Raw genomic sequence first — 72,089 nt, 5'->3', positions numbered from 1 at the left:
TTCAAGGATGCCAGATATCCCATGACGAGACCCTGACTATAAGAGGAGCCGACTTTATGTTGATCTTCCTGTTAGGCATCCAGGTGAAGATATAGATAGGCAAGCAAAAGTGAGTCTGGAAAAACCTTAAGGCCGGGAAAGCCTGAGCTGGAGAAAATAACATTTAAGAATTTTCAGCCTTTAGATGCAGAGGGGAATGGTTATGACCTGTTGCTCTCTGGGAAGGCAACCATCCCCTCTTGTTGACGCCCACTATCTTGAATTACCATCTTGTTGGATTCAAGGCAGTCCTGGACTGCCCCCTCCTTACGCTGAGGAAGGCTGACATCTAGGGTTAAAACCTGAACTAATTACTCTCCTTCTTCTAAGTGTCTATCAACACCAGTCTCCCCATGCATCACATCACTACTTATGAACAGAAGCCCAAACTTCCCAGGCATCTACTTTTGCCAGGATTCTCATCTGCGTACTGCTGTGTACATCCCCATAGGATGAACTAATTCTTCTCTCCTTCTCAAAATCTTTTACTTTAAGCAATTTTAGATTCTTAATCATATATTATTTAGCCTGTGACCATAATGGACTCTTCAAAAAATGGATAACATTTGTCCAAGAAGAGCACAAAATAAATTCACTTAAGCCATTTGTTCATAATTACAATAGACACGATGCGCTTCATCACTGAGCAAACTCCAAGATAAACATTTGGCCATGGAGACAATGAGCTGAATTACATGCATCACTTTTTTTTTTTTTTTTAACTATTTTGGGTTTGCCCCGACATACATGGCCATAGACAGTTAATTGGATCTATAAATACTCCCAGTTAAGTTTTTGTTTGTTTGTTTGTTTTGTTTTTGCGTACGCGGGCCTCTCACCCTTGTGGCCTCTCCCGTTGCGGAGCACAGGCTCCAGACGCGCAGGCTCAGCGGCCATGGCTCACGGGCCCAGCCGCTCCGCGGCATGTGGGATCTTCCCGGACCGGGGCACGAACCCGCGTCCCCTGCATCGGCAGGCGGACTCTCAACCACTGTGCCACCAGGGAAGCCCCCCAGTTAAGTTTAATTATTTCTCTGTGCAGAATCTTAGGTTATGTTAACTCTGGTGATCATTTGGGATAATTTTTTTTAATTCCACAGAAGTTTGTTTTGAAAAATTGACCTAGAATATGCTCTGAGAGAAAAAAAGAAAAAGAAATTGGATAAAGGACTGAGAAATAAGAGTATGATAAAAAGAAATTGGATAAAGGAGTGAGAAATAAGAGCATGAAAAGATTACTCTGTAAGAAGCCAACATAATTGTAGAAGTATTAAAATCCCTATAGGAGATTTACAGAGAAGTGTGCCCTGGATTAGAATTTGATATCAAATAACTGAAGTCATACAATTTCAGTGCCATTTGTAGTTGAGTTAATAGCATATGTTCCTGGAGGATTACAGCCAATGATTAAGGAAATTAGGTTTTGTTTGAAATTAATTTAGTTATATAAAGCTGCTACTATAATTTACAGCTTTGATATTTAATATTTAATAAGCCAGATCTTAGAAGAAGACTAGATATAGCTGTGTCATTATTCCTTGAAATATTATTCCCATAAGTCATTTATATTTGCTGGCTGATAAGGATGTTCATCAAGTAGATGGACTCAACACGAGTCCACTGATAAAGCCAATGCAGGTTTACAGCTTGCCGAGTCCCTTGTACGTTTCCACTCCATTTCCCACACCTGTAACTTACTGAATCATAATTTATCTGGCCGGTCAGTTGTCACAATAAAGAAACATTGCAGCCTTTCCTTCAGCAGCCAGCTGTGGGAATGACTCAACTCTGCCTTTCTCTCACATTTTACGTATCTGTGGCTTTTAGTCACGGGAATGTCTTTGTAAATATTGTGCCCTCAGTATTTTTCTTTCTTGTTTTTTTTTCACTGCTTTGTCACATTGTTTTCCCTATCCATCTCCTTGACTTTTCCTTCATTTTTCTGAAGCTCTGTAGTAATGATTCCAATTTCTTTCCTGCATATATCTATAGCTCTTTGTAGAAATTTCTTTTTTCTTTTTTCTCTGATTTATAAAAATTAATCCTAAATTTATAATACCATTAGACTAGCTTTTATTTCCTAACATTCCCAATTTTTTCTCCCTAGATAAGAATATTTGTACTATGTAAACTATTTTGTTTTTAGTACTTGTGTTTTAAACCTTTTATCTCACTTATTCACTTGCTTTCATTGTCTGAACAACTACTGAGAATCCTTCTCGTCACTGCTCTGGTTAGTTTTGTTCCTCTCACTCTCTTTTACTTCCTGGTTTGGGCTTCCTTCAAAGACAGTTCAAGTCAACCTTTCAGAAAATTCACAAGGCATACTCTCTAACCTCAAAGATTTTAGAGGTCTAAACAGAGGACTTAATGCAAGAATATCACCTTTAACAATTTATTTTATATATATATATACATATACACATACACACTTTAGGTAGGTGGCAAAGTGTAGAAATTAATAAAAATGAAATAAAGTTGGCCAGTGCATAAACATGCAAGTTGGAATAGCAGGAGTTTGTTTGAAGGGAATAAAAAACGCATTAATACCGTCTAAGACACAAGTTTCTTTTGTGCTTTCCTGCCATACCTCTAAAACTTCCAACATGGTGAGTACATTTAATAATAATAATAATATAATAGTATAGTGAATAGTGTATGGTTTTCTGGAGCTAGATTGGCTGACTAGCAGTCTTGGCTTCACCATTTAAAGCCGTGTGACTTAGCACAATTACTTCATCTTTCTGTGCCTCAGTTTTCAAATATGTAAAATGAGGAGACCAATGGTACTCTGTTGACCAAGTTTTTGTGCTAATACATGTAAAATGTTTAAAATCATGCCTCAGACATAGTAAACTCTCAGTAACTGTTATTGTTACTTACTATTATTTTTGTCACTGCTACTATAAAATAAAGTAGAAAATAGCAGATCAAAGTGAACATTAAGAAACAAGCAAGCATCACTGCAGTAACTGGAAAGTCATTTACTTAATCTATATCTTTTCATGTGTTTTTTGCTATATATCTGGAGTTAAAGATTCTTAGGTACTCTTTGGATTAGTCCCCAAATAACACATATCAAAATCACCAGTACAGTGTAACAGTCACTCTTCTTATCTCAAAAATAACCCCTGTAAGAAGTTGAAGGAACCCCTGCATCAAGCATATTTGAGATGGGAAGTTTTTTTTTTTTTTTTTCCTGTACCTATAGCTGCTTCAAATCCTGCAAAGTTTGAAGCTCTGGTGATTGTTAAAAAATTCCAACTCAAGAACTAGAGAAATAGTATGTTTGCACGAATATAAAAATTAGAGCCATAAAGCAACATCCGGAACTAAATCAAAAGATCCCACAGCTCAGATTAGACTTCCCTAATTGATTTGAAGAGAGCTCAGTGGGTGCTGGCTGTACAGAGGCATTGACCTCCACCCAGTAAGGAAGTTAAGAACAGAGGACAGTGTAACTGGAACAGCAGTCCTAATCGTTCATATGTCATACAAAGGAAGGGAAGGAGAGAGTTTATTATGTTCCAGCAAATCATGAAATAAACCAGACCACTCCATGAAAGAAAGAAAATTCAGACTGATCAAGGAGAGAAACAAGGGTACTTCCTCTAGCTGTGTTTTTATCTATTCACAAACTGGACCCCATAGAATACTGGGAAAGGGGGAAAAAATCTACCTAATGACTAATACCAAATAAAGCATCTTCAGCTAAAGGGGAAGACAGGCAGAATCTGTAAGACATGAGAGTATAGCAGCAGGGGCTATAAGAAATGTAAGTTTAAGTTATCAAGGGAAGAGAGAAATAGAGTGGTTAATGATGGGCATTCCTGGGAAAATAGTGCTAGTTATAGGAAATAAAGCAGAACGAGTGTCACATCCAGGTCTACTACAAAAGTATTTTTAATTACGTAAGACTTTTTAAATAGGCTACCAGTTATAAAGTTTTAGAAATTGTCAATATTTCTGAGTCAGAAAATCTGAGGGTGTCACATCTATGCCATTTATTAGCTTCACGATGTGAGCAGTCATTAAACTTGCTGAACTTCATTCCTTCCACAGGAAAATAGAAGTAATAGTATCTACACACTACCACCTTACAGCATTTTAAGAGTAGTCAAATGAAATTATACTTAGAAACATAAAGCATTATTGGAATGTAAATTGTTACCATCACTCAGCTTTTGCTCAATTTTAATATTGGTGAGGATATTACTACTTTATCATGTTGTTATGAACAGCTCTAATTGCTAAAGAGAGAAGACCATAAAATATATGAAAAAAATATACAACTCCCACACTGATTCAAGCTATATCCCCTGGTACATCAGAATTAACCTTGATCTACTATCCAGGGGTATTTCTTCAATAATGATAGTTATCATAATACCCTTTGAGTTTTCTATTCTGTATATTACAGAGGAAAATTCAAGGGTTGGTTAATTCGGTTGTTTAATGACATCAAGATCTGGATTTACCTCGTTCCATTTTCTACTCAAAATATGATGCATTTTCCAGCCCTGGAAATCCTGGTCCTTTTCTTCCAGATTCCTTTGAGTTTGTTAATATCCTTCTCAAAACTTGGTGCCTATGCCTGTGACAGACTGCTGCTCACCTAGCGCATACACATCTCCATTCCGATTGCGCCTTCTCTTTGCCAGCAGAGGCCTGTTCTGTTCAGATATTGGAGGGTGTGGTAGTAGTTGCTCAAGAAAGGCAGCACCGCCCCCAGACCCAAGAGGTGAATTTTTTTTTTTTTTTTTTTTTTTTGCAGTATGCGGTCCTCTCACTGTTGTGGCATCTCCCGTTGTGGAGCACAGGCTCCGGACACGCAGGCTCAGCGGCCATGGCTCACGGGCCCAGCCGCTCCGCGGCATGTGGGATCTTCCCGGACCGGGGCACGAACCCGCGTCCCCTGCGTCGGTGGACTCTCAACCACTGCGCCACCAGGGAAGCCCAGACGTGAATATTGATTAGTTTAAGTCAATCATGGCAATTTTATTACCCTGCCACCTTCATGTGATGCAATCTTGGCCACTAACATTCAAGAGGAAGTCTTCAGGAGAGCCTTTAGAAAAGTTCTCTTCACTCTTTAGAAAAGATCCGAGACCGGGCTTCACCCCTTCCCGCCCATGGGGTGATGTTTGGATGTGCCGCAGACGACCTGAAATGATGCTAGGAGGAAAGCCAAGATTATTGTAGAACCACCAACCCAGGGCTCCTTTATTATGAAGCCACTGAATTAACAGGTGTTCATTTTTCCATTTTGCAGATATTCTTATGTAGGGCAATCCATTTTAGTTATTGCCTAAGCCCTATTTAGGACTGTAGCACTCTCTTTTGAAGCCCCTACCCATCCCTTTTGCCCACCTGGGATGATCTGCTCGTAGCCAGCACTCTGATAGCTTTCCACCTCAGGTGCCTGAACCTCTTCTCTTCTTGAAGGTCCTGTGCTAAACATCATAGGTGAGGAGGAATTTAAGTCCCTTCTCCCTGAGCCTCAATCAATAGGAAATGGGATTTAGTGGAGCTGGGGGGTTAAGTCTCCCCCGACTCTGGTGGCCCATCTCTGAAACACATTAAACGTGGTTTCTCAAAGGGCTCCAACAGAGTCCAAGTTGCCCACAGCAGAAACCCACTTATTAACTCAGCTTTTGCTGGGTTGTCTCCCTTCCTTGTCTCACTTTTTTCTTTTTAATAGATTTATTTTATTTATTTATTTATTGGCTGCGTTGGGTCTTCTGTTGCTGTGCGCGGGCTTTCTCTAGTTGCTGCGAGCGGGGGCTGCTCTGCGTTGCGGTGTGAGGGCTTCTCATTGCGGTGGCTTCTCTTGTTGCGGAGCACGGGCTCTAGATGCGCAGGCTTCAGTAGTTGTGGCTCGCAGGCTCTAGAGTTCAGGCTCAGTAGTCGTGGCGCACAGGCTTAGTTGCTCCACAGCATGTGGGATCTTCCCGGACCAGGGCTCGAACCCATGTCCCCTACATTGGCAGGCGGATTCTTAACCACTGAGCCACCAGGGAAGCCCCCGTCTCACTTTTTTTCCCCTCAAATTTGCTTTCCTTGACCTTGGGATCACCTTCTAAATAAATCACATGTATCTAAGACCTTGTCTAGGGTCTGTTTTCAAGGAACGCAAATTAAGACAAGTTGTATATTCTGTTACTTACAGCTGAAAGCTTTCTGTTGCAAACGTGCTAGAGCGGTGCTGTCCAACAAAACTCTCTGTGATGGTGGAAATGTTCCATAGCCGTGCAGTCCAATAGCCATTAGTCACATGTGGCTATAGTGCGTGTGAAATGTGGCTGGTGTGCCCGAGGAACTGAATTTTTCATTTCATATCATTTTAATTCATTTAAATAGCCTCATTTTACTAGTGGTGACCATGTTGGACAATCTAGCTCTAGAAGCAGTCCAATGAGGACCAGATGAATGAAAGAACTGCATCCCTGTTGTTTTAAACGTCAGAATTATATTCCACAATCATATATTTTGCACAGTGAAGATTCGTACTAGGCTAGGCTTTGTGAAGAATACAGAGATGAATAAACATCTGCCTTCTAAAACACAGTCTAGTTAGGAAAACATACACATAAAATATATTATAAATATATTTATAAACATAAATAAAGCAATATGCATGTTAAAAGTGGCATAAACAAACCACTGTGGAAAATAGAAGGATGTACAATTAATTTCTACGGTGGAAATGTAAGGCTACTTCCCTGAGGTAGCATTTGAGCTGAGTCTTGAAGATAAATATACTGTCTTTAGAGAGGGACAGAGGGAGAATTATATTTATAGATGGATAAAGATACATAGAAAAGCATGAGAAGAATGAGAATGCAAGAATGCAAGAATGAGAAGAATGAGAATGCAAGTGGTACAGTAAAGCTAGGCTATAGAACAAAATTCTAGGTGAGGTCAAGAGTGCACGGAGCTTTGAATTCTATATTAACACACTTAGATTTTATTGTTCTGCAAATGACAGAGAATCATCAATGAGTTTGAGCGTAGGTGGTGATGATGGTGTTGTCGCAGACATAATTGGTTATAGACAGGAATAATTGGAGATATAGAAATCAATTAGAAATTTACAACATTAATCCCCGCACAAATGACATTGATGTGAACTTTGTCCATATCATTGAGAATAAAAACAAGAGGCAGGTAGATGTGGTAAATCCTGACCACAAACTGAAACGAGGCTATGAGGGAGAACAGTTGGAGATGCCCCAAGAAAACACGAGGGAGGACTGGGTTTGAGGGAGAAAGATAATGAATATACTGGGATGAAAGAGATGTTCAGCAGATATTTGTGCAGGCAAATGCTGGGTGTTTGTTGTTAGCTACATCAAAAGAAGCAGACTTAGCGGGGAAAAGAAAGAGAGGAGGCTCGTAACGTTTACTTCGTCACCCAAGGAGGATGCAAAGAGTTTAGAAAAACTAAGTGAAGCAAAGGAAAGAACTGGATTTTTTTTAATGGCCACGTTATACTTTTAGCGAACGTTGAATAAAAGATGGTTGTTTATTCCTGTTAAATTCCCTTGTTGATTTGGGCTCATTATTCCAGTCTACTGAGTTGATTTTTTGACTAGCAGTCATTGTACAGAAAAGTTACTCAGTTTTTCCAGTTGTCTTCTTTTGTATTTTTAGCCTCAAGAAGTTATTTAAGATATAAAAACATTGAATAAAAGGAAAGGCTAATCATTTCCCTGGCAAAGGAAGCAGTTTTGTGAAGCTTGTGCAGTGGACGCTGTGGTTTCACCACCCATATCCCCGTTCAGGATCGAGACTCTCACTTCCAGAGGTTGAGTGTTGGCGCCTGACAGCTCAGAGCTGAGTCCTTCTCTAAGAACTGGCCCTCAACCTGTATCTATTGCCTGGTTAATGTAGCCCCTTTGTTTTAATTCTGGTCAATCCGGAAGAATCATCCTAGCCGTATAGCCTCTGATGGGATCAGCTGGAGCCTCTGTTGTAACTTCATCATAGCTGGACTTCTCCTCTGCAGCCTTCACAGGGGTTATTCCCACGAGCATTCTCCATAAACTAACTGCATGCAAACCTCCATCATAATGTCTGTATCCCCAATGCAACCTACCTAAGGTGAATTTCAAATCAAAATCTCAGTCGGTAATTTTTGACTTGACAAAACCATTTTAGACATCATTTAGAGTATCAAGATCCTTTTTACATTTGAAAAAGAAGATTAATGAGGATGACTGTTTTTAAGTTATGTTAATTTAATCAGCATGGCACTGGTGAAACAATAAAGAGACAAATGAATAGAGGAGAATAGATATCTCAGACACAGATCCTACTACATACAAGAATTTATTATATTATGAAGGCCATTGACATCACAAAACTATGATAAAGATTAATGGCATAACAAACCAAAGAGGAAGGGAAAGATGATTCAATAAATGGCGCTCAGACAACAGTATCGGCAAAATAAATTAATTCTTATATCATGCATTAAAATAAATCCAAGATGGATTAAAAATTTTCAATTTTACTACTAATCCAGGAAGCAAATTTAAACATCAGTGAGATACAATCTTTTGCTTGTCATGTTGGTGGAAAGAGTTTATTGATGAGGGCATGGGGGTAAAAGAGTACCTTCATATACTGTTGGTGGGAACCTAAATTGTTACAGCTTTTGAAAGATAATCTGATATTTACTATGAAAATTTTAAAATGTGTATCTTTGATTTAATTCATTAAACTTTTTAATTAAAGAATAAAAAAGTAGTATAAAACATTAAGAATAACATGCATATATGATAAACTTCAGAAATCTTCGTTTTTACAAATTTATATGCTTGTGCACATGTAAAAATAAATATATACAATCACGTAACCACCACCCAAATCAAGATATGAAATGCTTTCAGCACTTTAGAAGTTTACCTGGTGTTCGATTCTGGGTAATATTTCCTTTCCACTAAGTGACTAGACCCTCTCGTGGAACTTATGGTCTACTGGCAGAGACAAATATTAAGTAAATAAATAGACAAATGATTATTAATACGTGGTATTCTTATTATTAGGAAAAATGAAAAGTGCAAAAAGAGAAATACTATTTAGATTGGGGAAACTGTGGGAAGACAAATCAGAAGGAGTAATATATAACACGAAGACTGAGTAGGAGTTAGTCAGGCATAGACGATAGGGAGGGAAGAGCAGCCCAAGGAGAGGGAACAGTACGTGGCTTGAGTTGAGAAAGAGCTCCAAGGACCTGAAAAATAAAAGCAGAAACTAACACACCATTGCAAAGCAATTGTACTCCAATAAACATGTAAAAAAAAAAAAATAGTGCTGTAAGCCGAAAAGAGTCAAAGCAAGAGACTGGAGCAACAGACACGAGCCAATCCCTGCAGGGCATTTTAAGCTGATTAAAGATGTATATTTTAGGGCTTCCCTCGTGGCGCAGTGGTTGGGAGTCCGCCTGCCAATGCAGGTTCGTGCCCCGGTCCGGGAGGATCCCACGTGCCTCGGAGCGGCTGGACCCAGGAGCCATGGCCGCTGAGCTTGCGCGTCCGGAGCCTGTGCTCCACGGCGGGAGGGGCCACGGCAATGAGAGGCCTGCGTACTGCAAAAAAAAAAAAAAAGATGTATATTTTAACCTAATTGTAATGGAAAACCACTCAATGGCTTTAAAGGAAAGCATATTTTTTAAATGATTATTGTGGGCAACTATGAAGTTAATGGATTGTTGGGAAGATGGAGTGGAAGTTGGGAGACCAATTATTAGGCTGTTGCAAGAGAGGATGATGACTTCGACCAGAAAAGAAAACAAAAAGAAATGGAGAATTCAAAATGTATTTTGAAAGTTACATCTACTGAGCTCATTGGATGATAGGATGAGAAGGATGAGGGCAAAGGAGATTGTAAATTCATGTAAAAGAAAAGCTATGGGGCTTCCCTGGTGGCGCAGTGGTTGAGAGTCCGCCTGCCGATGCAGGGGACAGGGGTTCGTGCCCCGGTCCGGGAAGATCCCACATGCCGCGCAGCGGCTGGGCCCGGGAGCCATGGCCGCTGAGCCTGCGCGTCCAGAGCCTGTGCTCCGCAACGGGAGAGGCCACAACAGTGAGAGGCCCGCGTACCACAAAAAAAAAAGAAAGGAAAAAAGAAAAGCTACGAAGGATAAACATCAAACTGCTGGCCGTTATCTCTGCTTTGGGTTTGGATGAGTGGAGACGTTGGATGAAGACAGATTTTCACTTCTTATTTGGTATACTGCAAACTAAAATGGTAGTGGTGGTGCTGGTGATGGTAGTAGTATTAGTTTAGAGTTATTTAAGTGACCTTGCATTATTACCTGTGATTAATTGCATTGTTTAATGGAAATAAAACAATAAAGGAAATGGCCATTAATTTGATTTCATAAAATACTTTTTATTCTATAAATGAAAGAAAACATAATCCAAATTAAAAGGCAAAAAAAAAAAATCTGGAAGCAATGTTATTATACAAGTATGACAATGGGTTGAGACAATTTCCACATAAAACGTCAAACTATTAAGGTTTGTATAAGGTTTTCCATATTAATCAGCAATTCACAAGTGAAAAAATAGAAATATTTTTTCTAGCTTTATTGAGATATAATTGACATATAGCATACTGATTTGATACATTTATATTATTGGAAAATGATTATCACCATAGCGTCAGCTAATACGTGCATCATGTCACATAATTACCATTTCTTTTTTGTGATGGGAGCATATAAGATTTACTCTCTTAGCAAGTATCTAACACAGTATTATTAACTGTAGTCACTATGCTGTACATTTCATCCTCAGAACTCATTTATCTTATAATTGGAAGTTTGTACCCTTTGACCAGCATCTTACCTTTTCCTCCACCCCCTAGCCCCTGGTAACTACCACTGTAGTCTCTGTTTCTATGGGTTTTGGCTTTCTTAAAATCTACATATAAGTGATACCATACAGTCTTTTTCTTTCTCTGAATTTTTTCACTTAACATGATGCCCTCAAGGTTCATTCATGTTGTGGCAGATGGCAGGATGTCCTTCTTTCTCATGGCTGGATAATACTCCATTGTATGTGTACAACTTCTTTATCCATCTTTCTGTTGACAGGCACTTAGGTTGTTGCTATATCTTGGCGACTGTGAATAATGCTGCAATGAACAGAGCAGTATAAATATATCTTTGATATCCTGTTTTCATTTCCTTTGGATATATACTCAGAAGGTGGATTCCTGGATCCTTTGGTAGTTCTTTTGAAAATTTTTGAGGAACCACCAACGTACATTCCCACCAATGGGGCAAAAGGGTTTTCTTTTTCCCAGTCCTAGACAGTGGCTGTTATCACGACTCTAACAGCTGTGAAGTGATATCTCATTGTGCTTTTAATTTGGATGTCCCAGATGATTAGTGATGTTGAGTATCTTTTCATGTGCCTTTTCATGCACCATTTCATGCACCGCGGACCCTGATCGTTGGTGATATGGAGCACATTTTCCTGTACCTGCCATTTGTATGTCTTCTATTCAGTTCCTCCTCTGCCCATTTTAAATCATATCGTTGTCAGGGGGGCGGGGTGTTTATTTGTTGTTTTGCTATTGATTTGTATTGGTTCTTTATATATCTTGGATATTAACCAAACCAGGAGTGAGGAGTCAGAGGGCAGGTGGAGGAATCAGCGGGATGCGTCATCTCAGGCATCCAGGCTGTAAGTGAAACTGTTGTGAGTTAGGCAATATTGTATGTAGTCCTTACATTTTTCATATTCTTTGACTTTAAACTTTTACCTCAGGGACTCCGCTCTAATGAAATGAGCACAAATATGTAGAGATCTTTATGCGTTCCACGTAGCCATGATTTATAATGCAACATTAGAAACACTGTAACACAACAGTGGTAAATGGTATCTGCATGATTATCATATAGTCATTTAAATTTACATGGAGAAATGCTTCAGCTCTAATTTTAAGTGAAAGCATGTTTTATGTCTTCTTGATGCCTTACTCTTTGATGACCCCTGCCTGCGCAGACCAAACATAGCCTTGGTCCTGTCAGTATCAGCAACCGGATTTTACCTCGGTGTAGCAGCTCCACTTGGATAATCCTTGGATAATCTTGGGCAGGCTCACTTATAGCGCTGTCTACCTTATCTTGTTTCTCAGATCTCCAGATCTCCAGCTACTCCATTTAAGATGGATGGAAATCAGTATCTTTAAGACTGTAAGACAGTCTTAAAATCTATTAAAAATAAAAAGAGGGATGCTATAATGGTCACCATAGATAGAAGAGAAAAACAGTCTGCAAGAGGCTTAGCAAAAAATAGAGCTGAGAATTTGTACTTGTCAGTGTATCCAGTACTCTGCACCGTGTCTAACAGGCACTCAAAATCTGTTTGTCAATGACAATATTTTAAGTTAGCTTTGTCTTTTTACTAAAAGGCAAAGTATTTGAAGGCCCTTACCTGCTAACTTATTTGTGTAGAAACTTACCTCGTATGGAACAGTTTACATTCAAAATGTATATATTCTGTTCCTTAAGCAGCTAGCCTTGAGTGCAGCAGACTGAAGAAACAGACGCAAATGGGGAATGGAATTGGGAGAGAATAACGCAAGACAGTCATTCTTCTGTTTCTTCAAATACTTTACTTTTTACGTTAAAACTCTATATTACTTTTTGACATTTTTTGTAATTGATATGTATTAATTTTATTAAAAATAAATACATTAAAGCATATTACCACACTCTCCATGATCTTTCATTGTTTTTAATTATATAGGTGTGAGAGGAATGTACATACGTAGTTTATCTATCTATCTATATATTAATCATATACAAACCCAGGATGAGAAATAGCTGCTTGAAGCAAATCCAAGAAAGAATAATGCTGTTAGCCGTGGTGGTAGCCATTGTCATAGCAGGAATAGTAGTAAAAGTAGTATTAGTAGCTATAGCAGTAGTAGCTGAGCCTTACGTGTGTGCATTCAGCCCTCGTGAGTCTTAAATGAACTTCATTATCACCTTTGTACTAGTAAATAGCACTGTGAAGTCATTCCCATTTCACTAGAGGGAAAAATGAGGCTCAACGTTTTTGCCTAACAAATGGTATACAGGTATCAAATGTGATAGAACTAATACAAAATTGTCATTTGATTCCTAGACCTGTGTTAGTTTCACTGTTTTTTGAGGCATTTTGTATTCAATCATCCCAAGAAAATATAGACAACAAATTGGCACAGATGTTTAGGCTAGTAATATATTATAATTTGAAAGGTGTTGTATTCCTCAATGTAAAAAAGTGTAATCTTTTCATTATTTGATGTATCCTCATCAGTGAGCCTAATAGTAGTAGTGATGATTATAGGATCTTATGATTTTATTTATCTCATTGTCAACGACCTTTTTCATGGAAAAGGTAAAACTGGGCAGGTATAAAAATAAAGTTCAGTGTGTCCTTGGGACACATTATAATTTTGAAGTAGTTCTGAGTAGGAAATGAAATGATTTACTGTAGTGGCTAAAGATGAAAATTGCTTGCAAGGTCATCTGGATTACAAAAATTCTTCTAATGAATCCTAAGCTTAATATAAACTTTATGTGAGTTATCACCTTATAGCCACTTGTGCTAACAGATGACATGCCTAAATGCTATTATTTGTTGACAACTAATAAGCCTTGTAAAAGTTTTGTTCCTAAGCAATTCACCTCCTGCTAAAGAAACTGTAAATCTCCACTTTAAACTACAATTTCTGCTGAGACACACACTTCAGGAGTTAAGTTGGTGACCATTTTAGAACTGTGAATTTTAACATCCATGAAGTCTGACGGCTTGTTACATTCCTGTTGCTGTGAATCACTTCTGTACTGTCATTTCCTCTTACTTCTCCCGTCATTCCTAAAGATTTGCCATCGTCTGATACTCACTGGGATACTTAACCCTCTGTTGTTCCTCTAGTGGCTGCACCCTGTTTTCTGTGACATGGGAACTTGTCCACGACTTCAACACCACCACTACCATCACCACCACCATCAGCCAAGAGACACTTATCCAGCACCTTCTTTGGAGCACAGTCTGGGTAAGACCTGCTTCTTTCCTTGCATTGGGACCAGGCGTCTTCTTTGAATGCTCAAGTATTTTATTCTTCCTTAAAGTATTTCAATAGCAGTTATACAATTTCTTTTTGTGTCAGTGGACTCTTATCTTCCATTTAGATTTTTAGCTCATGAAGATATAGGAAAAGATGAAACTAAAACTACTGATGATTTTGAGATGCTAACATTGTGTAGTGAGTATTTTACTGGGACTAAACATTTATGCTTGTGTTCAATTTGAGCAGAAAGATGAGAAAGTGAAGTGTCAAGAGAGAATACCATGAACAAGAATTCTCAGAGTCCAGAAATAACTTCCAGCATAAGACCTTTTAGAAGGGAAAACTTGAGATGAAATAATCTCTTCTTTAACTTATTCAGATATAGAACTCTGTTTGGGATAGTATATTTTTCTTAATCTAGCATCTTGGGGGGGATTTATTATATACTAAGAACACTTCCAATTATTTTACATGCAGTGTCTCATATAAATGTCACAGTAACTTGAGATAGATACTATTATGCATATTTTATAGGTTAGACACAAAGGCTTAAGGAATTTAAATAACTTATCCAAGTCAAATAGCTATTAAGAATCAAGGGCCAAGACTTATACACAGATCTTTCTCTAAAGAGAATCCAGAAATTTAGTCAAGTTTTGAAAAAGGTACCAGAAATTTCTACTAGATTCAATAAAATTTTTTTAGTGGGAATATTGCCTAAATCGTATTTTGAGTTATTTCACTCAGTAAACATATCTTAAGGACCTGTTGTATACTGGGCACTATGTAGATGTTGGCATTAAAGTTCCAGCACTCTGGGTATAGAGAAAAGAGTAAACAGAAAGAAAAGTACATAGGATGAACGATAAGGCAGTAAAAGTCACAAATTATGTCATGAGAATAAGAAGAAAACTGGCTACGCATAAAAACTTTGGAAATGATACGGGGCTTGGAGCAGATTACAGGTTAACGTATTGGTCAGAGATGCAATGCCATTTGACAGTCACACAAAGACATAACATGTAGTAACTGCAAATCATCTTCTATCTGTACTTAGTTTTGGCTGAGATTTTATGAGTACAAGTCATTCCACTGTGACCACATAATAAGCAAGATATGGGAGACTTGGGAGAGGGTCCAGAGGTCTCTAATGAAAATAATTAAAATTTAAGAAGAAAAGAAATCCTTGAGGAAATGTTGAAGGATGTGGGGTTATTTTGTCTGAAGAGAGCAAAGATGTGAGCAAGGAGAGCCTTAATAACTATTTCAAAATACAAAAAGACTTTTTCAGAGGACAGGAAACAGTTGTTCCCCTTTTACGCTAAAGAAAGAGCAAAAGAAATGTGTGATCCTCAGAGGATAATACCATAAACGTGATAAAGAGGTCATTTTTTATCCTATTTAAGAAGAGTCATCTTAATTCTCCCTCTTGGGACTTGTAAGTAGGAAAAAACAAAAACTTTAATATGATCAGAGGACAAAAGTTTCTCTTCTCACACTGTCCCTGAAACACACACTGCCAGAGAGTATCCATCTTCCAACCAAAGACATATACAGTTGTGCACTGTGAATGTTGAACATTTGTGGGGTTTCTGGGAGGAATGTACGGCATAGGCCAAAGGTCTGAAACTCTTTTGGTTGGCCACGTATTTTATAAGATGGAATTATTTACTAAAATTAAAAATATTTTACTGTAGATAATAATAGAAGTTTAATAGATAATAGAAATACTAGAAATTCAGAATAGAAATTTAATAAAGTGTGAATAATGGTTTTATAGAAATTTAATAAAATATTTTTAATATTTTCAATGCTGTACATTAAAGAATGTATAGCATAGGCCTGAAACTCTTTTGGTTGGCCACATATTTTATAAAATGGAATTATTTACTAAAATTAAAAATATTTTAGGGCTTCCCTGGTGGCACAGTGGTTGAGAGTCCGCCTGCTGATGCAGGGGATGCAGGTTCGTGCCCCGGTCCGGGAAGATACCGCATGCCACGGAGTGGCTGGGACCGTGAGCCATGGCCGCTGGGCCTGCGCGTCCGGAGCCTGTGCTCCGCAACGGGAGAGGCCACAACAGTGAGAGGCCCGCGTACCGCAAAAAAAAAAAAAAAAAAAATCAGGATACCTGGCAAATCTGGACCCATTCTTACTGGGCTGGAGGTGTGTGGTGCAGCCCACATTAAATAGCACATGTGCGCGAGCCCCCAGCATTTCCTACCTGGCTTGGTTCATTCATTCTTGTTGCCTGCCTTGTCTCTTTAGATATTTGACTCCATAACTATGGGTTTAAATTAAAAGGAGCAATGAAAGGGGGACCATTCAATGGCTTTGCCAAACTTATAGCGCTTACAGAGTACCCGCCCCCCCCCCACCCCGCCCCTGCTGCTCCCTGCACTATCTTACTGTCATTTTATTTTAGAGCTATGTAACCAAGTTCGGACTTGTACAGAGTTCCTGGACAATAGTGCATGAAAAAGAGATACAAAAAGGAGATCATCCTCCAGGGCCTTCCAAAAGTATTCTATGGAGCTGGGCTTCTCTAAGATTGGGACAGTATGGTAGGAACCACTTCAAGCAACAAAGAATTGTAGTAACTGGGTCTTCTTGGAGCCTCATTTATTTTCAATGAGGAGTCATTTAAAACATGATTTTTGTATTAAAATATAGTATTATAGTTTGCAGAATTCAAGAACATTTACAAAAGAAAGCATGAAATTTCAAAGGCATTTGTCACTAGTACCAGAGAACCAGGGTTCTCATACTTCTGCCATTCTTGGGTATTTTACTGGCAGAGTTTGAGCAGCGTAGCTAGATTTCTGGCAACTCCAAATCATTGCAGCTTCTATCCCCTGTGCCTTCAGTTGCTCCTGAATCTCTTCTCAGAAGTTTTATAAGCATAAGTGTATTTGTCCAAAGCACAAGTAAATTTAATTAAGATTATGTCCACCAAAATCGAGCAACTCTTCATTTGAAATATTATTTTTAAAATTATCCTCAATTAAAGCACTATTTCAGCATACTATCCTGGTTAATGACACACGTCTGAAGTCAGATTGTCTGGACTCTCTGGACTCTCATGCAACAGCTGTGTGACCTTGAATGAGTAACTTAACCTCTATGTTCTTCAATTTCATTGTCCCTTCATAAGATTGTTACAAGATTTAAATGGGTCAACATTTGTAAAGCATCTCAAAAATTACTTGGAATATCATAAGTGGTACAAACCTTGTTGTACGGAGCCCTGAAGTTTTATTTTTCTAAAGCTTTATTTTCAGGTAGAAGAAGTATGGCTATCAATATAAGGAGTTTCATAACCTCATCTTGAGGTGATAACCTTGGGTGGAATACATCTATCGGTCAACTTTCTAATGATCCAACCTTTAGTAGCATTAGAAGGGAAGGCAAAGTGCCAAAAAAAAAAAAAAAGAGAACTTCTAACCCTAAAGAGCTGTTTAAGGGTGTTTTGACATCCCAGAAAGCAATAGAAAGACTAGGACAAATGGAAGCCCTGCCAGATAGCATTTATTTCAAAAATGTGAGAGACTTGATCTCTAAACTTTATTTTGAAGAATCACATTTTAAACAAAGGGACAAATATTAATGCCGCATTCCATTCAGTGGCATTTAAATAAGACCAACTACATTTACTTAAGGGTGTTTTGGGGAGGTTGTTTTATTTTTTGTCTGATAGATTCTAAAAGCATAGATTCTATTCCAAATAGCATATCTAAGAAACGACCTAAGCTTCTGCCCAGCTAGATGACAGAAGCTTATTCTAAGAGTGAGAATCCATGCTTTTGCTCTATTATGATATACCCATAATTCAATCGCAGTAAAAAACTAGCAATCTTAAGTTTTTCTGATAAGCCTGGCTTAGTAATTCGCAAGCTTTTTAGTCTCAGGACCACTTTACACTCTCAAAAACTATTAAGAACCCCAAGAGCTTTTTGTACGTGGATTATATCAATAAATATTTACAGAATTAGAACACTTGAAATGGAAACTTTTTTTAATTTCTATTTTTATGCCATTAAAAATAACATTAAATCAAACGCATGCTAAAATAAATGACATCCTTTTAGGAAAAAATAACTATATTTTCCAAAGCCATAGATAAATAAAATCATTAGTGACAAGAGTGACTTTGTTTCACATTTTTACAAATCCCTCTAATGTCTGATTTCAGAGGGTATAGCTGAGTTTTTACGTCACCTACCACATTCAGTCTGCTGCAATATATGTTTGGTTGAAGTACAAGAAAACAATCTGGCCCTCACAGATACACTATATAGTTTGAAATGGGAAGAATATTTTAATAGCTTTTTTTGACATTTCTGGATATTCTTCTTTGATGCTACACTCAAACCTAAGAAGTGGTAGTTTGTTACAGGTTTATTGCAATATGGAATCTGAAACCATATCAATGGTATTTTTGTACATGTTATAGTTAAATCTATAGGTCTGTCTTGCACTTTCATTGGGTGTTTTACCCATGCATAGTTTTGTAACACTATGCATTGGCCATCTGGAAAATTTGAGTCACTGAATTATGTAAACCACCCAGATGATGACACAGCAATGTGGAAAAAATCACATTTATTAATATAGCTTCATTCTCATCAGAAAAGCCTTTAAAACTTGAGATGCTGTGAAGCTCATGGTGACTGATAAACATTTTCAGAAGTTCTAATTTTGCTTGAGAGCTCAAACTTTATCATTAAAAATGAATGCTATCATTTCTTTTCTTGAAGTAGGTTTACTTGTTTATTTTTAAGAAAATGTTCAAATACCCAAGTTAGAATAACTATAGTTTATCTGCTAGTCACTTTTTCAAGTAATAAATGTTTTCCATTAAAAAAAAAGTGGCTACTTCAGCTTATAACTCAAACAATCACACAAGTGCTTTTCCTCCTGACACCATTCTACTTTGGGATGCAGCAGAATTGTTTTATGTGTAATTCCCATTTTACCACACAAAGTATTAAAAAGACTGAATAAGATCCGGGCTTGAGGGCTTCCCTGGTGGCGCAGTGGTTGAGAGTCTGCCTGCCGATGCAGGGGACGCGGGTTCGTGCCCCGGTCCGGGAAGATCCCACGTGCCGCGGAGCGGCTGGGCCCGTGAGCCATGGCCGCTGAGCCTGCGCGTCTGGAGCCTGTGCTCCGCAACAGGAGAGGCCACAACAGTGAGAGGCCCGCGTAACGCAAAAAAAAAAAAAAAAAAAATCCGGGCTTGGGCTTTCATAAAAATTAATACTTTTTACTGCTTCATTGAGGTCATTCTTAAATGAAAGTGCTGTTTTCTTTTCTTTTCATGAGAACATGGCCATGATAAATACTATACAATTGATGCCCCGTCTTGATTCATGCCCAGGTGCCAGCTGTTTGATTCATCATTGCTTTTACACCATTACTACATGTGCTAACAGGAAAGAGTCAAGTAACATCTTAGGATTATCATTAAAAAACAGTTTTGACCTCATGGACCTCTTGAAAAGGTCCCATGTCAAACTGCAGACCATGGTTTGAAAACTGCTGATGTAGCTTAAGGAAACCCTCTCTTCTTTGAAATCCTAAGCTACCTATGGCCTTTACAGTTTGTGTGACATTCCCTTTTTCCACGTCTTCTGTCATCATCTTGAATTACCATTTGTACTTTTTATTATTATGGTTATATCTTTCCACATGCTGACCTTGGCTCCCTCAATAGTATAGTGCTTTGCTGCTCAAAATGTGGTCCATGGGGCTTCCCTGGTGGCACAGTGGTTGAGAGTCCGCCTGCCGATGCAGGGGGCACGGGTTCGTGCCCCGGTACAGGAAGATCCCACATGCCGCGGAGCGGCTGGGCCCGTGAGCCATGGCCGCCGAGCCTGCGCGTCCGGAGCCTGTGCTCTGCAAAAAAAAAAAAAAAAAAAAAATGTGGTCCATGCAGCAGAAGCAGCAGTATTACCTGGGAGCTCGTTAAAAATACGGAATTTCAGATCTTACCCCAACATTACTGAATCATAATCTGCATTTTAACAAGATCCTCAGGTGATTTGTAGGCACTGGTGTAATAGAGATCTGATATATTCACCTACCATTCTCTATTTCAGAAAATCTATCATTTCCCTATTTCAAAAAATACCCCAACTCCAACACATGAGGATGGTTCCACTTTTTCTACTACAGAGGTGGATGTATAACTCAGGTAAGCTATTGACTTACCCTATCCCTGTAAACAGAGTGGTCCATGGCTGGGCATGGGTAAACCAAACCCTTTTTCTGAATCATAAGGATGCTGGGAGACACGACATGCTCTTTTCTCTGGGATTATTACTTGTAAAGTCCATGTAAACCTAGAGTTGGTGCTGGTCATCTTTGGTACAACATGAAAGAAAGCTCTCTGAAATGAGTCCAGTAAGAGAAGGTCAGAAGTCAGAGGTGGAGACAGACCCTTAATGACATAATTTGAGCTCCGGCATCCAGCTTGGCTTGAAACCATTTATCCCTGTGATTATCAATAGATTCTCCTTCTTTGGTCAAAGTTAGTTTGAATTGGCTTTCTGCTCCTTGCAACCAAAAGAGTTCTGACATAAGATGAAAAACATTAAGGACAAATGTTTAATTTGTATTTTTAAACCTCAAAATATTAACAAGTGCCTTGAATATGATGGTCACTGTTGTTCAGCATCTCAGCTTCCATTTAATTGAATCTCCTCATTTTATACCTTTCTAAAATGTTCATTAGATTAGGTCAAACCTGGCTCAAATGCTTCAACTCTTCCTTTCCATGGTGGGAAGGGGAGTATTTTTTTTTAAGCTTGTCACAATGTAGTACTACCCACCCTTACAGCTTCTCTGTTAATTCTTCTTCACCTGTGCCCTTTATCCCATTTGCCGGCTCTTAAAGGAGCCCTAGACTTTCTTGCCACAAAGACTTTGCACCTGCTTTTCCCACTAAACCCTGGATATCTAATTGATGATCTCCTACTCGTTCTTGAAAAGCCTTTTCAAGGATCACCTCTTTCAGGAAGTCTTTCCTAGTGCCCACTCATTTCCTTCCCTGAGATTGTGCTCTTTCTGTGTTCTTTATTAAGCCTTTACAAACGGTATTAAGATGGCTTGTATATTTGTCAGTTTAGCCTGGAAGATTGTGAACCTCTTGAATGCAGAAATTTCAGTTTTCACCCCTTTATTCCCAGGCTTAGTACAAAACCTGACTCTTAAAAAGCACCCTTTAAATATTTATTGAAAGCAAAGAATAACTGAAAATAACAGAAAGACTTTAGTCATTACCCTTGGATTCTGCCATCTACTTGCTCTGTGATCTGGGTTAAATCACTTATACTACTGAGATCCTGCATTTCTTCATCTGTAACACTGGGATAATAGTGTTCTCCTTGCCTAGTAGAATAATTCCATGAAATAATAGGCAGAAAGATGTTCTATCCCCAAAGATGTCCATGCCTTGATCCCTGGAATCTGTGAATATGTTATGTTACAAGGCAAAAAAGACTTTGAGATATAATGAAGGTTACAGACCTTGATATGGTGAGATTCTGGATTATCCAGCTGTGCCCAATCTAATCACATGAGCCCTTAAAAGAGGAGAATTTTCTCAGGTGGGAAGCAGACAAGCGATGAGGCAGAGGTGAGATCAGAAAGACTCATAGCTTGAAAAGGCGTTGATCTACCATTTCTGTCTTCGCAGATGGAGGAAGCAAGCCGTCAGTGTAGGAGTGTGGGTGGCCGGTGAAACTAGAGAATAATCCCTGGCCAACAGCTTCAGAGAAACGGGTACCACAGTCCTACAGCCACATGGAAGTGAATTCTGCCAGCAACAGTGAATGAGCTTGGAAGTGAATACATCCCCAGAGCCTCAAGAAAAGACTACAGCCCTACAGGTACCTTGATTTCAGCCTTGTGAAACTTGATGCAGAGAACCAGCTAATCCAACCTGTGCCTATACTTTTGACCTACAGAACTATGAAATAATAAGTTGCTGTTTTAAGCCAGTAAATTTATGGTCATTTGTTATGGCAGCAATAGAAAACCAGTACATATGAATTTTATAAACTAAAATGTCAGACAAATATGTGCTGTTATAATTTGATACTGCAATCTCTTGGAGATTTGGGGTTAAAGAATGTGCTGACCCAATGTTGTATCTTACAAGGAGGATAAGGGTGAGAGAAGAAAGGAAGTGATGTTAAAGTCATGAATTTAGTTTGCTCTTCAAATGTTTAACTTTGAGGGTGCCTTTTTCCATATCCCTGGAGATTTGGCCTTCCTGCATGCAGAGAGGTTTTATTAAAGCTTGTAAAAGCTTTTAATAGCTTTCTTTTTAAAAAAAATCATTCTTAACTCTCTCTTCCGTGCTATTCCCCTAAATGTAAGAAAGCACAAAGATACTAAAGAACACAGGAGATCAAATTAAATCAGGGGCCCTCCTAGCTCCTCCATTATTCAAAGCACTTAGTGGACTATAAATGATTTAAGAGTGATACAACCAGACATCCCGGAGTAAATAATTTTCATTTTCCTGATTGGTAGGCAGGAGAAAGAAGATTCCATATTCCCATTAGCAAAGATTTTGAGTCATCTTTTGCCAAAAATAAGAGAGCATCTTTTTTCCTGTCTAGTCTACTTTTTTTTTTAATATGTAAAGACAAATCAAGAGAAAAGGAAAGGAGATTACAACTTTATTTCTGCTTTTATTGGATAGTTATGATATGCCAGCAGGCTGCTGGGCACTGCACAGAAAGTAGAAATGAGCCCCTGAGTACTTGATCTGTGATGTAAATGAAGTCAATCAGAATGTAATATTACTACAAGGTTCACACCAAAGCTGTGGTGTTTCTTATAACTGCGCTTGGCACTTAGAGCAGTTGAGACTAAAAACATGCTTTATAAACATTAATTAATTATGCTGGGCTTAAATTTAATTCCTCCGGTGGATAGAACGTGTGTACAGAAGATGAAAGAGTCAGCTGTAACCTGGTGCTCATTTTAATTCTGGATTGTAGGATCAGCTAATAATAATCACTGTAATAGCTGACACTTGTAATCTTCAAAGCATCCTTTAAGCACTTATTAATCAACCATCACACTGCCCTGTGGGAAAGGTAAATATTATTCTCCTTATTAATAGCTTAAGAAATTGTAGCTTCAAGTGGCATGGTTTTGCCCAGGACTCCCCCAAAATACCTCAACTGGAGAGTTGAGGGTTAAGAGTCCCTGTATTGGCTAGGAGCAGACCATAAAGTTTACCAATACCACATTATGAGGGGGAGCTTCAAAGTGGTGAAACTTACAGCAGGCTTCTGTTACTAGAGAAGATGTCCCAGGGTACATCTAGAAAAGAGGGAAAAGGGCAATGTATCAGTAAGTTGGCCTGCTCCCAGAGAAAGTCTCCTGCTCAAGGAGTTTCCTTAGACTGCAACACACGTTTTCCCAATTTCTCCAGCACAGTCAGTCCTGGAATGTTCACTAAATGGGTTTAAAATGGGGGAAAAAACTTCCAGCCCAAAGGCCTCATACAGCCCACAGATGTATCCGTCTGGCCTATACAGTGTTTTATTTTTAATTGCACATATTTAGGGTGCAGACGTCCTTGCACTCTCTCCACTGGGTAGGAGACAAATGCATTCGACACCCCTGGTTATTAACACGTGTAGGGCACAGCATCCAGAGATGCCTTCTTACACCCAGAGCTACCACCCGCTCGGGGCAGATGATGGGTCCTTTCTTGGAACCATCCTGGGAAAGGATAGCTAAATGAGGGCGCTAGAGCATCTCCAGTTTGCTGCCACCATTGCAATCTTTATTCTTTGTCCCACCTCTCATTCTGCTTCCTTTTCAGCCTCAGGCGTTCTTTCCCCCCATGTGTCTGGCCTTCTTACTCCCAGTTCTGAGCTTTCACACTGACTTTTCCCTCTGCTGGGAATGGTCTTAGCTCTTTATCTATTCAAGTGTCATTCCCACATACTCCCCCCATTCCTTCCCCTGCCTTACATTTCTTCATAGCAACAATCATTCCTGAAATTACATTATGTACTTGTTTAGTTTTTAATTTTTTGAATCTCTCACTGTTTTCTTTGCTCAAACAGATCAGAGCCTGACACATAACAAGCAGGCAACAATATTCGGTGAACCAATGAATTAAGAAGTAGTGAACATATTTCCATGTCTCTCTCTCTCTATTTATGTCTTCATTATTATTTTAATAGTGGCATAATAGTCCCCTAATATCTAAATTTATTAAACAATCTTTGGTTTTTGGAAATTGAGGTGGTTTTCCACTTTTTTTTTTTCGTTTAAACTAGTATAACATGAAGATCATGTTGGGGAAGGGTGAGTGTAACAAGGAGGACGGGATCTGGGTGAAAAATCAAAGCCACCCTGTTTCTTGGCAGTCAGGGACTGCTCTGCTTCTGTGACCCAGCTGACTTCTAGGAACTCCATCTCTTTTAACCCTGAGTTCCTGCAGGAGCCCTCCCAGGTCAGATGCTTTCCTTCTGCTACTTGGTTCCCGTATCTGGCTGCGTGGGTCCCAGTTCCTGCTTAAAGATGATGAGGAACTATACGCAGGAGGCGTGTTCTCTGTAAATGTCAAGTCCTTTCCTACCCACATTGATAAAAGGGGAAGGCACTGAGTTCATGATTCCTTTTCCGTCTGGTCTCATCCTGTGTTTTATCCCTTTCGGGAGCTAATCATGGATAGAATAATCTAATTACACTAATTTAGGATAATGCATGAATGCAAGAGGTATTGAACAGCCAAATAATTTTCTGCTAAATTTGGAGCCTTCAGGAGAGATTATCATGCATTGTGATTTTCAAAAACATTTCTGGGAGGGGTAGGAGTAGTTAAGGGGCCAAGTGAGGGTGTTTGTGGTTACTATCAAACGAGTCACATTATCTGGAAAATGGAGTGCTGAGTTCACAGAACAATCCAAGGCACCGTTTCCCCAGCTCCTCACTTACAGTATGTAGACTCTGCCATAAGAGTATTTTAGGCCTGTCCTCAATTCTGCCCTCAGTTTTCTTGACTGCAATTCAGCCTGGGAGTGACTGATGGGAGGTTAGTGCTCAGACTGTGTCTGTATGTCGCTGAGAATGGATTTTAATCTTACATTGCTAAGAGACCCTGCCATTCCACAATGCATACTGAAGTACAGCTTCTGCTCCTCTTATAATTATAAAATACAAGATTCCAGGGTCTGTTTCCTAGAGGCAAACAGTATTAATCTACACACCTGAAATGCTGTTTCAGTATTCGTCTTTGTAAAAAGCATCTTTAGGTTTTGTCATAAACACATAGTGTTTAAGGAAACTAAATTAATTACATACACTTTAGTATTATACTACAAAGTAACAAACCTTACCTTGAATGCATATTTTATCTGTTTTGCTGAGAGGAAAGACAGATGAAAGAAAAATGTGTACTTAAATATTCATTTAATAGTGTAGATGGTGAGGGGCAAACATGTGTGGATGAAAAATGAATTCTATAATCAGATATTTTTGAAATAAATGAAATAGAAATATTTATGGCTAAAATACAAGCATAATCTCAGGAACTGCTGAAACAAATACCATTACTAATAAGATATTTCTGGAGGCTCACAAAAATATAATCAATGTTTCAGTTCATAAAATTTCAAAAAATTGAATTTACATTTGCTAAACCAATTAACAAATTCTAATTTACACAGTGTTGGTGCTTCTAATTGGCAGCCGTGCATTTTTATGAGTCCTCTTGTTAATCTCTTATGGTAATCAAACTCACAAATTTAAAATTCATTGGTGTTCTTGATACATGTAACTAGTTAAAATTCTTAATTAAATTAGGGTGACTAAAAGAAAAGTCGTTTTAAAAGTAAAATCATAAAGTGTTATGACTCATGCTGTAAAAATTAACATAAAGTAGGTTTGGGGAGAATCATTCTGAAGACTTTGCAATTAGGAGCACCTGCTATTAGTGCACTTGTTAAACTTTTATCAATTAATCATTACTCTCTCAAATAGCAAGAAGAATTGAATGTTGTGAATATGAAGAGAGTGATTAATTGCAAGTGGCAAATTGCTGACTGGCTCCATTATTACCTGTGCTTTAAGGATTTTTAGAAATAGATGTCTATTATCAGTTTTATGAATACTAAATTATACTAATGTGTTCAGTATTGGTTGGTTTTCTGTCTTCCTTATTCAGTAATGATTGTTTTCTCAAAGTTTTAAAGATGACTTGGAGAACATGGATTCTGTAATAGGATATTATTATGGCCTCATCAGAAACATTTAATGATTGCATTATTTAATCTTATTGTCTAAAGACATGCCATCCATATTTTTTATTAAAAAAAAAAAAGCATGGAAAGGGAAAATAGGGTTTTTTTTGCTCCAGTGTAGAAATCGATCCCTATTTGAAGTACAATTTAGGATTAAGCAATATAGCACTATGGCTTCAAAATGTTAATTAATTCTCAATTTGGCCCTCTGTTACTCAGACTAAGCATTTAGATTGCAAAGGGCACTTTTGTTAAGACTCATTTTATTACAAGTTAAAATTGCAGGGAAAAAAATTGATTTAGAAATGTGTTTCTAAATCAATGCAGCAATAGTAGAATACCTAAAATATTTGCTAAAATGTACTTTTCATTATTTCAAGATTCACACAGGGATCTCTAATGGTCCCTGAAAATCTAGAGATTACTAAGAAATGTGATTTTAACTACCATGAAATTGCCATAGCTATTTATCTTAGCTACTCATAGATAAAGCCATATAACTGTTAGATGGAAAGAGTCTCAAATATAGGCAAGACTTTAGCTATATACTTCTAAAAGTAAAACTGTCACTGTTTGCAGATGACATGATGCTATACATAGAGAAGCCTAAAGATGCTACCAGAAAACTACTAGAGCTAATCAATGAATTTGGTAAAGTAGCAGAATACAAAATTAATGCACAGAAATCTTGCATTCCTATACACTAATGATGAAAAATCTGAAAGAAAAATTAAGGAAACACTCTCACTTACCATTGCAACAAAAAGAATCAAATACCTAGGAATAAACCTACCTAAGAAGACAAAAGACCTATATGCAGAAAACTATAAGACACTGATGAAAGAAATTAAAGATGATACAAACAGATGGAGAGATATACCATGTTCTTGGATTGGAAGAATCAACATTGTGAAAATGACTATACTACCCAAAGCAATCTACAAATTCAATGCAATCCCTATCAAACTACCAATGGCATTATTCACAGAACTAGAACAAAAAATTGCACAATTTGTATGGAAGTACAAAAGACCCCAAATAGCCAAAGCAATCTTGAGAAAGAAAAATAGAGGTGGAGAAATCAGGCTCCCTGACTTCAGACTATACTACAAAGCTACAGTAATCAAGACAGTATGGTACTGGCACAAAACAGAAATATAGATCAATGGAACAGGATAGAAAGCCCAGAGATAAACCCACAAACATATGGTCACATTATCTCTGATAAAGGAGGCAAGAATATACAGTGGAGAAAAGACAGCCTCTTCAGTAAATGGTGCTGGAAAAACTGGACAGCTACATGTAAAAGAATGCAATTAGAACACTCCCTGACACCATACACAAAAATAAACTCAAAATGGATGAAAGACCTAAATGTAAGGCCAGACAGTATAAAACTCTTAGAGGAAAACATAGGCAGAACACTCTATGACATAAATCACAGCAAGATCCTTTTTGACCCACCTCCTAGAGAAATGGAAATAAAAGCAAAAATAAATGGAACCTAATGAAACTTAAAGGCTTTTGCACAGCAAAGGATACCATAAACAAGACCAAAAGACAACCCTCAGAATGGGAGAAAATATTTGCAAATGAAGCAACTGGCAAAGGATTAATCTCCAAAATTTACAAACAGCTCATCCACCTCAATATCAAAAAAACAAACAACCCAATCCAAAAATGGGCAGAAGACCTAAACAGACGTTTCTCCAAAGAAGATATGCAGATTGCCAACAAACACATGAAAGGATGCTCAGCATCACTAATCATGTGAGAAATGCAAATCAAAACTACAATGAGATATCACCTCACACCCATCAAAATGGCCATCATCAAAAAATGTACAAACAGTAAATGCTGGAGAGGGTGTGGAGAAAAGGAAATCCTCTTGCACTGTTGGTGGGAATGTAAATTGATACAGCCACTATGGAGAACAGTATGGAGGTTCCTTAAAAATCTAAAAATAGAACTACCATTGACCCAGCAATCCCACTACTGGGCATATATCCTGAGAAAACCATAATTCAAAAAGAGTCATGTACCACAATGTTCATTGCAGCGCTATTTACAATAGCCAGGACCTGGAAGCAACCTAAGTGTCCATCAACAGTTGAATGGATAAAGAAGTTGTGGCACATATATACAATGGAATATTACTCAGACATAAAAAGAAACGAAATTTTTTGTAGTGAGGTGGATGGACATAGAGTCTGTCATGGAGAGTGAAGTAAGTCAGAAAGAGAAAAACAAATTCCGTATGCTAACACATACATGGAGTCTAAAAAAAAATAAAATAAAATGGCTCTGAAGAACCTAGGGGCAGGACAGGAATAAAGACACAGATGTAGAGAGTGGACTTGAGGACACGGGGAAGGGGAAGGGGAAGCTGGGACAAAGTGAGAGAGTGGCATGGACATATATACACTACCAAATGTAAAATAGGTAGCTAGTGGGAAGCAGCCACATAGCACAGGGAGATCAGCTCGGTGCTTTGTGATCACCTGGAGGGGTGGGCTAGGGAGGGTGGGAGGGAGACGCAAGAGGGAGGAGATATGGGGATATATGTATATGTATAGCTGATTCACTTTGTTATAAAGCAGAAACTAACACACCATTGTAAAGCAATTATACTCCAATAAAGATGTTTAAAACAAAGTACTAAAAATGAATAAACACTGTAAATTTTAAAAAAATTTTTAATTGAAGTAGTTTATTTACAGTATTGTGTTAGTTGCAGCTCAATATAATCTTCAGCTAGATTTTATATTTTAAAAAACAATAGGACATTGTTCTAAATTAATGAAAAGTGTGGAGGGTAGTTGGGGAGAAATGAACTATAGATGAAACCTTTACAAATTTCAGATTTCACCAAAAAATAATACATATCAAAGGAGAATGCTCTTCCTACCTCTGGGAAAAAAATATTCCACATCATGTTGCCTTTCATAGAAGCTCTGGGAACATGTGCTGCCTCTTTACGTTTCCCTGAGCTCTTGTGCTGGCCTTTTAGGTCATGTTTTGCGATGAGTGCCTGAGCCATTAGAAGGGAGTCCCTGATTGACCTCAGAACTGCCCTGGCATGGAAAGACAGGTCTAGGTCGGGTTTTCTCTATTGACATTTTGGACCAGATCATTCTTTGTTGGGGGCTGGGGGTGTGGTGCTCTGATCTGAAGGATGTTCAGCATCACGTCTGGTTTCTATAGCACATGTGAAGTCATGACATCCACAGATGTCTCCAGACACTGTCACATATTCCCTGGGTGGCAAAATTGTCTTCCATTGAGAACACTGGTCTAGACTGATTTAAAATTCTAGATATTTTTTAGTGTGGTAAATCAGGTAGATTCAGCTTCCAGAAATGGTACCCCCCTTGGGGTATCGGCAGCTGTACTGACCAGATTCAGTGTCTCGTTCTGCCCCTCACGATCCATGTGATTTTGGTTATCCTCTCTAAACCTTGGTCTGTTCACCTGTGAAATGGGAGTAATAAAACAGTTCCAATTTAATAAAATTATTGTGGAGAATAAATAAGATAATGAATATAAACACAGACCACAGTGCCTGGCACATTACTAGTGCTAATCATTATTAGCGCTAATCATTATTAGCTCATTATCGTAAAAGTTGGTTGTTATTTTTTGTATTATTATTTTGGGTTGTTAGTGGTCCAGTATCAGTCTAACGTTATAGAATCCTAAGTGTCTAGATGTCTTTTTGAGTTGCCCTAGAGAAAGCGTCAAACATAAATAATGGTAAGAAGTTATATTGTTTAGCCCCTTAGAGGGTCTAAATCCTATCACAGAGGTTATTTTTTACTTTCCCATCAAAGACTATTTTTAGGATCAATATGCCCCATCGTCTACTGAACATAGTGAAGGTAGTCAAAGGAAATAAAAGTCTTTGGGGGACTTCAAAGAGCTTAAAACCTGGTGAAGAAAAATCATCTTCTATACATAAAATCATTAAAGAAAAACAGATGCTGCTGTTTCATACGTATTTACTGGATTGCAAACTTGTTGAAAATAGTAGTGTCCTAGACACCTCTTTAATTCCCCCACTGGTACTTTAAACTTAGAAACAGCTCCATAAATATTGGTGGGATGAAGGAAAGGAAGGAATGTCAGAGTAAAAGATGTATTTTCTTCCAAATTGTCCCTGACTTATTATATGGCCTTGTTGAAGTCAGTTCTGTAAGTTGGTCCCTCAATAAATGGAGAAGATAATAATGCCTAACACTCGACATTTATATAGCCCCAAATAGTTTGCAAAGTATTTTCATTTACATTATTATATCTCATGATAATATATCATCAACCCCATTCTTCTTGGAGAGCTTAGCAATTTAGTTACTGCGGCTATATCATGGGTCTTGGCCCTGGAGTGTTTCTCAGGCCGGGATATACTTCAGTCCTTACATGACCTTGATCCTACAAGACTACTTTGAAAACACCAGACCAATTTTATTATATGTAAGATTCAGTTACACATATAAACCCCTTAGAACTTTTATCTGATGGCACAGAATCATGGAACTAGGTAGAGCCCCAAGAATCAGTTTCGTCTTACCTTTTACAGCTGAGGAGATGCAGGCCCACGGGTTAAGAGAATTTCCCAAGTTCTCTTGGTTTGTCACCGGCGGAGTCAGAATTACAAGCTGATTCCTCTTTCATTGTCTCATGGTATTAATCATTACAAAAGACGGAGGGCTTAAATCTAACTCTAATTAGTAAGTCTTCCTTGGCTCTGTGTAAATATTTCACTTTAAGAGCGTGTACACTTTTTAGCCTCTCGTTTATTAACCCAATAAACTAACGAGCACATCATTTAGTTAGCCAATATGGAAAGCAGTACTGTAATGCAGCTGACATTCCTTCACCAGTCATTTGTTTATGAAGTCCAAATGAAGTTTCTTTCTCTTCAACTTCTGCTTGAACATCTAATGCACATCTTCACCGTAATGTTGTAACTGTCATTAAGTGAGAATGAATCATCTATCTTCAAGCATGATAGGTACCCATCATGAACTTTTCTTTTTATCTTGCTATCACTTGATATTTTTGGAGATCCCATCAATCAGGCGGCAAGCTTTCTGTGCTGCTTGTGTGATGTCGCTCCTCGTAGATTTAGACAATGAGTCTGTTGCTCCTTTTGGACACAGCATGTCAGAGGTGGCTGAGAAAGATTGAAAATGTGGGTGGCTGCTTGGTAAGACTTAAAGAGCCACTGATTATAATTATGCACTTGGTAAGGTGAGCCTTCTTCATATAATTCGAATGTTTGTAGGGTTCTTTATATAGAAAGGCTTTAATAGTAAATATGTAAGTGTTGGTAAACTATGAAGCAGAAGTTACACTTTCTTTTAGCACTTTGTGAAGCTGCAGGTGCTCTTCACAGTCAAGTTTGGCCGAAAATAGAAAGATAATGATCAGCTGTAAATTTCTAAAGGACAGAGACCATCTTTTATCCATTTCTATATATGTTAGCATGCAGAGGCCTTTAATAAATTTTTGGTAACTGAACCAGTGCTATCTCTAGAATATTAAGACAGCTGCCAGTCCTGCCCTGAAATCTAAGGGTGGCGCAGGTTCCAAGGAATCTTTTGCTCGCACCTATGTGCACAACTAGGTTTAACCATTTGGGTTACTTCTGTGTACGCTGACTAGTTACTAAGTGACCTGCAGTTTCTAGAAGCTGGGTTGGCTGATCCTGTGCCACTCTTGAGCCTTACTACTGTTTTCTAAGCCAAGAGAAAAAATGACCTGTGTAAATAGAAAATCCCAAGTCTTAAACCCCAAATCAAAAGAAACATGATGTTCTCAAAGATACCTTGACACCAGAGCAAATTGCTGCAGGTACCTCAACTGTATTAATAGTTATTAAGGAGAACTTGAACAGAGTAAAATCCTAGTAGAATTTTGTAAATGAGATCAGTTGTGGAGGCCCTCTTAATTTATCAGAGTCCATGATAGACCACTCAAGGAAACACAGACTATCAGAACTTAAGGGGGAGAGATCCGTTTTATCAGAGTCAACAGGCTTATCTCTCAGGAAAAGGAGATAGCTTTGGCCGCTGCTTGCCAATCCTTTGTCTATATCCCTAAGGGAGGATAAGCTAATGACCCATAGGAGTTGCCTTCTCCGAAAGGTGATTTAAACAGCCTCTAATGCCTCTACCCTAATACTAATAGTCATCTCATCCAGAAACTTCTGTCATGTCTCCTTACAAGATTCTACCAATGCGGAGGCCTGCTTTTCCCTATGAAAGCCCTGACACATGATTATATAACCTTTGGACCCGTACCTAGCTTCAGGAACTGGCACCCTCCCTTCTCCCTTTCTAGATTAAGGAAAGGTACATTCTTGCTGTCATCCCTGTCAGCCCAACACTACTCCCCTGAGTAAGAGTCCTTCATCGTTTTCCAGGCGTGACTAACTCACCATATAGATAACCATCCCAGAAACCCTGGAGTTTCAAAAATGAAAACTCTTGCTTAGAAATGTTCTCCATAGACAAAATGAGATTGGTTTGAACTCTCTACCAGGAGCAGTGGATTCAGGGAATGCCCACTCCCAGTAAATCCAACAGTTGCAATGCTTTATGCCTGGTGGGCTCACTTGCAGGTACTTCTTGAAAGGTAAAGTTTCTGTTATGTAAATCAGCATGTTGTGGGTCCCAAAATTAAGGAATCCAATGGATTGAACCTGATAGTTATTAACACAACTTCTGTACAAGAGATCTAAACTTTAGAGCAACCGTCTCTCCAGAATCACGGTATTAGATTCTTTACCTGTTGGGGAAAAATATATTTAGAGCATTGTCCATTCTTATTCCCGGTTTGAAAGGACTTTCTGGTAGCAGAATAAGCCACTAGCAAAGCTGGGAGGAACAATTTTAAAGGGACTGCCTTTGAGCTGCATATCTCATATAACCAGAACATCTATTCAGTGTGTTTTATCTGGTACGGTTAAGTGCAATTTGTAATAACATATAAATTCCCTTGTCAAGGAAAACAGCCCCTGCCTATATGAGTTATTTTCAATCTTGATGCACATTAGAATCACCTAGACAGCTTTAAAAAATACTGATGTCCAGGCCCCACTCAAAATATTCTTATTTAATTGATCTGGGGCAATGCAAACCCATTAGTATTATTTTTTCTAATTCCCCAAGTGATTCTAATGGGTGCCCAGAATTGAGAACTTCTGCTTAGATTTATAATCTCTCTTTGATAATCTTTTAAATTTATTTAGCTTTACAGTGTTCTACAAAGATAATCTTCCCTGGAGGACTAAAGGGTGAGATTGATGATGAACTCAGTAATTTTCCTACCTGAAGCCATCGGGGAATGGATTGGTCATCACTTCCCACTGGGCCACTATTTTAGATATAGAAAAATTAACCTAAAAGGGATATTTATCATTAAACGTGTTCATGAACTGAATGTGGTTGTGCTACATGGTATATATAAATCTAGAGGAAATATTACACTTGTCTATAGATCAAATATTCTCACTTATCATTTATCATCTAAAGACATATTTAAAAATTCTGCCTTGGCTACTCAGGGAAAAGGTCTCTTCCCTCACCTTCTTCTAACAGATTAATGATGACTTAAACCTGGTCTGCCCTTGATCTTCTTGGGTCTGATTTGACAAGGAAGGTTTGGCAGCCAAATGAATCCCTGACCAAGTTCATGTGCAATATGTGAAGTAAAAGATAAGAAGAGTCGATTGTGATTCCTACAAATTTTAAATCTTTCTTCTCTGAAAGGTGTAAAGAAGTCTGACTGCAAAGGGACCCCGAGACTTGAGGAATAACATGGTGGTAAGTTCCCCATGTCTCCTTATTACTGCCCATATATCCCAGACAGGGCACTGCAGAAACCTGCAACAGGTACAGACCAAAAGAGCTTCTGGAAGAGCTTGCTCCCGTCAAGCCAAGGGACCAGAAAACATGTAGCCTAACATTAGAAATCTTCTTGGCAAAACCCTCCTTACTCCAGCCAAACACCAAGGGGGAAAAGTCACACCTTGCGCCCCTGCAGTTTCAGCCGTGGAGTGGGAAGTTGATCTTCTACCCCAGTCCCTTGCCCAGACAAAAGCAGGCAGCACTCAGATTCCTCCGTCGTTGTTAGATGTCTGAGGGACTCAGCAGGGAGATGATTATCCATCCTCTGCCTGATGAAGAGGACAATGCTCCAGTTTCCCCACCAGGGTACTGGAACCCACTGGGAGCTGAGCATCCACCTCTACTCGACATCAAAGAGACTGACAATGAGATGCCAGTTGGAGCTAATAAGTGCTCCACTCTCACCCCACCCCTGGAGTCAGGAAGACTTGGTGAGGACCTGAGCCTCCACATACACCTAGCATCCAGGAGGTAGAATAAGGTGGTATGAGGTGGGGCACTTAGTTGACAGTCCACTGAGCCCACACGCTCCTTCCCCTCATGTCAGTAGGGCATAGTGTGGAGCCAGGCTTCCAACCACACCCTGCAGCAACAAAGCAGTGTGAGTGGGTGCTTACTTTTGCCACAATGGAGTAGACTAGGCTTTGCAAGAAGCTGAGCATATACAATCACCCAGACCTTGAGGTATACGTGAACAGGGGCATGACCTTCACATAAAAGGTGATTAAATAGGAATCATTCTCATAATATAATACCCAAAATGTCTAGGGTACAATCGAAAATTGTGCATCATATCAAGAGCCAGAAAAATCACAGTACAATTTAGAAAAGCAACCAACAGATACCAGCATAAGATGAGTCTGATGCCAGAACAATTTGACAAGGATTGCAAAGGAACCACCATAAAAATGCTTCCATGAGAAGTTACAAATTCTCTTGAAACAAATGAAAAATTAAAATCTCAGCATGGAAATAGAAATTTATTTTTTTAAAAAAGAACCAAATGGAAATTAGAGAACTGAAAATTATGTGACATTAAAAAAAACTCACTATACACCCAATAATAGAATGGGAATGATGGAGAGTAGAATCAGTGAACTTGAAGACAGATCAATAGAATTTACTCAGTCTGAACAATGAGGAAACAGGGTGAAAATAAAATAAAAAGAGTCTCAGGGACCTGTGAGACAATAACCCACATAAACATACAGATTCAAGAAGCTAAGCAAACCTAAAGTAGAATTCAACCCCCACAAAAAAATCCATGCCAAGACATAGAATAATTAACTTTTCGAAAACTGAAAGATAAAGAAGAAATCCCAAAGCAGCCAGACAGAAATAACACAGTACAGGCATACCTCAGAGAAAGTGCAGGTTTGGTTCCAGACCATCATGATAAAGCAAATATCACTATAAAGTGAGTCACGTGAATTCTGTGGTTTCCCAGTACATATAAAACTTAGGTTTACGATATACTATAGACTGTTACATAGTACAACAGCATTATGTCTAAAAAATATATCTACGTACCTTAATTAAAAATATTTTCTTGCTAAAAACTGCTATCATCTGAGCCTTCAGTGATTCATGGTAGTAACATGAAAGATAACTGATCACAGATCACCAGAACAAGTATAATGATAATGAAAAAGTTTAAAATATTGCAAGAATTACCAAAAGGTGACACAGAGACGTGAAGTGAGCAAATGCTGTTGGCAAAATGGTACCAAGGGACTTGCTCCATGTAGGTCACCACAAACCTTAAATTTGGGAAAAATGCAGTATCTGAGAAGTGCAATAAAATGAGGTATGCCTGTATAAAGATGTCAGAAGAAAAATTTAACCTTCCACGTTATAACTAGAAAAGGTAGGGAAAATTAAATTCAAAAGAAACAGATGCAGTGGAATAAAAATATAAAAACAGAAATGAAGGAAATTAAAAACAAAAGAGAAATAAAAAAACATGAAGCACAAAGTCGTAAGGTCTCTGCAAAGACCAATGAAATTGACAAATTCCTATCCAGACTGATCAGGAAAATAAGAGCAAGGATAAAAATGACTGGTATCAGAAATTAAAGGTGATACATCACTATAGGCAGTAAAAATATTAAAAATAAAACAGAATAGTATGAAAAACTTAATTACAACACATGCAGCAGTTTAGATAAAATAGACAATTTCCTAGACAAACATAAGCTTTCCAATAGTCTGTTAAAGCCTGATATCTATTAATAAGTAGCCTTATATCTCTTTAAATTGTGTAAGTAAAATTTTTTCTTACAAAATAAACTTCCGGCTAGAAGTTGTGCTGGTGAATGTCAAACATTTAGGGAAGAAAAAATAACAATCTATACAATGATTTTGTCCAACCCAGTTTATGAGACAAGTATAACCCTGCTTCCAAAACCAGATAAAGGTTTTGCAAGGAAACTTCAGGCCACAATTGCTTATTATATAAAAGCAGAAACCATTAACAAAATGTTAGCAAACTGAAGTCAGTGATATGTAAAATGGAAAGTGTTATAATTAAGGAATTTTATCATAGGAAAACAAGGTTGTTCAATATTTTCTTTAATTCATTAAAGTCAATTCACTAAATTAACAGCATACAAGAGAAAAATATAATGAGTGACTAGATTTAAAAAATGCATCTGACAAAATTTAACATAAATTTGTTAGAAAAATTCTCAATAAGGTAATAATATAAAGGAAAGGAACATCCTTAGCCTGATAAAAGTCATCTACAGAAACCTTACAGGTGACATCATACTTATAAGTGAAAGACAGTGTTATTCTTGTATATTAAGACAAGGCAAGATATCTATGTTCACTACTTCTATTCAGGAGTGAACTGGAGTTCTTTTTTTTTTTTTTTTTTTAACATCTTTATTGGGGTATAATTACTTTACAATGGTGTGTTAGTTTCTGCTTTATCACAAAGTGAATCAGTTATACATATACATATGTTCCCATATCTCTTCCCTCTTGCGTCTCCCTCCCTTCCACCCTCCCTATCCCACCCCTCCAGGCTGTCACAGAGCACCGAGCCAATATCCCCGTGCCATGCGGCTGCTTCCCTCTAGCTATCTACCTTACTACGTTTGTTAGTGTGTATATGTCTATGACTCTCTCTCGCCCCGTCACAGCTCACCCTTCCCCCTCCCCATAACCTCAAGTCCGTTCTCTAGGAGGTCTGCGTCTTTATTCCTGCCTTACCCCTAGGTTCTTCATGACATTTTTTTTTTCTTAAATTCCATATATATGTGTTAGCATACTGTATTTGTCTTTTTCGTTCTGACTTACTTCACTGTGTATGACAGACTCTAGGTCTATCCACCTCATTACAAATAGCTCAATTTCGTTTCTTTTTATGGCTGAGTAATATTCCATTGTATATATGTGCCACATCTTCTTTATCCATTCATCCGATGATGGGCACTTAGGTTGTTTCCATCTCCGGGCTATTGTAAATAGAGCTGCGATGAACATTTTGGTACATGACTCTTTTTGAATTTCGGTTTTCTCAGGGTATATGCCCAGTAGTGGGATTGCTGGGTCATATGGTAGTTCTATTTGTAGTTTTTTAAGGAACCTCCATACTGTTCTCCATAGTGGCTGAACCAATTCACATTCCCACCAGCAGTGCAAGAGGGTTCCCTTTTCTCCACACCCTCTCCAGCATTTATTGTTTCTAGATTTATTGATGATTGCCATTCTGACTGGTGTGAGATGATATCTCATTGTAGTTTTGATTTGCATTTCTCTAATGATTAATGATGTTGAGCATTCTTTCATGTGTTTGTTGGCAGTCTGTATATCTTCTTTGGAGAAATGTCTATTTAGGTCTTCTGCCCATTTTTGGATTGGGTTCTTTGTTTTTTTGTTGTTGAGCTGCATGAGCTGCTTGTAAATTTTGGAGATTAATCCTTTGTCAGTTGCTTCATTTGCAAATATTTTCTCCCATTCTGAGGGTTGTCTTTTGGTCTTGTTTATGGTTTCCTTTGCTGTGCAAAAGCTTTGAAGTTTCATTAGGTCCCATTTGTTTATTTTTGTTTTTATTTCCATTACTCTAGGGGGTGGGTCAGAAAGGATCTTGCTGTGATTTATGTCATAGAGTGTTCTGCCTATGTTTTCCTCTAAGAGTTTGATAGTTTCTGGCCTTATATTTAGGTCTTTAATCCATTTTGAGCTTATTTTTGTGTATGGTGTTAGGGAGTGTTCTAATTTCATTCTTTTACATGTACCTGTCCAGTTTTCCCAGCACCATTTATTGAAGAGGCTGTCCTTTTTCCACTGTACATTCCTGCCACCTTTATCAAAGATAAGGTGTCCATGTGTGCATGGGTTTATCTCTGGGCTTTCTATCCTGTTCCATTGATCTATCTTTCTGTTTTTGTGCCAGTACCATACTGTCTTGATAACTGTAGCTTTGTAGTATAGTCTGAAGTCAGGGAGCCTGATTCCTCCAGTTCCTTTTTTTGTTCTCAAGATTGCTTTGGCTATTCGGGGTCTTTTGTGTTTCCATACAAATTGTGAAATTTTTTGTTCTAGTTCTGTGAAAAATGCCAGTGGTAGTTTGATAGGGATTGCATTGAATCTATAGATTGCTTTGGGTAGTAGAGTCATTTTCACAATGTTGATTCTTCCAATCCAAGAACATGGTATATGTCTCCATCTATTTGTATCATCTTTAATTTCTTTCATCAGTGTCTTATAGTTTTCTGCATACAGGTCTTTTGTCTCCTTAGGTAGGTTTATTCCTAGATATTTTATTCTTTTTGTTGCAATGGTAAATGGGAGTGTTTTCTTGATTTCACTTTCAGATTTTTCATCATTAGTATATAGGAATGCCAGAGATTTCTGTGCATTAATTTTGTATCCTGCTACTTTACCAAATTCATTGATTAGCTCTAGTAGTTTTCTGGTAGCATCTTTAGGCTTCTCTATGTATAGCATCATGTCATCTGCAAACAGTGACAGCTTTACTTCTTCTTTTCCGATTTGTATTCCTTTTATTTCCTTCTCTTCTCTGATTGCTGTGGCTAAAACTTCCAAAACTATGTTGAATAAGAGTGGTGAGAGTGGGCACCCTTGTCTTGTTCCTGATCTTAGTGGAAATGCTTTCAGTTTTTCACCATTGAGGATGATGTTTGCTGTGGGCTTGTTGTATATGGCCTTTATTATGTTGAGGAAAGTTCCCTCTATGCCTACTTTCTGCAGGGTTTTTATCATAAATGGGTGTTGAATTTTGTCAAAAGCTTTCTCTGCATCTATTGAGATGATCATATGGTTTTTCTCCTTCAGTTTGTTAATATGGTTTATCACATTGATAGATTTGCGTATATTGAAGAATCCTTGCATTCCTGGAACAAACCCCACCTGATCATGGTGTATGATCCTTTTAATGTGCTGTTGGATTCTGTTTGCTAGTATTTTGTTGAGGATTTTTGCATCTATGTTCATCAGTGATATTGGTCTGTAGTTTTCTTTCTTTGTGACATCCTTGCCTGGTTTTGGTATCAAGGTGATGGTGGCCTCGTAGAATGAGTTTGGGAGTGTTCCTCCCTCTGCTATATTTTGGAAGAGTTTGAGAAGGATAGGTGTTAGCTCTTCTCTAAATGTTTGATAGAATTCGCCTGTGAAGCCATCTGGTCCTGGGCTTTTCTTTGTTGGAAGATTTTTAATCACAGTTTCAATTTCAGTGCTTGTGATTGGTCTGTTCATATTTTCTATTTCTTCCTGATTCAGTCTTGGCAGGTTGTGCATTTCTAAGAATTTGTCCATTTCTTCCAGATTGTCCATTTTATTGGCATAGAGTTGCTTGTAGTAATCTCTCATGATCTCTTTTATTTCTGCAGTGTCAGTTGTTACCTCTCCTTTTTCATTTCTAATTCTATTGATTTGAGTCTTCTCCCTTTTTTTCTTGGTAAGTCTGGCTAGTGGTTTATCTATTTTGTTTATCTTCTCAAAGAACCAGCTTTTAGTTTCATTGATCTTTGCTATTGTTTCCTTCATTTCTTTTTCATTTATTTCTGATCTGATTTTTATGATTTCTTTCCTTCTGCTAGCTTTGGGGTTTTTTTGTTCTTCTTTCTCTAATTGCTTGAGGTGCAAGGTTAGGTTGTTTATTCTAGATGTTTCCTGCTTCTTAAGGTGGGCTTGTATTGCTATAAACTTCCCCCTTAGAACTGCTTTTGCTGCATCCCACAGGTTTTGGGTCGTTGTGTCTCCATTGTCATTTGTTTCTAGGTATTTTTTGATTTCCTCTTTGATTTCTTCAGTGATCACTTCATTATTAAGTAGTGTATTGTTTAGCCTCCATGTGTTTGTATTTTTTACAGATCTTTTCCTGTAATTGATATCTAGTCTCATGGCGTTGTGGTCAGAAAAGATACTTGATACAATTTCAATTTTCTTAAATTTGCCAAGGCTTGATTTGTGACCCAAGATATGATCTATCCTGGAGAATGTTCCGTGAGCACTTGAGAAAAATGTGTATTCTGTTGTTTTTGGATGGAGTGTCCTATAAATATCAATTAAGTCCATCTTGTTTAATGTATCATTTAAAGCTTGTGTTTCCTTATTTATTTTCATTTTGGATGATCTGTCCATGGGTGAAAGTGGGGTGTTTAAGTCCCCTACTATGAATGTGTTACTGTCAATTTCCCCTTTTATGGCTGTTAGTATTTGCCTTATGTATTGAGGTGCTCCTATGTTGGGTGCATAAATATTTACAATTGTTATATCTTCTTCTTGGATCGATCCCTTGATCATTATGTAGTGTCCTTCTTTGTCTCTTTTAATAGTCCTTATTTTAAAGTCTATTTTGTCTGATATGAGAATTGCTACTCCAGCTTTCTTTTGGTTTCCATTTGCATGGAATATCTTTTTCCATCCCCTTACTTTTAGTCTGTATGTGTCTCTAGGTCTGAAGTGGGTCTCTTGTAGACAGCATATGTAAGGGTCTTGTTTTTGTATCCATTCAGCTAATCTGTGTCTTTTGGTGGGGGCATTTAGTCCATTTACATTTAAGGTAATTATCGATATGTATGTTCCTATTCCCATTTTCTATATTGTTTTGGGTTCGTTATTATAGGTCTTTTCCTTCTCTTGTGTTTCTTGCCTAGAGAAGATCCTTTAGCATTTGTTGTAAAGCTGGTTTGGTGGTGCTGAACTCTCTCAGCTTTTGCTTGTCTGTAAAGGTTTTTATTTCTCCATCAAATCTGAATGAGATCCTTGCTGGGTAGAGTAGTCTTGGTTGCAGGTTTTTCTCCTTCATCACTTTCAGTATGTCCTGCCACTCCCTTCTGGCTTGTAGGGTTTCTGCTGAAAGATCAGCTGTTAACCTTATGGGGATTCCCTTATGTGTTATTTGTTGTTTTTCCCTTGCTGCTTTTAATATGCTTTCTTTGTATTTAATTTTTGACAGTTTGATTAATATGTGTCTTGGCGTATTTCTCCTTGTATTTATCCTGTATGGGACTCTCTGTGCTTCCTGGACTTGATTAACTATTTCCTTTCCCATATTAGGGAAGTTTTCAACTATAATCTCTTCAAATATTTTCTCAGTCCCTTTCTTTTTCTCTTCTTCTTCTGGAACCCCTATAATTCGAATGTTGGTGCGTTTAATGTTGTCCCAGAGGTCTCTGAGACTGTCCTCAGTTCTTTTCATTCTTTTTTCTTTATTCTGCTCTGCAGTAGTTATTTCCACTATTTTATCTTCCAGGTCACTTATCCGTTCTTCTGCCTCAGTTATTCTGCTATTGATCCCATCTAGAGTATTTTTAATTTCATTTATTGTGTTGTTCATCATTGCTTGTTTCATCTTTAGTTCTTCTAGGTCCTTGTTAACTGATTCTTGCATTTTGTCCATTCTATTGTCCATTCTATCTCCAAGATTTCGGATCAACCTTACTATCATTATGCTGAATTCTTTTTCAGGTAGACTGCCTATTTCCTCTTCATTTGTTAGGTCTGGTGCATTTTTATCTTGCTCCTTTATCTGCTGTGTGTTTTTCTGTTTTCTCATTTTGCTTATCTTACTGTGTTTGGGGTCTCCTTTTTGCAGGCTGCAGGTTCGTAGTTCCTCCTGTTTTTGATGTCTGTCTCCAGTGGCTAAGGTTGGTTCAGTGGGTTGTGTAGGCTTCCTGGTGGAGGGGACTAGTGCCTGTGTTGTGGTGGAAGAGGCTGGATCTTGTCTCTCTAGTGGGCAGGTTCACGTCTGGTGGTGTGTTTTGGGGTGTCTGTGGCCTTATTATGATTTTAGGCAGCCTCTCTGCTAATGGGTGGGGTTGTGTTCCTGTTTTGCTAGTTGTTTGGCACAGGTTGTCCAGCACTGTGGCTTGCTGGTCGTTGAGTGAAGCTGGGTGCTGGTGTTAAGATGGAGGTCTCTGGGAGATTTTCGCCGTTTGATATTATCTGGAGCTGGGAGGTCTCTTGTGAACCAGTGTCTTGAAGTTGGCTCTCCTACCTCAGAGGGAGAGCCCTGCCTCCTGGCTGGAGCACCAAGAGCCTTTCATCCACACGGCTCAGAATAAAAGGGAGAAAAACTAGAGGGAATTAGTAGACGTATGAGGAAAGAAAGAAGGAAAGGAGGGAAGGAAGGAAGGAAGGAAGGAAGAAAGAAAGAAAGAAGCAAAGAAGGAAAGAAGGCAAGAAGGAACGAAAGGAGGGAGGGAGGGAGGGAGGAAGGAAGGAGGGAAAGAAGGAAAAACAAAAAGAAAGAAGATACAGTAAAAATAAAATAAAGTATAATAAAGTTATTGAATTAAAAAATTCTTAATTAGAAAAAAAAAAAAAAAAAGGACGGATAGAACCTTAGGACAAATGTTGGAAGCAAAGCTGTACAGACAAAGTCTTACACAGAAGCGTACACATACACCCTCACAAAAAGAGGTAAAGGGGGAAAAATCATAAATCTTGCTGTCAGAGACCACCTCCTCAATTTGGGATGATTCGTTGTCTAAAGGAGGGAAGGAAGGAGGGAAGGAAGGAAGGAAGGAAGGAAGAAAGAAAGAAAGAAGCAAGGAAGGAAAGAAGGCAAGAAGGAACGAAAGGAGGGAGAGAGGAAGGAAGGAAGGAGGGGAAGAAGGGAAAACAGAAAGAAGATACAGTAAAAATAAAATAGAGTATAATAAAGTTATTGCATTAAAAAATTCTTAATTAGAAAAAAAAAAGGGACGGATAGAACCTTAGGACAAATGTTGGAAGCAAAGCTATACAGACAAAGTCTTACACAGAAGCATACACATACACCCTCACAAAAAGAGGTAAAGGGGGAAAAATCATAAATCTTGCTGTCAGAGACCACCTTCTCAATTTGGGATGATTCGTTGTCTAAAGGAGGGAAGGAAGGAAGGAAAGAAAGAAAGAAAGAAAGGACGAAGGTAAAGTATAATAACGTTCTTAAAATTAAAATTGATTATTAAGAAAAAAAATTTTAAGAAAAAACCATGGACGGATAGAACCTAGGACAAATGGTGGAAGCAAGACTATACAGACAAGATCTCACACAGAAGCATACACATACACATTCACAAAAAGAGGAATAGGGAGAAAAATCATAGATCTTGCTCCCAAAGTCCACCTCCTTAATTTGGGATGATTGGCTGTCTATTCATGTATTCCACAGATGCAGGGTACATCAAGTTGATTGTGGAGCTTTAATCCGCTGCTTCTGAGGCTGCTGGGAGAGATTTCCCTTTCTCTTCTTTGTTCTCACAGCTCCCAGGGGCTCAGCTTTGGATTTGGCCCTGCCTCTGCGTGTAGGTCGCTGGAGGGCGTCTGTTTTTTGCTCAGACAGGACGGGGTTAAAGGAGCCGCTGATTCGGGGGTTCTGGCGTACGGAGGCCAGCGGCGGGGAGGGAGGGGCACGGAATGCGGGGCGGGCCTGCGGCGGCAAAGTCCGGCGTGACTCTGCACCAGCCCGAGGCCCGCCGTGCGCTCTCCCGGGGAAATCGTCTCCGGATCCCGGGAACCCGGCAGTGGCGGGCTGCACAGGCTCCGCGGAAGAGGGGAGTGGAGAGCGACCGCAGGCCCCTTGGTGGCGGCAGCAGCAGCCCCAACGTCTCCCGCCCGCCTTGGGGTCCGCGCCTCCAGCCGCGGCTTGCGCCCGTCTCTGGAGTCAGCGCCCTCAGCCGCGGCTCGCGCCCGTCTCTGGGGTCCGCGCCCTCAGCCGCGGCTCGCGCCCGTCTCTGGGGTCCGCGCCCTCAGCCGCGGCTCGCGCCCGTCTCTGGGGTCCGCGCCCTCAGCCGCGGCTCGCGCCCGTCTCTGGGGTCCGCGCTTTCAGCCGCGGCTCGCGCCCGTCTCTGGGGTCCGCGCCCTCAGCCGCGGCTCGCGCCCGTCTCTGGGGTCCGCGCCCTCAGCCGCGGCTCGCGCCCGTCTCTGGGGTCCGCGCTTTCAGCCGCGGCTCGCGCCCGTCACTGGGGTTCGCGCTTTCAGCCGCGGCTCGCGCCCGTCACTGGGGTTCGCGCTTTTAGCCGCGGCTCGCGCCCGTCTCTGGAGTTCCTTTAAGCAGCGTTCTTAAACCCCTCTCCTCACGCACCAGGAAACAAAGAGGGAAGAAAAAGTCTCTTGCCTCTTCGGCAGGTGCCGGCTTTTCCCCGGGCTCCCTCCCGGCTAGCTGTGGTGCACTAACCCCTTCAGGCTATGTTCAAGCCGCCAACCCCAGTCCTCTCCCTGCGCTCCGTCCGAAACCGAAACCCTAGCCTCAGAGCCTCAGCTCGCAGCCCCGCCCGTCCCGGCGGGTGAGCAGACAAGCCTCTCGGGCTGGTGAGTGCCGGTCGGCACCGATCCTCTGTGCGGGAATCTCCCCGCTTTGCCCTCCGCCCCCGTTGCTGTGCACTCCTCCGCGGCTTCGAAGCTCCCCCCTCCGCCTCCCGCAGTCTCCGCCCGCGAAGGGGCTTCCTAGTGTGTGGAAACTTTTCCTCCTTCACAGCTCCCTCCCACTGGTGCAGGTGCCGTCCCTATTCTTTTGTCTCTGTTTATTCTTTTTTCCTTTTGCCCTACCCAGGTATGTGGGGAGTTTCTTGCCTTTTGGGAGGTCTGAGGTCTTCTGCCAGCCTTCAGTAGGTGTTCTGCAGGAGTTGTTCCACGTGTAGATGTATTTCTGGTGTATCTGTGGAGAGGAAGGTGATCTCCGCGTCTTACTCTTCCGCCATCTTCCCCCGTGTTCTGAACTGGAGTTCTTAAACAGGGCAACAGAAAAAGAAAATTTTCTTAAAGGGTTACAAAATAAAAAGAAAGAAGTCAATTCTCTACTCACAGTTGATTTGTACCTATGTGTAGAATATACTAACAAATCTAGAAAACGGCGACTAGAACTAAAATGTCTAGCAGAATCAGATGTTACATGATCAATATACGAAAAATCAAATGTATTTCTATATACTAACAATAAAGTGGGGAATTAAATTAAAGATAATTTATCATAATGTCAAAATTAAACATGTAGAAAGATACATTTAACAAATTAGTGTTAGTCTTATACACTGAATATTACAAAACGTTGTTAGGAGAAATTTTAAAAGAACTTGGTACATGCAAGATATATAATATTCATGTGTTGGAAGACTCAAAACTGTTGATGTAATTTATCCCCAAAGTGATCTAAAAATTCAAAGTAATCTCAATCAAAATTCCAAGAAGTGATTTTCTTTTAGTAGAAATTACCAAGCAGGTAACAAAATTCATGTGGAATAGGCAAAACAATCTTGAATAAGAACAACAAAATTTGAGAACTTATAGTATCTGATTTTTAAATTTATTTTAAAACTATAATAATAAAGATAGTGTTATATTGACATAAAAATAGATAAGCAGTCCAATAGAACAAATTGGTGAGTCCAGAAATAGACCTAACTGTAAAGGGTCAATTAATTTGGGGAAAAATTGTCCAAAATTTAGCTAAATATATGTGGTCAAGTTTGTTTGTTTTTTTTAAACTAAGGATCTTTTCATGGGGAAAGGAGAGAAGGTAATTTAATGGGGAAAAAGACAGTCTTTTGAACATATGGATACTGCTGTATCAGAAAAGGTACCTTTACACTTATTATGCACCATGCAATGAAATTAACTCAAAATTAATCATTACTATTCACAGCTATAATATATTTAGAATAAAACATAGAATATTTTCATCGTTGATGTAGTTCAAGATTCCTTAGATGTGTTTCTTTAAGCACAACATAAAAAAAATCACTTGTTAAATAGGACTTCTTCCAAATTAAAAACTTTGCTCTTTGAAAGGCATTATTAAGGAAATGAAAATGCAAGACACAAACTGAAAGAAAATATTCACCATGCATATATATGAAAAAGTACGTGTAAAAAATTAGAATTCAATAATGATGTGACAAATAACACATGAAAAGAAGCTGAATTTTATGTCACTAGGAAAGTGAAAATTAAGAGCACAGTGAGATAACTCTATACTAAAAATAATGTTATAAAGACCAACAACAACAAATTGGGGTGTAACAACTAGAAATTTCATACATTGCTGGTCAGAATGTAAAATTTTGCAAACACTTTGGCATTGTCTTTTGAAGGTAGTTATACACTTATATTATGGCTAAGTGATTCAACGCTAAGGCATTTACCCAAAAGAGAGAAAATCACGTGTCCACACAAATATTTATACATTAATGTTCATAGCTGCTATAATTCATGGTAACCCCAAACTGGAAACAGAACAACTATAAGCTCCTGGATGAGTGAACAATCCAATTTCCTAAAATCTATAGAATAGAATTTATTCAGCAATGTAGGTATTCAATGAATAGATGAAACTGATACATGAAAATATGTGATACATCTCAAACCACTAAAGTGATTTCTTATTTTATTTATTTACTTTTAACTGAAATACAGTTGATTTTAAATATTATATTCGTTTTAGATGTACAACATAGTGATTTGATGTTTTTATAGATTTTACTCCATTTAAAGTTATTACAAAATAATGGCTGTATTTCCCTGCTCTGAGCAATATATCCTATTGCTTATTTATTTTATACATAGTATTTGTGTCTCTTAATTACATTTCTATCTTTCCCCTCCCCCTTTCCTTACCCCACTGGTAACCACAAGTTTGTTTTCTATATCTTTCAGTCTGTTTTGTTATATACATTCGTTCTATTTTTTTTAGATTCCACGTGTAAGTGATAACAGAGTATTTCTTTCTCTGTATGACTTATTTCACTAAGAATAATATTCTCTAGGTCCATCCATGTTGTTGCAAATAGCAGAATTTCATTCTTTTTTATGGCTGAGTAGTATTCCACTGTATACATATACCACATCTTTATGCATTCATCTCTTGATGGGCACTTAGGTTTGCTTCCATATCTTGGCTATTGTAAATAATGCTGCTATGAACATTGGGGTGCATGTGTCTTTCTGAATTCGTGGTTTTGTTTTTTCAGACATATATCCAGCAGTGGAATTGTTGGATCATATGGTAGTTGTACTTTTAGTTTTTTGAAGAACCTCCATACTGTTTTCCATAGTGGCTATACCAATTTACAATCCGAGCAACAGTGCACTAGAGGTCCCTTCTCTCCACATCCTCACCATTTGTTATTCGTGTTCTTTTTGATGATAGCCATTTTGACATGTGTGAGGTAATATCTCATTGCACTTTTGATCTGCATTTCTCTGATGATTTGTGATTTTGAGTATTTTTTTATGTGCCTGTTGGCCATCTGCATATCTTCTTTGGAAAAATGTCTCTTCAGATCTTCTGACCATTTATTAATCAGGTTGTTTGGTTTTTTGATCTTGAGTTGTATGGGCTGTTTATATATTTTGGATATTAACCCCTTACCGGTCATATCATTTGCAAATACTTCCTTCCATTTTCTTTTTGTTTTGGCAATGGTTTCCTTTGCTGTACAAAAGCTTTTACATTTAATTAGGTCCAGTTTGTTTATTTTTGTTTTACTCTAGGAAATGAATCCAAAAAAATATTGTTGTTATTTATGTCAAAGAGTGTTCTGCCTATATTTTCTTCTATGAGTTTTATAGTATTCAGTCAGTCTTACATATAGGTCTTTAATTCATTTTGAGTTTATTTTTGTATATGGTATGAGGAAATGTTCTAGTCTTATTCTTTTACATGTATCTGTCCAGTTTCCCGAGCATCACTTATTGAAGAGACTATCTTTTCTTTGTACCTTCTTGGCTCCTTTGTTTTAGATAAAATGACCATAAGAGTGTGGGTTTATTTCTGGACTCCCTATTCTGTTCCATTGATCTGTATGTCTGTTTTTGTGTCAGTACCATGCTATTTTGATTACTGCAGCTTTGTGATACAGTTTGAAGACATGGACCATGATACATCCAGCTTTGTTCTTTTTTTCTTAAGTTTGCTTTGGCAATTCTGGGTCTTTTGTTGTTCCATATATATTTTAAGATTATTTGTTCTAGTTCTGTGAAAAATGTCATGGGTATTTTTAATGAGGATTACATTAAATCTGTACATTGCTTGGGGTAGTATGGTAGTATTGTGACAATATTAATTCTTCCAATCCAAGAACATGGAATATCTTTCCATTTTTTTGTACCATTTTCAAATCTCTTAATCAGTGTTTTGTAGTTTTCAGAGTATAGGTCTTTCACTTCCTTAGTTAAGTTTATTCCTAGGTATTTTATTCTTTTTGATGTGATGGTAAATGGGATTGTTTCCTTAATTTCTCTCTGATAGTAATTACTAGTGTACATAAAAGCAACAGTATATTAATCTTGTATCCTGCAACTTTACTGAATTCATTTATTAATACTAATAGTGTTTTTGGTGGAGACTTCAGGGTTTTCTATATATGGTGTCATGTCCTCTGTAAATAGTGACAGTTTTACTTCTTCCCTTCCAATTTGAATGCCTTTTATTTCTTGTTTGATTGCTATGGCTAGCACTTCTAATACTATATTAAATAGAAGTGGTAAGAGTGGTCATCCTTGTCTTATTCCTGATTTTAGAGGAAAATCTTTCATCTTTTTACAGTTGAGTATGATGATTGCTGTGGGTTTGTCATAAGTGGCCTTAATTATTTTGAGATATGTTCCCTCCTAACCCACTTTGAAGACAGTTTTATTGCAAATGGATGTTGAATTTTGTCAGATATTTTTTCTGCATCTATCAAGATGATCATGTGATTTTTAGCCTTCCTTTTGTTAATGTGGTGTATCACATTGATTGATTTGTGAATACTGAACTAACCTTGCATCTCTGGAATAAATCCCACTGCATCATGGTGTATAATCCTTTTTATATATTGTTGAATTCCATTTGCTGATATTTTGTTGAGGATTTTTGTATCTATATTCATCAAAGATATTGGCCTGTAATTTTCTTTCTTTCTTTCTTTCTTTCTTTCTTTCTTTCTTTCTTTCTTTCTTTCTTTCTTTTGTAGTGTCTTTGGCTTTGGTATGCAGGTAATGGTGGCCTTGTAGAATAAATTTGGGAGTGTTCCATTCTCTTCAACTTTTAGGAATAGTTTGAGAAGGGTAAGTGTTAGCTCTTCTTTTTATGTTTCATAGAATTCCCTTGTGAAACTGTTCGGTCCTGGTTTTTTGTTTGCTGGGAGTTCTTAAAATACACATTCAATTTCACTACTAGAGATTGGTCTGTTCAGCTTGTTTATTTCTTCCTGATTGAGTCTTGGAAAGTTGTTTGTTTCTAGAAATTTGTCCATATCTTCTAGGCTGTCCAATTTGTTGGCATATAATTGTTTGTACGATTTTCTTTTTTTATTTCTGTGGTATCAGTGTTTTGTTCTCCTCTTTCATTTCTTATTTTATTTATTTTAGGTCTTCTCTCTTTTATTCTTGGTGAGGCTGGGTAAAGGTTTATCAATTTTGTTTTATCTTTTCAAAGAAATACCTCTTGATTTTATTGATCTTTTATTGATTGATTGGTCTCCAATATATTTAGTTCCTCACTGATCTTTATTATTTCATTCTTTCTGCTGATTTTGAGCTTTGTTCTTCTTTTTCTAATTCATTGAGAAGGAGGGTTAAGTTTTGAGTTTTTCTTGTTTCTCGAGATTGGCCTGCATTGCGGTAAACTTCCCTCTTAGAACTGCTTTTCCTACGTCTCAGATTTTGGAAAGTTGTATTTTCACTTTCACTTCTCTCAAGGTATTTTCTGATTTCCTCTTTGATTTTTTCATTGACCCACTGGTTTTTTGGTAGCATGTTGTTTAATCTCCACGTTAGTGCTTTTCCCATTTTTCTTCCTGTAATTGATTTCTAGTTTCATACCGTTGTGGTCAGAAAAAAAGCTTGATATAATTTCTATCCTCTTAAATTTTTTGAGACTTGTTTTATGGCCTAGTATGTGATCTATCCTGAAGAATGTTTCATGTGACTTGATAAGAAAGTGTATTCTGCTGTTTTGGGATGGAATCTTTTCTTCTAGCCATTGATTAAGTCCAACGGATCTATTATGTCATTTAAGACCATTGTTGCCTTATTGATTTTCTGTCTTGATGATCTGTCCATTGATGTAAGTGGGATGTTAAAGTCACCTACTATTGTATTGCTGCCTAGTTCTCCCTTTATGTCTGTTAATATTTACTTTATATATTTAGGTTCTCCTGTATTTGGTACACGTATGTTAACAAGTATAATATCCTCTTCTTGACTGATCCCTTTATCAGTATGTAATGCCCTTCTTTGTCTTTTATTGTGGCCTTTGTTTTTTTCTTGGTATTTTTTTTGCGGTATGCGGGCCTCTCACTGCTGTGGCCTCTCCCATTGCAGAGCACAGGCTCTGGACACGCAGGCTCAGCGGCCATGGCTCACAGGCCCAGCTGCTCCACGGCATGCGGGATCTTCCCGGACCGGGGCACGAACCCATGTCCCCTGCATCGGCAGGCAGACTCTCAACCACTGCGCCACCAGGGAAGCCCGTGGCCTTTGTTTTAAAGTTTATTTTGTCTGATAAGAGTATTGCTACCGCCACTTTTTCTGTCCTTTCTATTTGGATGAAATGTCTTTTGCCATCCGTTGACTTTCAGTCTGCGTGTGTCTTTAGTTCTGAAGCGAGTCTCTTGTAAGCAGCATATATATGGTCTTGTTTCTTTTATCCAATCAGCCACCCTATGTCTTTTCATTGAAGCATTTAGTTCATTGACATTTGAATTTTTTTTTTTTTTGCGGTACGCGGGCCTCTCAGTGTTGTGGCCTCTCCCGTTGCGGAGCACAGGCTCTGGACGCGCAGGCTCAGCGGCCATGGCTCACAGGCCCAGCCGCTCTGCGGCATGTGGGATCCTCCCGGACCAGGGCACGAACCCGTGTCCCCTGCATCAGCAGGCGGACTCTCAACCACTGTGCCACCAGGGAAGCCCCTGAAGTAATTATTGATAGATATGTACTTATAGCCACTTTATAACTTGTTTTCTGTTTGTTTCTGTAATTGTTTTTTTGTTTCTTCCCTTGTGGTTTGATTGATTTTTCCTTTAGTGGTGTGCTTGTGTTCTTTTTTCTCTTGTTTTTATATATCTGTTGTAGGCTTTTTATTTGTGTTTACCTTAGCGTTCATATATGTTGACCTATATCTATTTGCTTTAAACAGGTAGTGATTTAAGTTCAAATTCTAAAAGAGCTACATTTTTTACTTCATTCCCCCACACTTTGTGTATTTGATGTTATATTTTACATCTTCATGTTTATCCCTTTACTGATTATTATAGTTATACTTGATTTTACAACTTTTTAATCTTTGTATTAGCTGATTTAATTGTTTGATCTTCAGCTTTTACTATATATTTGGCTTTGCTAGTGGGATTTTTCTTTCCTATAGATTCTTATTTCTTGTTATGGCCTTTCCTTTTCCACTTACAGAAGACCCTTTAACATATCTTTTAGGGTCAAGTTAGTATCAATGAACTCTTTTAGTTTTACTTATCTGAAAAGTTCTTTATTTCTCCTTCAGTCCTAAATGATAACCTTGCTGGGTAGAGTATCATGGGTTGAAGGTTTTTCCCTTTCGATGCTTTAAATATATTATGCCACTCCCTTCTGACCTGCAGTGTTTCCACAGATAAACCAGCTCATAGACTTCTGGGGGGTTACCTTGTATTTGACTCTTTTTCTTTTGCTGCCTTTAGAATTCTCTCTTTATTTTTAACTTTTGCCATTTTAATTATGATATGTCTTGGAGTGGTTTTGTTTGGGTTCATCTTGTTTGGGACCCTTTGTGTTTCCTGTACCTGGATATCTGTTTCCTTCTTCAGGTTTGGGAAGTTTTCAACCATAATTTCATTAAATATATTTTTGACCCCCTTCTGTCTCTTGTTCTTCGGGGACCTCTATAATGCAAATGTTGGTACATTTGATGTTATTGCAAAGACCCCTTAAACTGTTTTCATTTTTTGTTTTTACTGTTCTGCACTTGTGATTTGCATTACTCTGTCTTTTAGATCACTTATGCATTCTTCAAATCACCTAGTCTGCTCTTCATTCCTTCTGTGTGTTTTTCATTTCAGTTATTGTATCCTTTAGTTCTGATTGGTTCTTTTTTATATTTTCTTGTTCCTTGTTAAAATTCTTACTGTGTTCATCTATTCTTTTTCTTAATTCAGTTACAATTCTTATTACTAATGTTTTTAATTCTTTATCTCGTGAATTGTTTATTTCTCTTTCATGAGTTGTTTTTCCAGTGGTTTTTTTTCTTGCTCTTTCAGTTAAGAAAAATTTCTCTGCTTTCTCATTTTGCTCATCTTTCTCTGTCTCTATGAAATTAGGTGAAATAGTTAACTATGGTGGTCTTGAAGTGGGATCCTTATGTGGGAGCATCTCTAGACAGTCTGCATGTGCCCATTGGCTTTGGTGGGACAGCTGAATTTGAATTAAACACAAGTAACGTCTTTTCTCAGGGTGTGCTGGCAGCTGTCACCTTGGTAAGAGGTGGTGCTGGAGATTGAGGGGATAGGACCAGAGCCAGGTGTGAGGCCAGGCATCCCCACAACTCAGTGGCCATCACCACCCTATGCAGGGGGTGGGCAGGGGGCAGGCCCAACTTGCTGGAGCAGAAGGCCTGAGGGTTGGGTGTAAGCTGACTCAGTTCCCTTTAACTGTGTGCTCTTCTCCTCCTAGCACAGGCACCCTTGCCCCAGAGGGGAGTATTGCTAGAGCAAGAGGCCCAGATGTGGGTATTCAGCAAAGGTCAGGGCATGGGCTGTGGCAATCTAGGCTCTGTCAAAGATCTGGACTGCCTCTAATGTGACATTTATGCAGTCACCAGTAATGGCTTCCCCCTCCCTGTTCAGATGCCACTTAGGGTCTGAGCTGCCTCAGCATCGCACAGCCAGCCAAGCCTTTTCTTTGGTTGTGGCAGCCATCACTCCAGTTTGAACCTGTCACACAAGACAAGCGGTGCTAGAGCAGGTGGTCAGCTCAGGCTAGGTCTTGCACCGGATGGGTCATGGGAAATAAGTCAGCCACCTGCACAGTTTCAATTTCAGTCAACCCCCTCTGCCCTGCTTTGGGAGCAGGCAAGCATTCACGTGCTCCTCATGAGCAGTGTCCAGGCTTCCCACAGCCCTCTTGTTAGTCCCACTGGCCTTCCAACCAGTCACAAGGGTTCAACTTCCTTTCATAGAACCCCAGGGCTGGGGCACCCAATATGTGGCTCAAATGGCTCACTCTCCAGGGAGGGTCTCCACCCATGTAATTTCCCTTTTCCTCTGAATCCCTTCCCAGGGGTACGCAGACCTCATTACTTCTCTTCCCTTCCTACCAGTTTCCCTGTGGATCTTTCTTACAACTTTGGTTGTACAGGAATCATTTTGCCAGTCTCCAGTTAGTTTTCAGCAAGAATTGATCCGCATGTACATGTATTTTTTGATGTGTTCATTTAGGGGAGGTAAGTTCTGCATCCTTCTACCCTGCCATCTTGATTTCTCTCCCCCATCATAGTGATTTTTTAAAAAGCCAGGCAAAGCCAGTCAATAGTGTATGATTCCATTTTTATGAAAGTTTATATAAAATTTATTATTTCCATTCATATGATACTCTAGAAAAGTTAGATTTCATCAGTATTGGTATAAATGAAACAGTAGTAACATGAGCACAGGAATGGATGGAGATTAACTAGTGAAATAAGTTTTTTAGGAAAATGGAAATGTTTTACGTCTTGATTATGGTGGCAGTTACATGGGTATACACATTTGTCAAAACTCAGTGAATATACAATTATGTATATATGTATATGTAGATAGCATATAGGGCTTATATAGATGTGTGTCTGTGTGTGTATATATATATGCATGTATATATCCTCATAAAGTTGATAAAAAAATTAAAAATATATAATTTTTTATTCCTGAGTATCTATTATTCTGCTTCCTCATCATAGAAATTTCAAAGCCCAGAGACCCTCCTTTTATAAATCATTTCTGGCCCTTTAAGTCCAAGCTAGTTGTAGAGTTTTCTTTCACACAGCCTTCTTAAATCCTTTATGTGTTTCCTATGAATATAATTGGGATTCACACCATGTTCCAAAAGCCTCACCCGTAAGTCTTTTTTGAGATAGATCCTTTTATACTTTGGTCCTTGGATAAGAAAATTGTAGCACAATGCACTGATGATTCTGAGAAGCCCTTTTGTTAATTCTACCTGAGTCTACTCTGCACTGCCTTAAATCTTTCTGAATCTTTAGAAGTGGGCCTTATAGTCACATCCTGATTTCCTCTATATCTAATGCCTTTTATTGCTACAGTGTTTTCTAAGAATGAAAATCCTTTTTTTATTCTTCAATCATACATCCTGTCTTCTATATTGCCACTAAATTCTGCTTGCAAATTGAATACAACTGAAGAAAAGAATTTTTAAACAAACTCAGTTGAGAATTTCAAAGAGGTCATGGGAATTGGAGTGTGCATCCCCAAGAAGAAAGTTAACAGGATCTTATTTGTACATCTTCCTTGCATTTACCATCTCATCATTGCCTTTGCTGTAACTCTTTAAATGAGAGGGAGCTCTTAAACCTTAAATAGAAGGCACAATTCTTCTTGATGAAAATCTGCTCTCAGAAACAAGGATGACCTAGGCCAGTTCAAACAGAGATGGTTAAGAGAACAAAAACATCAGAAAGGAATACATTCTAGACTGCAAATTCATGAACCTCTTTGGGACATTTTCGTTTTCTCAATTCTCCATTTTTTTGAGACTACTCACTCATTACCTCACCGCTCTCCTGTAACCTCCCATCCACCAAAATGTTTTCATGCAGGAACATGAAAGTAGAGCTCTCCCCGCAAAAGGGAAAATAATATAACACAGGAGTTTCTTAGTGAATGAGTACTGACCATATTTTTTATCTTCTGCCTACATGGTTTAGAAGTTATATCATTCCCGAAAATCTCTACATTATCTCTATTCTCTTAACTAGTAAGTTCTAAAGAATATGACACAAATACCAATTAAGCAACACCAAACCAAGTCACATACTACTTATAGGAAAACACCAACTTAAATGAAAGCCTGTTTCTTATCTAAAACCATGGAGGCCAGAAGCAAGTGACACAACATTTTTCAAGTGTTAGAAGAACTCAATTGCAAAGTCTGTATCTGGTGAAAATATCAAAAATGAATGGGAAATAAAAACATTCTCAGAAAAAGGAAAACTAAGAGAATTTATTGTTAGCAAATCTACCATAAAAGAATGACTAAATGAAGTTCCTTAAACGAAAGGAAATAGTAATAGAAGGCTTTGAACTTCAGGAGGAAATAACATCAGAATGGGAAAAAATATGTCAAAATGTAATAGAAAATCCTACTTCTCATGAGGTTCTTATATTATTTTTGATGATTAAAGCAAAAATTATAATACAGTGTCATCCTACTCAAAGTATATGGAGTAAGTCCTTAAGACAATGATATTTAAAAGGTAGGGAGGGTAAATGGACCTAAGTGGAAGTAAACTTTCTAAACTTTACTCAGAGTGGTAAAATGCTGACAATAGCAGACTGTGATAAATCAAATATGCATGTTGTTACACCCAGGACAACCCCTACTGAAACTAAAAATTCTATAAATATAAATAAGAGGGAATCCTTAAAAACTGTTCTAATAACACTCAGAAGGTTAAAGAGAGACAGAAAGAGAAATAGAAGAAAATGAAACAGGAAACAAACAGAAAGCAAATCTTTTCCTCTGGACTTTTTGCTGTCTTAGAAAAAATATATAAGTATATATATTATATACTTGTATATAAGTATATGTGTGTGTATATATGTATATACATACACCCACATACACACAAAATGGAATATTATTTGGCCGTAAAAAAGAATGAAATGCCATTTGCAGCAACATGGATGGACCTAGAGATTATCATGTTAAGTGAAGTAAGTCAGACAGAAAGACAAGTATCATATGATATCACTTATATGTGGAATCTAAAATATGACACAAATGAATTTATTTACAAAACAGAAAGACTCACAGACATAGAAAACAAACTTATGGTTACCAAAAGGGAAAGGAGGGGAGGGATAAATTAGGAGTTTGGGATTAACAGATTAACAGATTAACACACTACTATGTATAAAACAGATAAACAACAAAGACCTACTGTATAGCATAGGGAACTATATTCAATATCTTATAATAACCTATAACGGAAAATCTGAAAATGAATATATATGTGTGTGTGTGTATAACTGAATCATTTTGCTATACACATGAAAATTGTAACTCAACTATACTTCAATTTAAAAATATCTATCTATCTATCTAATCAAGTATCAACATAAAAGTACCTGAATTTGGCAGTCAGACACAATAATAAAGAAGAATCTGAGACATAATTACCTAGGGTATAAGTTGAGTGAATGTACAAGTGACTTATTAAAAGTGGGAGATTAAAATAAGCACTCAAAATATTTTTTTTCTGCTCTCAAAATAGTAGCCTTCATTTTAGTCCATTTTTGATTGTTCACATGACTAATACTATAGTCCCATCTGGTTGACCTACAATGAGGTATTCCTATTTTTTTAAGAGCTACCTTTTACTCTTCCAATATTACAGAATCAGTAGCTTATTAGAAGAGCCATATATATCAAAATAATTTTTAAATTTTAATATAAAAGAAAAATATATTGATAAATTGAAAGGTAGGCTTTGAAGGCCAACATTCTACTAAAAGAAGAGATATTTAAGGTACATTTTTTTAAAATGCTGATCACTATTACATATTTTGTTTTACTTCTTGAATGCTTTTATTTATTTTTTGCTTTCTTATTGAAATACAGCTGATTTATGATGTTTCAGGTGTACAGCAAAGTGATTTAGTTTTATATATATATAAATATATATATATATTCTGCTTCAAATTCTTTTCCATTATACAGTATTAAAATATACTGAATGTAGTTCCCTGTACTATACAGTAGGTTTTTGTTGTTTATGTATTTTATATATAGTAGTGTGTACCTGCTAATCCCAAATTCCTAATTTATACCTCCCCCTTTTCCCCTTTGGCAATCATAAGTTCGTTTTCTATGTCTGTGAGTCTGTTTCTATTTCTCGGTTTTATAAATCAGTTCATCTGTATCATTGTTTTAGATTCCACATATAAGTGATATCATTTGATATTTATATTTTGCTGTGTGGCTTACTTCACTTTATATGATAATCTCTAGGTCCATTCATGTTGCTACAAATGGCATTATTTCATTCTTTTTTACGGCTGAGTAATATTCCATTTGAATGCAAAATGTGCGTGTTTGTATACATATATATATGTATGTATGTGTGTGTATATATATATATACCACGTCTTCTTTATCCATTCATCTGTTGACAGACACTTAGGTTGCTTCCGTGTCTTGGCTATTGTAAATAATGCTGTTATGATCACTGGGGTGTATGTATCTTTTCGAATTAGAGTTTTTGTATTTTTTGGATATATGCCCAAGGGTGGGATTACTGGATCATATGGTAACTCTATTTTTAGTTTCTTAAGGAACCTCCATATTGTTGTCTATACTGGCTGCACCAATTTGCATTCTAACTGACAGTGTAGGAGGGTTCCCTTTTCCCCCACCCTCTCCAGCATTTATTATTTGTAAACTTTTTGAGGATGGCCATTTTGACCAGTGTGAGGTGATACCTGATTGTAGCTTTGATTTGCATTTCTTTAGTTATAAGTGATGTTGAGCAACTTTGCATGTGCCTGTTGGCCATCTGTTTGTCTTCTTTGGAGAAATGTCTGCTTAGGTCTTCTGCCTATTTTTTGATTGGGTTGGTTTTCTTTTTTGTTTTTTTTTTTTTTAATTGAGTTGTATGAGCTGTTTGTATATTTTGGAAATTAAGCCCTTGTCGGTAGCATCCATTGCAAATATATTCTCCCATTTTGTAGGTTGTCTTTTCATTTTATGGTTTTCTTTGTTGTGCAAAGGCTTTTAAGTTTAATTAGCATCCATTTGTTTATTTTTGCTTTTGTTTCCATTACTCTAGGAGACATATCCAAAAATACATTGCTACAGTCTATGTCAAAGATTGTTCTACCTATGTTTTCCTCATCTGGTCTTACATTTAGGTCTTTAATCCATTTTGAGTTTATTTTTGTATCTGGTGTTAGAGACTCTTCTAATTTCATTCTTTTACATGTAGCTGATCAGTTTTCTCAGTAACACTCATTGAAGAGACTCTCTTTTCTCCATTGTATATTCTTGCCTCCTTTGTTTTAGATTAATTGCCCATGGGTACATGGGTTTATTTATGGGCTTTCTATCCTGTTTCATTGATCTTTGTGTCTCTTTTTGTGCCAGTACCTTACTGTTCTAATGACTGTTTGTAGTATAGTCTGAAGTCAAGGAGAGTGGTTCCTCCATATCTGTTCTTCTTTCTCAAGAATGTTTTGACTATTCAGAGTCTTTTCTGCTTCCATACAAATTAAAAATTTTTTTGTTCTAGTTCTGTGAAAAATGCTGTTGGTAATATAATAGGGATTGCATTGAATCTGTAGATTACCTTAGGTAGTATGGTCATTTTAACAGTATTAATTCTTCCAATCCAAGAACATGGTATATCTTTCCACCTGTTTGTGGCATCTTCAATTTCTTTCATCAGCATCTTACAGTTTTCAGAGTATAGGTCTTTTGCCTCCTTAGGTAGGTTTATTCCTAGGTAATTCATTCTTTTTGATGCAAGGGTATGTGGGATTATTTGCTTAATTTCCTTTCTGATATTTTGTTGTTAGTGTATAGAAGTGCAACAGATTTCTGTGTATTAATTTTGCAACTTTCCTGAATTCATTGATGAGCTCTAGTAGTTTTCTAGTGGCATCTTTAGGATTTTCCATGTATAGCATCATGTCTTCTGCAGACAGTGACTATTTTACTTCTTCCTTTCCAATTTGGATTCCTTTTATTTCTTTATCACTGATTGCCGTGGCTAGGACTTCCAAAACTATGTTAAATAAAAGTGGTGAGAGTGGACATCCATGCCTTTTTCCTGATCTTAGAGGGAATCTTTCAACTTTTCAAAATTGAGTATGATGTTTGCTGTGGGCTTGTCATATATGACCTTTATTATGTTGAGGTATGTTTCCTCTAATGCCCACTTTTTTGGAGTGTTTTTATCATAAATGGAGTTGAATTTTATCAAAAGCTTTTTATGCATCTATTGAGATGATCATACGGTTTTCTTCAGTTTGTTAATGTGGTGCATCACATAAATTGATTTACAGGTACTGAAAAATCTTTGCATCCCTGGGATAAATTCCACTTGATCATGATGTATGATGCTTTTACTCTATTGTTGGATTCAGTTTGTTTGGATACAGTTATTGTATCATATCAGTTTTCTTGTTTCCTGAAGTAAGCTTATATCACTATCAACTTCCCTCTTAGAATTGTACTTGTTGCATCTCATAGGTTTGGGGTCGTCATGTTTTTGTTCTCATTTGTCTCTAGGTATTTTTTGATTTCCTCTTGGAGTTCTTCAGTGATCCTTTGGCTGTTTAGTAGCGTATTGTTTAGCCTCCACTTGTTTGTGCTTTTTGCAGTTTTTTTTTTTCTTGTAGTTGATTTCTAGTCTCATAGCAGTACAGTCGGTAAAGATGCTTGGTATGATTTCAACTTTCTTAAATTTACTGAGGCTTATTTTGTGTGCTAGCAGGTGATCTAACCTGGAGAATATTCCATGTGCACTTGAAAAGAATAAGTATTCTGCTGCTTTTGGGTGGAATGCTCTGTAAATATCAGTTAAGTCCATTTGGTCTAATGTGTTATTGAAGGCCTATGTTTCCTTATTGGTTTTCTGTCTAAATAATATGTTCATCAATGTAAGTGGGGTGTTACAGTCCCCTATTGTTACTGTGTTATTGTCAATTTCTCCTTTTATGTTTGTTAATATTTGCCTTATATATTGAGGTGCTCCTATGTTGGGTGCATATGTATTTATAATTGTTATATCTTCTTCTTGGATTGATCCCTTGATCATTATGTAGTGTTTCTCTTTGTCTCTTGTAACAGTCTTTATTTTAAAGTATGTTTTTTTCTGGTATAAGTATTGCTACTCCAGCTTATGCTTTCCATTTTTGTGGAATACCTTTTTCTATCCACTCACTTTCAGTCTGTGTGTGTCTCTAGATCTGTAGAGAGTCTCTTCTAGGCAGCATATATACCAGTCTTATTTTTGTATCCTTTCAGTCAGCCTGTGTCTTTTGATTGTAGCTTGTATTCTGTTTACATTTAAGGTAACTATTGATTTGTATGTTCTTATTGCCATTTTCTTGTTTTGCATTTGTTTTTGAAGGTCTTTTACCCCTTTCTTCTTTTGTTCCCTTCTCTTGTGATTTTATAACTATATTTAGTGTTATGTTTGGATTCCATTTCATTTTTTTATGTGTATATATCTATTATAGATTTTTGGTGTGCTGTTACCATGAGGTTTTTGTGTAGCAGTCTATATATATATATGGTTGTTTTAAGTTGCTGATCTCTTAATTTCAAATGCATTTTAAATACCCTGCATTTGTTCTCTCCTCCCTTCACAATTACTGTTTTTTAAATCATATTTTGTAACTAATTATCTTGCATATCGCTTAACTGCTCATTGTGGATACAGATGATTTTACTACTTTTGTCTTTTAACCTACCTACTAGCTTTGTGTGTGGATGATTTCATACATTTACTGTATGTTTTCCTTTACCAGTGAACATTTCCACTGCATAATTTTGTTTCTAATTGTGGGCTTTTCTTTTTTGCCTAGAGAAGTTACTTTAACATTTGTTTTAAATCTGGTTTGGTGGTGGTGAATTCTTCTAGCTTTTGCTTGTCTGTAAAGCTTTTGATTTCTGAAGGAGAGCCTTGTTGGGTAGAGTATTCTTGGTTGTACGTTTTCCCCTTTCATCACTTTAAATATATTGTGCCTCTCCCTTCCGGCTTGCAGAGTTTCTCCTGAAAAATCAGCTGGTAGCCTTATAGGAGTTCCCTTGTATGTTATTTGTTGATTTTCCCCTGCTGCTTTTAATATTTGCTCTTTATTCTTAATTTTTGTCATTTTGATTACACTGTGTCTTAGTGTGTTCCTCTTTGGGTTAATCCTGTGTGGGACTCTGTGCTTTCTGGACTTGACTCACCCTTTCCTTTCCCAGGTTAGGGAGGTTGTCAGCTATTATCTCTTCAAATATTTTCTCAGGCCCTTTGTCTTTCTCTTCTTCTTCTGGGACCCATATAACGAGAATACAGAGGTCTCTTAAACTGTCCTTATTCCTTTTCATTTTTTTTTTCTGTTCAGCAGCAATTTTTCTACTACTGTCTTCCAGGCCACTGATCCATTCATCTCTATCATTTACTCTACTATTGATTCCCTCTAGTATATTTTTCATTTCAGTTATTGTATTCTTCAGCTCCATTTGGTTGTTCTTCATATTTTCTAACTCTTTGTTAAAAACGTCTATCTTTTCCCTCTATGCATCCATTCTTCTCCCCAGTTCTTTCATCATCTTTATGATCATTTCTCTGAACTTTTTCTCCAGTGGGTTACTTGTCTCTACTTCATTTAGTTCTCCTCAGGTTTTATCTTGTTCCTTTGTCGGGACCATGTTCCTCTGCTGCCTCATTGTGTCTAAGATGCTATTTGTATTATTATGTATGTGGTAGGTTATTTACATTTCTTGACCTTGGAGAAACGGCCCTCTGGTGGAGGGACCCTTATGCATCCTGGCAGTGCACTCCCCTCTCATCACCCAAGCTGTATGCTCTAGCGATTCCTCCTAAGAGGGCTGCATGGGTCCTTCTGTTGTGATGGACTCTGTGGGTGGTCTGATAGGCTTAGTTGACCCCTAGTCTGCTTGGTTGCCAGCCCCTGCCTTGTGCACTGCTACAGGTTGCTGGTTAGCGAGGCCTGGTCATGAGGCAGCTGACTGTAGAACCCCAGGGTGCCCCTGGTCTAGTTCTGGCTCACTGGTGGGCAGAGTCAGCATCCCCAAAACTCTGGGGCTGTTGCCCACCCACTAGCAGGTGAAGCCAGATCCTGGGGTTAGTGCCAGACGACTCACAGGCAGAGCTGGTCCCTGAAGTTTGGCTGCAGGGCCCAGGGATTCCAGACCTTGTTTCATATCATTGGGTGGGGGGCAGTTCCTGACACAGTTGGGTATGGGGTCTGGGGTGTCCCAAATGTTGTGTTTGCCTGCCAGTGGGTAGTGCCAGGGTCTGGGCCCAGCTTGTCCCAGGGTAGGGTCTGGACTGCCCTGTGGGATCATAGTTTTCTTGCTTCTGGTGTCTGGCCCTGGTGGGTGAGGTTGATCCAGAGGCTTGTTCAGGCTTCCTCATGGGAGGGGCTGGTACCTACCAACTGGTGGGTGGAGCTGGGTCTTGGCCCTCTGGTGAGCTGGGCTGTGTTTAGAGGCATGTCCAGAGGCAGCTGTGGGCTCTTTGGTCTTTATGGAGCCTGTCTCCTGCTGGCTGCAGCTTTGTCCCTGACCAGTTAGTTGTTTGGCCTGAGGCATCCCAGCACTGGATCCTACAGGCTGTTGGGTGGGGCCAGGTTTGGGCACTAATTAGCCAATATGGCAGCTGCCAGGAGTGCTCACACAGTTGAATGTTCCTTAGTATGTCTGCCCCCAGTGTTTCTGTCCCCAAGGTGAGTCGCAGCCTTGCCCCACTTCTCCGGGAGACTCTCCAAGACCAGCAGGTAGGTCTGGCTCAGGCTCCTGTCAAATTACTGCTTTTGCCCGGGGTCCTGGTATGCATGGGATTTTGTGTGTGCCATTTTAAGAGCAAAGCCTTTATTTCCCCCAGTCCTGTGGGGCTCCTGCAATTAAGCCCCACTGGCCTTCAAAGCCATGTTCTGGGGGCTCATCTTCCCAGCGCCAGACCCCCAAGCTGCACCCTGTTGTGGAGCTCAGGACTCTTACTCCTGTGGGAGAACCCCTGCTGTATAATTATTCTGCATTTTGAGGTTTGCCTGTCCTGGGGTTATGAGATTTGATTATATCACTAGTCCACCCCTCATACTCATCTTGTGTGGTTCTTTCTTTATGTCTTTAGTTGTAGGAGATCTTTGGAACCTACCAGAAAAGGTTCCACACTGGTAGGTCCCAGGTTTTGTTTCATCAATGTTTGTTCTGCAGATAGTTGTAACTTTGGTGTGCTCATGAGAGGAGGTGCGCTCAGGGTTTTTCTACTCCTCCATCTTGGCCACTCCCCCAACTATTATATTTTTTAATCATTTGGTGAAAAGATTATTCAAAGTGGTAAAAGACTTGCTTTTATTAACATTATTACATTATTGTATTTTTCTTTGTGCTCATTTTTACTTTGTAAGATTCCTTCAATAAGCATGCACTGGTTTTATAATGACAAAAATTCCAAGTTTCCATTATATAATGGCCATTAGCAAATTCTGGTTTCTCCATACATATTCTCCCACTAAACATACAAATCAAGGAGACAAGCAAATAACAATAACATCACAGAGGACACTGAAAGAAGGAAAATATTCAAATTATTTTTATGAAGTGAGTGTGACATTGAAACTATAAAGCTGGAAACTGAAACAATTAAAACTAAAGATAATTTAATTCATAAATATCAATGCAAAAACCTAAGATAAAACAACACATTAAAATATAATAATCCTGACCAAGTTGGGTTTATTACAGTAATACAAGAATGGGTCAACATTTAAAAAGGCATCAGGGTCATTCAGTATATCAATAGATTTAAGGAAACAATATCATACATCTCCCTAGATGTTTAAGAGACATCTGAAAATTCAACATCAATTTCTAACTTAAAAAAACTTTCTGAAATAAGAGTAAGTGAATTTGTCCTTATAAGACTTATCCTTAACAAGAGAAACACTGGATAAATTCTTACTTAGATAGGAATAAGGTAAGTTTGCCTATCATTTGTATTATTATATACTCTTGTTTTAAAGATACTATCCAATGTAATTATTTTATTTTTAAATTTTCTTTTTTTAAATTTTTATTGGAGTATAGTTGACGTACAACGTTGTTTCAGGTGTACAGCAAAGTGAATCAGTTATACACATACATATATCCACTCTTTTTTAGATTCTTTTCCCATATACTTCATTACAGAGTATTGAGCCTTTCCAATTATGATTCAGTAAATTCAACAACAAAATCTTTGCATAGAAAAAAGAGGAAGAAATGAAACACTAAATACAAGTCAAAATATAACTATATTCACCAGCTTTTGTAAGGTTATTTTGTGTAACAGTCTCAAAGTCTCAGGGGATATTAGCAACAGAGGTTTATTTCTCATTTTCCTTGCTGGACAACTCTAGATTGGCTGTGGCTTTATCCCACGTGGTGCCTCAGGAATCTAGGCTGATTCCCTTTCTGACTCACTGCCACTCTCCTGTGTCATTCTGTGCTCCCACATGTGCCTTATGAGTGTTCCAGTTGTTCCACATCTTTGGCAGCACTTGTTTTTAACTTTAGTTTTTCTAGTGGGTATGTAGTAGTATATCATTGTGGTTTTAATTTGCATTTCCTTAGTGACCAATGAAGTTAAACAACTTTTTCTGGACTTGTTCAGTTACAGAGAACTTGCACATTGTTTCTTTGGTTGTCTTCTTATTATTGAGTTGTAAGATTTCTTTGTATACTCTGAGTCCAAGTCCTTTCTAATATATATTTTTTCAAATATTTTCTCCCCATTTGTGACTTGCCATTTAATTTTCTTTTTTTTTTTTTTTTTTGCAGTACGCGGGCCTCTGACTGTTGTGGCCTCTCCCGTTGCGGAGCACAGGCTCTGGATGCGCAGGCTCAGCAGCCATGGCTCATGGGCCCAGCCGCTCCGTGGCATGTGGGATCTTCCCGGACTGGGGCACAAATCCGTGTCCCCTGCATCGGCAGGCAGACTCTCAACCACTGCGCCTCCAGGGAAGCCCATCCATTTAATTTTCTTAATGGTATCCTCTGACAAGTGAAAGTTTAATTTTGGTAAGCTTCAATTGCAGAATATATTTCTTTCATTATTCATATTTTTTGTCCTATCAATGCAAATTTGCCTTTCCCAAGGTCACAAAGATTTTCTCATATGTTTTCTGCTTTAGAATGTTAACTTTTTTAAGTTCTATAATCCATTTTGAATCAAATTTTGTGTGTGGTGTAAGGAAAATGCCAAAGCTCCTTTTTCTGTACAGATATCCAGTTATTCCAGCACCATTTATTGAAAAGACCAATTTTCCCCATTGAATTATCTTGGTAATTAGTCAACAGTTAGTTGACCATATAATCATATATCCATTTCTGAACTTTTAATTGTTCCATTGATCTAAATGTGTATTTTTATGCCACTATCTTACTACCTTGATTGCTGTAGATTGGGAGTAAGTTGAAATCTGGGAGTATAATCCTCCAAATACATTCTTTTTTACATTTCCATATTCCATATTTTTTGTATTTCCATATAACCTGTAGGATGAGTTTGACCATTACTTTTAGAATGTCCAGTGGGATTTTAATTGGGGTTAAGTCTGTAAATAAATTTAGAGAGAATCAATACCTTAATAACATTCAGTCTTTAAATTCATTAACACTGTGTAGCTCCCAAATTATTTATGTCTTCTTTAACTTCATTCAGCCGTCTTTGATAGTTTTCATGGTACAGGTGTTAAACATATGGTTAAAATTATCTCCAAGCACTTCGTATTTTTTGATGATGTAATTTTTCATTGCCAGTATCTAGAAACAGACTTGATTTTGGTGTACTGCTCTTGCATCATGGGATGCTGTTATATTCACTTAGTAGTTACCTAATGGGTTTGTTTTTGGGGTTTTTTTTTGTAGTGTCCTTAGTAATTTCTATGTACATCATGATGATATCCAAAAAAAAGTTTTATGTCTTTATTCCCTATATATATGTGTGTGTTTCTTTTTCTTTATTGCACAGCCTACAACACAATGGAGAATACCTTAAGAGTGAGTAGACATTCTTACTTTATTCCCAGTCTTAGAGCAGGAAACTAATCTTTCTCAGCAAATATGATGTCAGCTGAACATTTCTGTTACCCTTGTATTTACATTTAGCTGAGAGCTTTTAGAATTAATGGATGATGCATTTTGTAAAATGTTTTAATATATCTATCTATTGTGATGATCATATGCTTTTCTCCATTACATGGAAAATTACACTGATTGAGTTTAGAATGTTAAAGCAACCTTGCAATCCAGGGATAATACCACTTGATCATTATGTGTTATCTGTTGTTTGTATTACTTGATTTGGTTTTTAGTATTTGGTTAAGGATGTTTTGAATCCAGTTTTATGAGGGATATTGTTCTCTGGGTTTGTTTTCTTGCAGTGTTTTTGTTTGGATATGGTATCAGGCTAATGCTGGACTCAGAGTGCATTGGAAAGTGTTGCATACTCTATTTTCTAAAAGAATTTATGATTATTATTATTTCTTCCTTAAAAATTCAATAGAATTCTACTCTGAAACCATATGAGCCTAGAGTTTTCTTTTAGGAGCACTCTTAAGAATGAAAGTATACAGTTGTCTCTTTCTCTGAGTTGTAATTTATGCCCTTCAAAGAATTTATTCAATTCATTTAAGTAAGTTCTCAAACTTACTGGAATAAAATGTTCATTATATTCCCTTATTATTCTTTTAATGACAGATCAATAATGACATTTCTTTTTTCATTCTTGATATTGATAATTTGGGTATTCTCCTTTTTTTCCTTGATCCATCTACTAGAAGTTTATCAGTTTTACTGACCTTTCCAAAAAATCAGCTTTGAATTTTGTTTACCTCTATTGCTTTATTTACTTGCATTATTTACTTGCTTTAACTCGCTCTAGGTTTTATTTGATCTTTTTATAGCTTCTTAAGATGGAAGCTTAAACAATTATGTACTCTTCCACATTAGTATCTTTTAGGGTTCTATTAATTTCTCTGTAAATTGTGCTTTAAAGCTATAACCCACAAATTTTGAAATTTTGTTGTTGTCCCAAATATTTTCCAATTTTCCTTGTGATTTCTTCTTTGACCTAAGGACAGTTTAGAAGTATGTTCATTATTTTTTAAGTATTTGAGGAATTTCCAAATTCACTCATTAATCTTTTTGCTTCTATTATAATCATAGAATACATTCTGTATGACTTCAATTCCATCAAATTTATTATTAATCTACTTGTTTTATGACCTTGTGTGGTAGAAAGAAAATGATCCCCCCCCGCAAGGTGTACAAATCATAATCTCCAGAACATGTGACTTCCCAGAACCTCACATGACAAAAGGGATTTGCAGAGGTGATTAAGAGTCTTGAGATTGGAAGATTTTGGATTATCTGTGTGAAGTTAGTTAGTTATAAATATATAGAGACTTTTGGTATTTCTTATTCCTCTCCAAGAAGAATTATACTATTTTGCATTGTCACCAGCAATATATGTGACTATCTCTATCCCTGCAGCCTTGCCAACAGATTATGTTGTCAAAGTTTTGGATTTTTGCCAGTGTAGGTAAGTCAAAATTTATACCTAAATAGAGTTTTAATTTACATTTAACTTATTATGATCAACTTAACATAGGAAAATAGGCTTAAGATTTATTTTCATTTATTATTTAGGTTAACTGTTAATATCTCTACCATGCTTTCAGTGTTTTTTATATATCTAGTAGTTCTGGGATATTAACCATTTGCTTGTGATAAAAATTATAAGCACTGTTTTTCATGTTCATTATTTGTCTCTACTTGTGGTATTTTCTGCCAAACAAATGTTTAAATTCCTTTTGACCCAGTGCTCTGACTGCACAGCCTAAGGTCATATCCGTAAAGGAAAAGAGAAGTCAAACAATTTTAAACCATACTTAGAGTTTTATTATTGGTAAACATATTGGAATTTTATTTTCTAACCATTTTATGCATGTCATAGAATAAAGTCAATGTGCTAATTAGAAACCAAGGATTTCAGAGTAAAACAAATAATATGAATTTACAAGTCAAAGGAATTAAAAGCACTATAATGTTACATTTGAATTAGAAAAGAAAAATATTAAGTTTATAAAGTATATTTATATTTATATATACCCTAGATTTATCCACTGAAATACTCTGAGAGCAGTTAACACCTCAGTAAAAATGAATACTCCTGATCAGTTGCCACTGAAAGAAATCAGAGATCTTTGAGGAAATTGTTAACTTCAGATCTGGAGCATAGAAAATGCAAGGTAATGCTGTAATACCTTATTATATCATAAAGCAAAGATTTAATCAAAACTGGAGTTATGTCAAAAGGACACAGAAGCCTAGTCAATTTTGGGACTTGAGTGTGGAGGTTTGAGTATCAAAAGGGATAATTGGAAGTGTTTGCATATAAAAGATTTGGGTATCAAAATGCATAATACCCTGAGAAACACTATAAATTAACACTTAGGATTCTCAAAATGACAGAGATTTTGAGAGAGAAAGTCAAGGGACTAATACATGGAATGTTCTTATAATTTTTTGTTTAATACGTTACATTATATAAATGGGAGCACAGCAATAGTTATGTTAAGTGACATAACCATGACTGTCCTGGATAAACTGGAATGTATAGTCATCTTACTATTACACCAACTCCTTACCCTGACAGGTGGTTATTAAAGGGAAGGTGGTAAGCAATTTTTAGGAGGAAAAACACTTTTTCACGAAAGAGCATCAGTTAATGAACACAAAAAGAATAATAGTGTTAGAAAAATCATAGTTCTGACCTCTGTATGAAATCAGTAATTCAGGCAAAGTTCTTTTATAAAGGCTAAAACTATTAGATAAAATGTTGCTGGAACAGAAGATAAATGCATATTACCAAAGGAAAGCATAACCCTATAAAAGAGAGGTCGGGTGGGGATCAAATCAACTGGGTGAGCAAACTTAGCATCACTCATATTGGGACAACCTGGCATTGTGTGCCTCTTGATATGATGCAGAGCAAAGCACACAGCATCACTTTTCCAAAATGTTTGCTGTGAGTCTAGACCAACCTTCTAGTTTTCTTGAAATAGAGGAGAGAAAGAAAAGGTGAGAACATCAAAAGAAAACAATCACATACCTTCAAAATTTATGAGAAAACAGACTTGGCCTTTTTGAGTCAATGTAATTAAATATATCAATAAATTAAAAGCTAGGGTACTCTCCTCGATTTTAAAATACTAGACACAAAGCAGGCAAATGCAAATATGAGTATTACCTATTGCTCAATCATGATGGTGGATATTCATTTTTGTTCAATTTTTCTGCATGTTTGAAATTGTTCATAATAAAAAAATGGAAAAAAAATTCCATTTTTGATATGTTGCCTTGAATGGAAACTGATCAGGTAAGTCAAATGGCTAAAAGAGTATATAAACTTTAAATACTGAATTTTCTTCTCTTTATGAGCATCTAATTAGTTGAAAGGACATACCATTTTTAGTTACTTGGTTCATTAGGTTACCCTTATATTTGTAGAAGATACAGCATTGGTCTTATCTGAAAGAAATAAGATATTCATTATATCAACACGAATTGTTGCTTGATTTATTTTGCAGAGGTGATGGCAGGGTTGTAATTTGGGCAACATAAAAGGGAATAGGAAGCCAGATAAGTAAATTCTCAAGTCTTTTAGGTAATTGTATTATGTTTTCATTGTGTATGTCACCCACAGTTCAAGCCAGCTGGTGTGTTGAACTCAGAGCAAAATAATAATAAGATAACATTAGGCATCCACTCTGTCTGCGTTTGCAAATCAATATTTTGTCTCAAGCATGGCTTACAACTGTTAAGAATGTTTACAATATCCACCCCCTTTCATCCTCAGAGTTAAACAGGATGACTTTTACTGGGCATCATCAAAAAATCTACAAACAACAAATGCTGGAGAGGGTGTGGAGAAAAGGGAACCCTCTTGCACTGTTGGTGGGAATGTAAATGGATACAGCCACTATGGAGAACAGTATGGAGGGTCCTTAAAAAACTAAAAATAGAACTACCATACGACCCAGCAATCCCACTACTGGGCATATACCCTGAGAAAACCATAATTCAAAAAGAGTCATGTACCGAAATGTTCATTGCAGCTCAGTTTACAATAGCCAGGACATGGAAGCAACCTAAGTGTCCATCAACAGATGAGTGGATAAAGAAGATGTGGCACATATATACAATGGAATATTACTCAGCCATAAAAAAGAATGCAATAATTCCATTTGCAGTAACGTGGATGAACCTAGAGATTGTCATACAGAGTGAAGTAAGCCAGAAAGAGAAAAACAAATACCATATTTTAACACATATATGTGGAATCTAAAAAGAACTGGTATAGACAGTCTTATTTACAAAGCAGAAATAGAGACACAGACGTAGAGAACAAACATGGATACCAAGAGGGAAAGCCAGGGTGGCGGGGGGGATGAATTGGTAGATTCGGATTGACATATATACATATGCTATTGATACTATGCATAAAATAGATTACTAATGAGAACCTACTGTATAGCACAGGGAACTCTACTCAGTGCTCTGTGGTGACCTAAATGAGAAGGAAATACAAAAACGAGTGGATATATGTATAGGTATAGCTGATTCACTTTGCTGTACAGTGTAACCTAACACAACATTGTAAAGCAACTGTACTCCAATAAAAATAAAATAGGCAGCAGGCCAGAGTTGACTTGCAAGCTATTGTTTACCAGCCCCTATTATAGATGATCAAATCAGTCAAGTAGAATATGGCACCTGATGTAGAATTTGGCTCCTGAAAAAGCAGAATTGAGAAAGTTAAATTATGTTCAGAAGATAGAAATTACTTATGATTTCCAGTTTTGTCTTCTTTATAAATTAATTCTTATTTGCTATTAGCATGAAGGTGCCAAATATCAAAACATAGAAGGGGTTAGTACAGGACAAAGGAGGAAACTAAACACAGAAACGCTTTGTACATTTTTCATTCTTTTTGTCCCATGTAACCATGCAAAGTTAACATTTTCTTCAAAAGAGGAAAACAATACATGTTTGAGTTTTTTGCTCATACCTTGTTGGACAAAGGTTAAACCCTGAGCACAGAAATTGCTTTTATGTTAGGGCCATATGTAGAAGCATAGCAAAAAAAATATGAAACGCATAGTATACTCTTTCCTAACGTGCAGCATTGAGAAAAATCTTCACAACGACCCAAAATGTTTGAAGTCCCGCAGTGGTCTTCCTGCCTAACGACTGCATGCTGACACATACATTTCATGAAGATGGATGAGTACTCGTGGAATACCCAGCTCAAGGCCTGGCAAACAGTTCTTTTTTCAACTAGTTTGTTTGTTTGTTTGTTTAA

Source organism: Delphinus delphis, chromosome 16, assembly GCF_949987515.2.
Source record: "Delphinus delphis chromosome 16, mDelDel1.2, whole genome shotgun sequence".
NCBI lineage: Eukaryota > Metazoa > Chordata > Mammalia > Artiodactyla > Delphinidae > Delphinus > Delphinus delphis.
Note: the sequence above shows the minus strand (reverse complement) of the source record.